This window comes from Dipteris shenzhenensis, chromosome 28 (assembly GCF_047967505.1).
Source record: "Dipteris shenzhenensis isolate YYH24624 ecotype China chromosome 28, Dip_SZ_1.0, whole genome shotgun sequence".
Classification (NCBI taxonomy): Eukaryota; Viridiplantae; Streptophyta; class Polypodiopsida; order Gleicheniales; family Dipteridaceae; genus Dipteris; species Dipteris shenzhenensis.
The window spans coordinates 40,301,138-40,373,226 of NC_141623.1; the positions used below are offsets into that span (position 1 = coordinate 40,301,138).

General features: G+C 42.4%; 2 protein-coding genes across 2 annotated transcripts; one reads left to right on the plus strand and one right to left on the minus strand.

The window, feature by feature from the left end:
* The first annotated feature begins 6,436 nt into the window (after positions 1 to 6,436).
* LOC147883566 (uncharacterized) lies at positions 6,437 to 36,575 on the plus strand. The gene is made up of 8 exons (XM_087399197.1): positions 6,437 to 6,521; positions 6,672 to 7,163; positions 10,238 to 10,371; positions 10,540 to 10,853; positions 11,211 to 11,307; positions 13,569 to 13,887; positions 13,993 to 14,050; positions 35,887 to 36,575. The coding sequence occupies exons 2-8, from the start codon at positions 6,677 to 6,679 to the stop codon at positions 36,185 to 36,187; spliced, it is 1,710 nt and encodes a 569-aa protein (XP_087255323.1). The 5' UTR covers positions 6,437 to 6,521; positions 6,672 to 6,676; the 3' UTR covers positions 36,188 to 36,575.
* Positions 36,576 to 38,883: 2,308 nt separating this feature from the next.
* On the minus strand, positions 38,884 to 40,774 carry LOC147883567 (uncharacterized). Its single transcript, XM_087399516.1, has 3 exons — positions 40,187 to 40,774; positions 39,531 to 39,762; positions 38,884 to 39,311 (listed from the first exon to the last, which is right to left on the minus strand). Exons 1-3 carry the CDS (start codon positions 40,772 to 40,774, stop codon positions 38,884 to 38,886), a joined length of 1,248 nt encoding a protein of 415 aa, XP_087255642.1.
* Between the last annotated feature and the right edge of the window lie 31,315 nt (positions 40,775 to 72,089).

Here is a 72,089-nt window from a genome sequence, read left to right on the forward strand (position 1 = left end):
TAACTCACACATCATCAGTCACACCACACTCCTAGATTCACTCAATCACACCTACTAACTCACACATCATCAGTCACACCTAACTCAGGCACACCTACACACACACACACACACACACACACACACACACACACACACACACACACACACACACACACACACACACACACACACACACACACACACACACACACACATACACACACGTGTTCACACACTCACTCATGATCACACTCACAACCATAGACCTTCTAATCCTTGTTATTGACCCATTGCATCAATTTGTCCCAACATACCCCCCCATAAATTGATGACCTCAACCCTAGCAATAGTCCATGGGAAACCTCATGGCTTGCCCACCTCTAGTGACAACACTCATGATCCCCCTGGCACTCAATCTAGTTGCATCAGCAGTAGACTCATTTGGGCATCCTCACCCCAACATGATCTTACTATGACTTTGGTCTCTTGGTTTACAATTGGGAAAATAAACAATGACTATGCATGGGAAGTTCCCATAGGTCTGACAAGGTAAAACTCACACACAAGACGAATAGTCATTTAAGGGCAACATCCCAAGGCAGAGAACCCTTATTTACCACACAAAAATTCTAATATTTTGGAGATGTGGGAAAGATTTCCCCCCTTGATAGCAATCCTTTTCTAGCATCGTTTCCATGCTATCATTGTGTCTAGTCCACAAATGTAGAATGATATATTCAATAGGGTGCATATTCTTGACCACTATGTTGATGTAGGTGAAAGTGTCCAAGTTGATGTCCAAATGCCAAAGTTTTGGAGAGGCTCATGAATCATATGTGCGTTATCCTTCATCATGGCATTGAAAAGCTTTTCATTGTGCTTTGAGAGAACATTTTGCATTCTTCTAATGTCCATCTTACTTTTGGCTTGAGTGCCCATGAGGATAGATGAGAGGGTCTTACCCTTGATCTGGGCAGTGTCTGATCTCTTACAAGGTTGAGATAAATTTAAAAATGATTCACTCAAATCACAAGTACATGAAGCATAAAATCTCTTAAAGTGATTTCTTCTCCTAGATGCAATAAGAGATTGATGTAAACTTATCACGGGGAACTTATAGAAAGCATCTATGCCAATGGAAGAAACTTCTTCTTACTTTTTTATTGCTTATTATTATTAAGCTATTGTTACAGTATTGTAAATATATTTAGGAGGAGATATTTATGCATAAAATGTGCTTTGATTAAACTAAAGTAGTTGTGGACATTAGATTTTATTTTTTGTATATAATCCCAAATTTTTTTGCACACTTGCTATGAAAAGTTTGGGAATGAGAACATGCCATGAAATTGAGAAGAAAAGATGCATAAAGACAATGAAACATGATAATTAGAGGCCCACAACAAAGGATGAGATACAGTCTTGTAAAAGAAGAGGAAGAAAACCCAATGACATGAAAGTGGATGAGACAAATGCATATCCACCAAGTGATATTTACATTGGATTCAACACATGTGTTCTTGCAAGTACATGCTTTTAGAAAGCAACTATAAGAGAAATCTCCACTAACTTACACTTACAATTGAGTTTCCCATTTACCTCAATTGTTGTACTAAGATTGTTGCACAACCACCTACATTCAAAAATCTAATGCTCACCAACCTAGCAAGTCAATTTGAATACCATGCTTTAGGTGGTTAACATTGCCCATGTCCTTGTTGGCTTTGAGCAACTTAGAAAAGGGGGTGGATGAGCCATCACAAAAAGGAGGACAATGACTAGGTGGGTGTAAATACCATGCTTTAGGTGGTTAACGTTGCCCATGTCCTTGTTGGCTTTGAGCAACTTAGAAAAGGGGGTGGATGAGCCATCACAAAAAGGAGGACAATGACTAGGTGGGTGTAAATATAGTGGTGGACATCTTTGTTTTGAGTGGAGACATTGAATTTGAGACAAGAAGTAACAAATGTTTGAACGGGATAAGGAAAATTAATCCGTATTGTTGCTCATGTGAAAGGAAAGACAGAAAGCATGCTTGTGGTTCAGTCAAAAAGGTGAGAAATTAGCATACCCTTGAAAAGGTGGTGTTGGTTAAGAAGAGTTTTAACATTATTATTAATAGAGGGACTTACTTATTCAAAAGAGAGAGGACATACTTATCAATTTTTATGTAGGTGACGGAATTCGAGAAGGATCTCTAGAGTGGGGAACCCCAATATGACATAAGGACAATAAAAGGGGACTCATCATTAGTATGACATGAGGACAAGACCAGGTGAATCATTACTAATATGACATGAGGACAAGACCAAGGGAATCATCATGAATAAGATGCAAGTTGCTAAAATTAAAAGCAAGAGTAAGGCCTACCACCATCAAATAAAAACCTTTCAGTAGCATCCATAGCTTCCATATTCTTTCTTAATATTCTCAAGGCTATGCTCTATGGATTCTCAACGGAAAACTATATTAATATCATCCCAAACTTTTATATTTGTTCACGTAGCACATTGATTCTTAAGCTAGTTGGTTGATATCAAAACAAGAAGTGCTTTTGTATCTAATTTTTCTTGAAGAACTTTGCATATTTATTTGTATGATGGCCCTAGTATGGAGTAGAAGAGCGAAAGAGCACATATCCAAACTGAGGTGCACATGATAAAACGATTTTGAATTTGAAAGGGACACTGAAGGGTAATTTGAAAATATTTTCACTTGGAAGCAAATAGAAGATATGCATTGGTATAAAAAGCTAGTTGATCATATACAGTCATGTTGATTATTCTGATCATAAATGGTCATTTTCTTACAATGCAAGGATAGTTGCATGCTCCTTGCGACATTACACATAAGGTTGGAGACGATATTTTTTCAATAATCCCAGGCAAGCATTAGGTGTATAATGAGCCAATGTAGGATAGTAATTACTTCATTATTTTCAACATGCTAGGGAAAGCTCTTAAGAATGGGACGCATGCATATTAATCATGTGTTAGATAATTACCAAAGCAAAGTGTTGAAAAACTTATTAGGATTTCATGGGGTGAACATGATAAGATCTCAAAGGAAGAACTTTTTCCTAGCAAGCAATGCTACTAAAAGCAACATTTAAACACTCCTACATATAATTTTCGTTTTCAATCTATGGGGATGTTAGATTCCTTTTTCCTTCTTGTTTTCTTAGCAATATAGGGAAATATATTTTTCAATGGAAAATTTGTTGGGTTGTCAATAGATTGCAATGCATTTGTATTTAAAAGAAGTCTTTTTTTCTTTCAAATGGACTAAAGATGAACAATTGTGTGTTCACAAGAGTTGACACTTTGATTTAGTGTTGTTTTTTTGGGAGGGATTTGGTGCACTTACTTCAAATATATTCGTTAAAAATTTTATATACAAATGTTAATCCAATCCAAGGCACTCAATTTGATACAATTGCACATCTTTTTGCAGTCATAGTAGTTATGGTTGAAACGATTCTATAAACAAATTAAGTAAATCAAGCCTTCTGTATAGGAGGATGCATCTCTCTATGTATCTTTTTCTCCTTGTTGCACTTAAATAAAATTTTGTCCTTTTTCCCCTGAAAAAAAATAATCACTATAGGTACATTTATGCTTCCATATCTAGAGATAAGCCCAACCAAAATGACTTGAAGACCTATACCACAGGAGTTAAGTGAGATGATCCCATTAGTGGCACCTACGAAGCATGCTTATAGTAAACATGGATTCCATTAGTAATATGTAATCATTGAGCTTGTGATACAATATCCCTTTACAATGTACACAAGCAAAAACATGTAGACAGAGAACTACTAGAAGATTACAACCCTACACCAATTGCAAGTACCGAGGAGATGATGATGCCAATGGTGGCATATATGGTGATTACTTAGAGTATACATGTCTCCTTCCCTCCCCCCTTTATCCCGTAGTTTAATCATGGCCTTGCCATCTTTCTTTTCTCCCCTCTTCTTTTCCCCACAACTAATTAATAGGAATTTCCATTTTTCAACATTTTGGTGACATATTGGAGAGGCCTAGGTACTTTACCAACACATGTTCTGTAAAGGCATCCAATTAACTTGAGAGGTGTACATTTGTGCAAATACAGACAACTTAACAAACAAAAAATATAAATTAGAATTAGTATCTAAGCTTTTAATTATTTTCAAATTTGGAATTCATACACAAATATATGTAAACTTAAGGTGGAAAAATCAACTTTTTTATTGCTACATAATAATAAATATGTGAAAGGAGCTACAAGGGAGCTCTTAATACACACATGGTTTCATTAAACAAACAAGTTGTGGTCATTGGCTTTTTCATTTGCCCCTATGTATTATCTCAATTTGTTTAGCATATTTGCCATGCAACATTTTGGAGTGAGAAAAGGAGGCCATAAATTTGAGAAGAAGAGACGTTTTAAAGAAATTTTGGATTCCCCCCTCTTCTTTAAGAGGTTGGTACCTCATCTTTTGTTGTGACCCTCTCATTATTATGTTTTATGAAAGTAAGTATTTCCATCCATGGATATTTATATTAGGTTCAACACGTGTTCTAGCATGTTCGCGCTTCAATGAATGGTGTAAACGTGTTAAGTACAACACCCTTTCAAGTGAAGACCAAGGACCTAGTACATGACTTTACGAAGGACTTAGTAGGTGAGGATTGAGGATCTAACATGGCTATAAGCGATTTGTGCAAATCTTTTTCATGGCAAGGACGTTCCATAAACATGTGTTTGCATAGAACGTGGCCTCTATTCATCTCTTAGGGTTAGTGCACATGCACATAAAAGTGCGGCACTAGTGGCAAGTTTTGACGGATTGCACCAAAAATGAGGCAAAATGAAGCACCACTGGTTGAAGAATTTGCACCTCCATTTTGGAGCGTGCATTTCTGGGCACTAGTGCACTAATTCTATGCTCTCATAGAGGTACAAAGCTTGATGGGTAAACAAATGAAAGGTTGCCAGCTCCCACATGCAGAGCTCTCTGCAAATATTCAGACCTTAATAAATGCAACAAACTATTTGACCTATTAGAGCATGTGGATGAAGTGAACACAAAGCACCAAGTGCGCATTACATGCTCTTGTGCACTGGCTCTTAAGGTGCAAAATGCTCATATGAGTTGTTTGTTATAGAGATAAAAGGAAAAATGCTCATATGAGCTATTTGACTTATAAGAAACATCAATGAATTGTATGTTGCGTTGGTTGGCTCTAGATTCTAGTGGCATAGGAGTCATGTGGGCTAGTCAAACACATGTGACAAACATATCACTCATTTTTGTTACAAGAGGCTAGGGAGAATAGTGTAGATGGTTGGGCAATGCTAGTAAGAAAGAATTGAGGTAAGCTACAGGTTTAGGTTAAGTACTAAGAGTCGAGCCCTCTTGGAGTTGACTTCTGATGCTCCACCAATAGAGCAAGTCAATCTAGGTTTAAGGTGGTTGAGATTACCCTTATCCGTATTGGCTTAAACTAACTTAGTGATGTAAGTGGACACATTGACTTGGGGTAAAGAAATAGTAGATGATTAAATGCAAAAAGGACAGATGGATCATTAGTGAAAGGCAAAAAGTATGCCGTAGGTCGGTGGAAAAGGTAAGATTACCCTTATCCTTGTTGGCTTAGACCAATGTAGCGATTACCCTTATGCTAGTTGGCTTAGACCAACGTAGTGATGTAAGTGGACACATTGAATTGGAATCAATAAATAGTAGATGATCAAATGCAACAAGGACAAGTGGATCATTTCATTGGTAAGTCAAATTAAAAAGGAGAACGTACACCGTGCATCGGTGGAAAAGGTGAGCACTAGACAAGATGTCAGCATTATCATAAAAGAGGGGGAGGTACTTGGCTCACAGAAAAACCGGCAAACACTGTACGACGAAGCTTCAAATAATTTGAGTTTATTGGAGAGGTTATACTTTTTCAATTTCAAAACTCCGTAAAACTTTTCATGTATTAATTGGGTTAAGAGGAGTGAAAAATCCCAAAAGCTTAGAATAAAACGGCAAACTATGTTAATTTCAAAAATCTGTTTTATTAGATATGAATTGTATACACGTGATGGAATTGTGGACCCCACCAAAGACGCAAATCAAAAGCCAGAGAGGGGCCTGCCACCTGGCCGCCAAATCGATCGTACGGGTGCATGAGTGCCTTTTGTTGCGGCGCGATTTCCGATGGAGACAAAAAAATCATTTTTTATATTTATAAACGAACGGTTCAGATGGAGACGATCGGGAGCACGTGCGGAAACTGGCAAATTTGTGTGGTTGACCGGAGGGAAGGGGTCAAAACTAAATCTCCTTGTAGTTAGAAGTGTTAAATTAACTATAATTAAAAGTATTAACGGTGTTGACCGGCTATATCCAGTTTCCGACGTGTTCTGCATGTGTACTGGGGCTGGCGAGAGTCCGCCATAGCCACCCCTCTTCTTCTTCAGCCATTCTCTTCGCAACACGGTCTCCTGGCTTCCTCCCCTCCTGATTTTCTCTCCCCCAATTCCTCTTCTTCCCGGTAAGTCGCCTTTCCTCCGTTCCACAGGCTTTAGTAGCACGCATTTCTTTGATTAATCTCAGCAATGGAACCTCCAATTGCCACCTTGATCGTAACATTGACATCCCTTCCCCTTCGCCCTCTCACTTCGGCTTGTTTTCGTCTCCGCAGCCCGCATGGCACCGCAGCTTCCCAACGCCTTGTCTCCAGCGATTACGACATTTCACAACGCCGGACATGATGCCCAGCCCGCGCTCGAGCACGTGCAGCCCGCGCTGGAAACTCAGCCGTGCCAGGCGGTAGGCTCTCCCCCTGCTAGTCGTCACGGTTCGGTGAACGAATTCGACTTACACAATGAAGGTGATGGGGGCACGGAGCATGCTAGTGGAAACGTGGAGACAAGTAGTTTGGAATGGAAGGGTGAAGCTGATGAGTTCTCTGAGACCGGTAATTCGATTGACGAGGGCACTTCCTCCGGTTTGAGCCGTCGACAAACGTGGCTTCCGTTACGCAATATGCAACCGCCCCCCACGGACGAGGCTGCAAAGCCCAAGGGCGGATTATTTCCAAAAACGGACGACGCTAAGCTCTTGGAAGAGGTGACCGATGATGACATTCAACAATGTAGCAGTGACGATTGCGGACAGCATCTACAAGAGAGAGGTAGCAAATAGAGCCTAGTTTTAGTGTTCCTCAAGATTGTTGTGTCCAGCCAGTAAAGAAGGTTTTTAAAATATGTTGCTTTGTTCGAATTCCAAATTTCAACTTTTCCAATAGAAGACATAAATTACTTCTCAGAAAGGGACAAGTTACCGAATCAGCAAGTTCCAAACTGGTAGGAGAGGATTTCAACCCACACAACTTTTCAATTGCTTTCACAGTTTTGGACTTGCTGTATTATTTACTTTGGCCTGCTTTGCTGGAAAGAGGTGTCTTGCACTTGTGTTCATCACGAGGTCTAGGAGGGAGTTTGTTTCACAAAAGATGAGTGAATGTAGAGACTTGTGCTTCTTTTAACATAAGGGTTTATTTTTAAATGCATAGGTTGCACAGAACCAGTGTGCAAAGGAGTGAGGAGCTTTTCATCTCACCTCTATTGATTGGGTTGATGAGTCTGGACAGCTACAGATAGTCTTGTTTCTTTTGTTTGTTGTGCTCAAAAGTGTCAGTGGTACTGTTTCCGCAAAGTTTACTTGGTGGTATGATTCTCTGGAAACGAAGGGGCAAGCGAAACAAAGAATATCATCCCACAATTCATATTCAGATCATGCAGCTCTGGTGGACTGCAAGAGAACCTGCATACAACCTCGAGAGAAGACCCTCTAACCCATCTTTCTAGCTCTAGAACTTACAGGGCTGCACATAATTTTTGTTGGAATAGATTGGTCATCTCCCCTCCTGTGAACGCTGACTCAAGGGCTGGATACATCCAAGCCATTTGCACATGGAAGGAGCCAATGGTTCAGCATCTCCGAGGCAGATCTACACACAGGTAGAAGAGTCATATTGTGGTGCAAGGAGGGTGAGCAAGAGTACTCATCATCTATAGCTACTGAAGTTCACCAAAAGGCTAATGGCAGAGAGGAAGAGTCACCATCAGTAGGTACAGCATACGGAGCGTGTTTTGGCACCTACAGTATGCCGTTAAGTGTTGGTACATGCATTGGCAGGTTCTGCACTTGGTTCTCTACACAATACATATTCTTTTGGCTGTACGTCTGAGTATTCTCTCTCTGGATCGGACGTGTCCTTTCCTTACATGCATGCTTACGGAGTGAGTTGGTGTTTGATGTGATGTAGTGTGATCTGTCCTAGTTATCTGCTCCGTGGGAGTTGGCTATAGCAAGCAACTCTCTTACCTGACGTGAAATGAGTGCCCCTTTGTCAAGCAAGGATAGCTGTGGTCTCCGAGTCAAGCTCATCAGAACCGGGGAGCTCTACGAATGAGACCTCATATTGAAAGGTTGCCAAGAATGGAGGATTTTCACAACGATGTGTGTTTTGCTTGGCTTGCATTGAGTGTATGCAAGGTTAAGAGACTTGGTCATCTACACCCTGCCATGGCATCCAGCTCACTCATCCACATATTGGTGAGCTTGTGCGGAACCAATGTCCGATCTGGAAAGTAGAGATTCGGAGCCATCTAGTGACCAGGGAAATCTGGGAAGGAACAGAGCTGAAAGCCCTTGACGTGGTGGACGACACAGGGAAGCCCACTGTTCCAGCAAATCCAAAGGTTTGACTTCTCCTGATGTGTGAGTGAGGGCTTCTTTGTGGGTGTGCCTGCCGTATGTGAAGATCGAGTAGGAGGGGGATGCACATGTACCTGGGCCACATCTTCTGCTAGAGTGTCAGGGAGGATCCAGCCAGTTCTAGGGCTGATCCTGGATGCCTATGGGTGTGTCAGGTTACGGCATAGGCTCGGGGTGACTGGTACGGCTGTCTACGGGGCAGGTTGGCTTAGTTCAGGGGAGATCTGGGGGTCCTAGAGACCCGACCTGTTGCTGCATCAGGCTGCCCTGGTGGCACCTAACCCAACCAGCCTGGTCGAGACCCAACCCCATGGGTTGGGCCAGACCAATCTATCAGTTGGACCAGGTTGGTTGCATAAGCAGGCCAATTGTAGAGGTGAGGGGGCTATATATAGGCCTCCCCTCTGCCCTTTTTCATTACTTGTTCTCTGAGGGTTTTTGCCCAGCAGTAGAGGGACTTTTCTCTTATTTCTGTGTTTTGTCTCTTCACCTCCATCACATCTTTTCCTGCATGTGCGTTGCTCTCAGTTTTCTGTTCACAAATTCGCTGCAATTTCACATAGTATCAGAGCAGAGCACTCGTAGAACTTGGAACCAAGAAAGCTACAGAAGCAAGCATTCAGTCTGTGGAAAGTTACTGCTGATTGGAGGTCATTGAGAGACTGGCGAAGGCGAGTTTGGGAGCTGAAGACAAACCTGTGAGAAGGTACCAGAGGAAGCGCTTGGAGTGAGAGAGTTCGAGGCAGTAGCCATGGAGCAGCCCCCTTCTTTCGTCCATTCTCTTCTTCCATGAGATTCCTTCTCTATTCTCTCCCTGTCAATCTGCGTCTCCTTCTTCTTTTCCCTCTCTGTTGACATGTTGACCTTACTCGAGATGGCTGAGAACAAGGTCAAGATCGCTGTCTTATCCACCTTTCGAGTGGACTTGTAGTTGGATGGCAACAACTACGGCATATGGGGAGTTATGATGGAGTCAGTTCTGCAGTCCTACGACGGGGAAGGAGGTTTCGTTTGAAGGCATGGCCATTACTCTCTTATTTCATCTTTCCTCCCAGTATTTTGCTTTTAATTCTTCCCTGATCAAGAGTGGGAGGTTGAACACTCTCACATGGGAAGAACTTGTGCCAATGGTGCTTGATCAAGAGTGCTGTCAGAGTTCTCCACAAGGGGGAGGTGCTAAGAGGCATTGACTGCCCTGCAAAACAAAGGCCCAAACTAAGGGAGTGGAACTCTGTGTTCTATCCAAAGTTTCACAATTTTATGAGGAAAGAAGGAAGCAAGAATGCTTGTACTGCATGCTGTGATGTGAACGTGAAATTTGCGTGTCTATTTCTACAAACATGGAAGCAAAAATACAAGTTTGGTTGTGTACAAGTATGAGAAAGAGTTGAATTTGAGTTATTAATTGAAGTCTGTGTAATCCGTGTAGCAATGATATATTTTCTTTATGCTCATATTTTCATATCATGTCTGTTTTATTGTTAGGGTCAAGGGATTATTTGTCTTTTAAGCCTGCAGTGATGCTGAATGTCCCTCCTGTTGACAAAGAGAGGTCCCGTGCTAAGTATGGCAGAAGTCTAGAGGAGCCCTCTATGCTACACATGTCTCATTCTCTTGAGGTACTGTATGGTATCAGCCAGGTGAACTCAAGTTTCATGTGATCTGGTTTTCTATTGTGCATAAGTTTTAACTGTTGCCATCTGATTTATAACGCATTGAATCTCTGGTATGTATTGAATGTTTCCTCTAAACAGTGTGGTGACATTGCTTTTGCTTTTCTGAAATAGGATGGTTTTCTATCAAGTCATAATTTTCTCGGAGGATACCTTCCATCAAAAGGTTTTGGGTCCTTTGATCGCAATGGGGCTGAAAATATATCTGCCGTGCACTTGCAGGAATTTGGAGTTACTCTAAGACCACACGTTTCTGGAGCGTCAGAGAAGGAAATCACTTCAATGAATCTCATCGATCATGCAGGAGGAATGCCTAGCTCATCCATCTTCCATCCTATGTTCAAAGAGCAACTGTTCTCCAGCCCAGGCTCAAGAGTACCATTAAATTCCAGTTCTGGTGCCACTTTGATAATTCCCGAAACTGGTGGGTAAGTTTCCCTTTCTTGCCACCAAGTGGTTTCGGGTGCATGGGACGCAGTTCAGACAAGGTATATCATGTAAATCCAATCATGAGATTATTAGCATACCTTTCCTTGTTTGTAAATATTAGAATTCATCTTTTATATTGATTTCCTTTGAAATTATTTTATATGAGTAATCTCCCCCCCCTTCTTCCCACCTTTCTGTGTTCGAGGTGCTTTTTTGTTTGATTTAACTGTACACTTGCTCTTAAGTGAAACACATTGTAATTATTGATGTAAAGTCATGTGTGAAGGTATCATATGCTGAGAGTATTTAGCAGCGTGTTATCTATTTGTAACAATAAACTCTTTGTGTGCTCGTAGACCGATGACGTTCAACGATCCACAGAGTACATCTGCGCAGCTTACTTTATTCTATGCAGGCACTGTAAATGTGTATGACAATGTTCCTGCTGATAAGGTAAGCCCTTGTGTGCTTAGAAGTAATGACAAGTAGGTAATCAAGGGTCATAAGTAAATGGAACAGAATGAAAGAATGCATCTCAGTTATTGCATTTCTTGCGATGCAAAATTGGAAGACCCTCAAACACACGCACACAAAGATCACAGTTGCATAAATGTGTTTACGTAACATCATGAGCTGTACGGAACGTTCCGTACGCGCAGCACCTGTGTGACTGCCCTATGTGAGGATCGAGTAGGACTGTACATAAAATGACATGGATGATAGTTGCTTGGATCGTGGTTTTAAAATTTGAATCTATGATTTTCTTCCTCGTTTAAAAACCTTTGTAAAAGAAGGTGAACTTCTATTACGTATGACCAAAAATGTAGAAATAGGATAAAATTCTGTAAAATTACGGGATGCTATCTTGACCACTGCGGGCACGTGAAGGGCCCTGAATCCTGCCCCAAGTGGCCATGATGGTGTGTACAATAACCTGCAGATCAGCGAGAAAAAGAAAGAAAGTCAATTAACATCTTTGAAGGACCAAAGGCTCTATTAGAGTGAAGGAAAACCAAGGGGTGGGGCCACTAAAGTGGGCATCCACACCCAAAGCTTGATGTTTGACACAAGAGTATGAATAGAGTGATATATGTGTTCTCTCTGTGGAAAAGTACACAAATGCCTGTCCATATGAGAACCAAAAACACCCAAAAAGGAAGGTGAGGGAGATTCTGTAAGTGAGGCAGCCGGCCAACTGACCATCTGATTGACTAAACCTATGTTTGCTATCTAAGGGACCAACTCTGTCAATGGGCTGGGATAGAAGAGATGATCTCAGCCGATAGTGGCTCTGGCTCTAGTAAGGGCTGGCGCCATCGAGGGAGGAAATCAATAATGGAGCACTACTGGTGCTCAGCTTGATCAGTCTATCTAGGCCCCCTCTCTCATCTGTGGTGTCCGGGAGGTTATTGAAACGCACAAACACAATGATTCCTCACAACTCACGGGCGATGACACTCGGTTGTTCCTCCCAGCCGACCTCTGTGACAGCAAAACTCGTATGCACATCTCACGTGTTTTTCCACCTGCATGCTGTACACAAAGCCATTAAGGCATAAGGTGCTCACTGAAAGTCATGCCCCACCGTATGCAGGGAATAGGGGTATTGAGGCTACAATCAAAGCAGTAGAGCACTACTTTTATTGGCCTTCTCTACGGAAGGATGTTGTGGCTTATGTAAGGACATGCATCACTTGTCAAAAGGTGAAGTATGACAGGCAGAAACAGCCCGGTTTACTTCAGCCTTTGCCTATACCAGATAGACCATGGCAGAGTATCACCATGGATTTTGTTTTTGGTCTCCACATTCGATTTCTGTTGGCTGCTCCAAGTCTTAGATTCTCATATTGAATCTTGAAGGTGAAATAATGCGAAAGAATCTCATTTTGCCATGTAGGAGTCCTTTGGAAGCACGTATGCTCAAACAAACAAGCTAGATTGTACGAAAGGATCAGCATTAATTATAAATCTGTCAGAAAGGTAATCTGGCAATACGTTGTCATTCTCATGATGGATCATTGCTTTTATCAGTTGAGCATGAGCATTGAGTACCGTATCTCATGGAATCTTTAATCTACTCAGGGGACCATCACATTGGAATTGAACTTGGACAAAGGATAACTGCAATTCCTTATACCAAGGAATCCTTTGTTCAAAGCAATGGTATTTGATCTGAGCAAACTGCATCCGCTTTCTCAAAATATGATGCTTGGCCTCCTATTGGGATAAGTATGTGTCATATGAGTTGGAGTTGCAGGCATTATCTAATGTGCTGACTAATATTTGGGGTACTGAAATCTTGCAGGATGTTTTGTAAATGAGGGCTCTGAGATGTACTCTATTAAGATAGAGTACATCTATCTTAATAATTTATCCAATTGCAGGATGTAATGACATTCCTTAGATCACATACTATGGGCATATGCTGATTGAGAATTTGTGTTAGTGGCACTATGAGGCATTTTTCAGGTAAAATAGATCAAGAAGCTTGTATAAAGAATCCCATAAGGCCACCAATGAACCAACAGAGTTGGAGCATGTATTTTGTCTTGATACTGTTTTTGGCTGTCGTGAACTATCTGGGTAGGCCTGCATTTACATGTATGTCGTTTTTAGATGAAGAGTGTTGATTTATTATTAATCTTATGGTTCGACAGGGAGTACGTCATTTCTTATAAGTGAGTAGTATCTCAAGTCATGATGAATTATTGCAGGCTCAAGCAATCATGCTCTTAGCTGGAAGTAGCAGCTCTTGGTCTGCCAATGTCCTCAACTCTCAACCAATGCATATGTCACATGCATGCAATATGGTACCCTCTTCATTCAACAAGGCAGCTCCACCGCTTCCACGTCCACCTCTAGCTTGTGGCCTAACTACCTTTAAGGCACAACACTTACCACAGAAGATGCAAATGAACATGCAAACTTTATCTTCTGGGGCTGCAGGCCAAGCAATCTCAATACTTGGTGACAGCAGTAAACAGCAAGAATTATCAAGTCTGTTGTCTCCTTGCCAACCTGTGGTACCCAGAGGTGAGGAAATCATAAACCATTGAAGTGGTCTTAAGTTATGGCTATAGCTTTAATATCCCATATCTTTTAGGAAGCAGAATGATCTCTCCTTTTGCCTGATCACAGCATTGCCGCAAGCAAGGAAGGCATCTTTGTCTCGCTTTCTAGAGAAGCGGAAGGAAAGGTATGCATACTCAGATATTTCACATGTGATCCCACTTTTCACTGCTTGAGTGCTTGTTAATTTTAATTGCTGCTGGATTCATTCAACCTGATAGCAATGATTTACCACATTTTGGAGCATATATAAAAAGAAAGATAGCACATATAAAAAGGAAACATTTTGGAGCATATAAAAAAAGGAAAGATAGCATTAACGAGATAATATGCAGTCTTTTCTGGGTCTGTACACAGATAAAAATACAAAGTGGGCATAACTCAGTTAAAAAACACACTTTGAATGGGATCCCAATGAAGACGGAGCATCCCCATGTGTGGGTACCTGTTCTAAAACAAAGAAATAGGGGATAGATACATTTGTTCACATTTGTTCAAGTGAAAGCATTATACTTGAGACAATTCTTAAATTTAGAGGAGGTCGTGTTCAGATGATATATTATGTTGGCCCCATACAAAGGAGATTTGGGAAGCATATGCACAAGTTCCTTTTTTCCAAGCGAGGTCCACACAAAGCCTCACAATAATTCTGGCAGCTCAAAAAGTGCCACGAGACAATGAAGAGTCTGAATCAAATTGAAACAAATTCCAACCAAAACATCCATAAAGAGATGCTTGGAAGGGATTAAGAACATGATTTCCAAATGCGCTATGCAGCCAAACTACCAATAATCGCCCACATATTGTCAAAATATACCCGTCACTCCCTCCCCGTTCCCCGCCCTCTCTCCGTCCCTTAGCCCAAGCCCTTCCCCTCCCTCGTCCTCCTCCCCCGCCCCCTCAGCCTCCCCCCCCTCCCCCGCACTCTCACCCCTCCTCCTCCCCTGCCCCCTCCCCTGCCCCCTCAGCCCTCCCCCTCCCTGCCTCCTCTCCCCGCCCCCTCCCCTCCTCTCCTCCGCTCCCTTCCCTACCCCCTCTTGTGCCCCCTTCTTCCGGCCCTCTCCCTCTCTCTCTCTTAGACCCTCCCCCTCCCTCCCTCTCAGCCCCTCCCCCCACCCCTCTCTCTCTCTCTCCCCCTCTTCCCCCCCTCCTCCTCTCTCTCTCTCTCCCTCAGCCCTCCCCCCTTCTTGCCTCTCCCTTCGCTCTACCTCTCCTCCCTTCTCTTCAAGCTGCCCCTCCCCACCTGGCTTCTTCTCGCGGCACTTTTTGGGTCAGACAGAGCATATTTGTGTTTGAATCGGCCTTCTCACCTTGATTGGCGATGGATTTCCACTCAACAAATCCTACTCTGCTTCCATTGGCTGAAAAAAGAGTTACATTTTCAGAAGACGAGTTGCAGCAGCTCACGAAGGATGTAGAGCCTAGAAGTTCTACCACTTGATCGCATGCATCTATGGGTCTCACCCTTCTAGATCATCGGCCAGAGACTGAATGCTCGCGGTGCTACCCCCAGACCTCACCCCTTGACTCAAAGATGTTCGCTTACTAGGGCGAGGTTTCTTCCAGGTTGTTTTTGATTCACCGAAGGCTGCGAGCGATGTGCTCAAAGCCGGGTTTTTGCACATGGGACATAGAAAGATTTTCTTTCACCCTTTCATGATGGGCTTTGACCGTGTGGAGGAGGTCAAGCAAGGGTATTTCGTTTTTCGTCCGATTTCCCAATCTGCCCTAGGTTTACCATCGCTTACTCTCGGTGATTGGGGAGTACTTTGGTATTGTCACTGAGATCCCCCCTCCTTGGTTTGCCCTTGACAGCTGCTGCAGAGGCGATTAGGTTTGACGGGGTTCCTAGAGTTAGGATCCTTACAATGGACCCTAATTTATCATATAATCATATCATGCTTCAGCGTCTGGATGGTTCTTTCTTTCTATAGAGAGTGGAGATTGCGGGCAAGCAGGACTAGTGCAGGATCTATAGGACGGTTAGACATTTCGCAAGGGAATGCTTTTAAAAGAAGAAGAGGCCCAAAAAGCCTTGGTACAACAGCTCCCCCTAGACCTCGATAGGATGGTGGTATAGTTTCAGCACCTTCTCCTCGACCTCGACAGGGTGTTGGTACAGTTGCAGCACCTCCTCGATCTTGACAGGGTGTTGGTTTAGTTCCAGCACCTCCTCTTCGACCTCGATAGGGTATTGGTACAGCTCCTCCATTTTAGAGCGCTCATCCTCAGTAGAGTGCTCCCTTGGTACCGCCTCCACCCGCTTCTATGGCATCTGTTTCCCCCCGATGGATTCCGGTTCATATGCGGCCTACACTCCCTCTAGACCAGGAGGCTCGTCTAGGACACCATCCTCAAGAGCTTTGGAAATTCTTGTTTTGGTTGCTCCCGCTGATGTTGCACCTCGTGCAGTCTAGGATGCTAGTGCTGCAGTTCCAACCCTGGTTGTAGCTTCTTCCCCTGACTTAGTGGTAGCCCCTCTTCTTCACCAGACACTTGATGATATTTCTCTGGCTACAATCTTCCAGGATCATATCGTTTCAAAGAAGCCCCTTCCTTTAGCTCCCCTCTTGGATAGAGGGAAAGGGCTTGTGTGCACTGCTGATTTGCTTCCCTCTGTAGGGATACTTCACACCCCTATGTTAGGTTTGGTTCATAGGAACTCTTTCACAGCCTTGGTAGATCTCATGGACTTCTCGGAGGACTTTGTGCCTCCTCTTTTTGGTGAGAGAGTGGTTGGGGTTCCTGTTGACAGGGTGTCTTCCTTCTCAGGTGGACGAGTTCTTTCCCCAATGGATTTTCTGCCACTTGGCTCCCTCCCTCGCTTGTGAGTCGTTGAGCAAGAGGTATTTCCCCATTGAGGGTTGTGTCTCCGCCACTAGGTCGGGTAAGATGTTACATGCTACATCCTCCCATTGATGAGGATTGTTAGTTGGAACATATAGGGCCTTGGTGGCGTCCCTCATTGCCGCTACAAACAGTTGATCCAGAATTAGCTTCATCCAGGTGTTAGTGGTGGCTCTATTGATGTCTTATTCATTCAGGAGCACAAACTAGATGCCAAAGATTGCGCAAAGTCAGGTAAATTACCTTCAGGTCACATATTTTGGTCACTTGCTTTGGGCACTAGGGGAGGTACATGCATCTGAGTTTCAGAATCTTTTTTCCCCTTGGTGGTTAGACACGGAGTTATCCTTCCCTCTAGAGCTCAGTGGATTCTTCTTTTGATTGGGGGACATAAGGTTGGATTCCTCAATCTCTACGTCCCCAATAATAGAGGGGATCGTGTCATGTTCTGAAAGGAGTTGCTCTCCTTGGCCCCCATAGGAGATTCTTGGGTCATTGGAGGGGACTTTAACATGTTGGAGTTACCCTCTAATAAAGGAGGCAGAGAGGGCAGCATCCACTCTTTAGAGAGGGCAATTCGGGATGCCTTCCTTTTCAGTTTCAGTGCGCAAAGATGTTTGGTTGGATGATGCCTTTCACACTTAGTCACAGTCACTCTTGTTGTCTTGGTCAAACAAGAGGCCGCAGATGCCTATCCATGCACGGGTTGAATGATTTTATGTTGATGATTGGGCCTTGGATAGAGGAGGATCAGTATGCATTGCCCCTCCTGCGGTCTCCACTTCGGATCACTTTTTGGTGGTGTTGATGCTTTCCGATCCGCACTTGAGGAGACGATCTACTAGTATTAGGATTCCTGATGCCCTTCATGCAGAGGAGAACCTCATAGAGGAAGCTTTGCAGATCTTGGTTTCTCACATGCAGGGTGGAGTGCCCTCCCCTTCACATATGGCAGCAGCCCTCTTCGGTATAGTGAATTTTACCATCTAGTTGCTAGTACCAAGAGACGTGAGGTTCTTCGATGAGAGATTGGTGTTAACCAGCAATTGACAGCTTGTAGAGGGAAGAGCAAAAGAGGCCCTATGACGCTTGGATTCAAGAGAGCCTTGCTTCAGCAAGGGCTCATTAGTAGATATTGTTGGTTCAAAGAGCAGAGTATGCCTTTCATGCATGAGAGTCCTTCTGGATCCAGATGGTAGGTAGAGTCAATAAGCATTTCTTCGCTACTCATGGCCCCAGGCATGGTAGGGAGAGTGTTTCTCAACTTATTGACTCAGATGGAGTTTTGTAGTCAAATCTAGATGCCTTCATGCGCATAGCTACATGTTTCTATGCCTCGTGGTAGCGAGGCCATAGATGATGCTAGACATGTCATAGGGCAGTGTATTCCTATGTTGGTGAAACTAGATACGAGAGTGTCTCTTGATGCACCTTTCACCAACATAGAGTTCGAGTCTACGCTTCTTATCCTCCATAAGGGGAAGTACCTAGGTTCAGACAGGTTCACCCTCTTTTTTCCTGACCTTTTTGGATATGATTGGGGATCACATCACCTCATCCCTGCAGGGTGTTTGGGACTCTAGTGAGATGCCTGACTCACTTACAGAGGGTCTCATACATCTAATCCCGAAAGGAAGGTGCAGAAATCTAGTGTCCCAGTGGAGACCTATAACTTTACTGGGAACTTGCTATAAAATCCTGGTGAAAGCAATCAGCTTGCGTTTGCATTACATACTTCTAGATCTTATCCATGGTATGCAGACATGATTTGTTCATGGTAGAAGAATTTTTTTGATAATATTCTCTTTTTGGAAAGCTTCTGAGTGGGCCATGCAAAAAGGACAAAAACTAGCCATTCTTGTCCTAGACTTTGAAAAAGCCTATAACAGGGTTGATTGGGATTTCTTGGAGGGCACCCTTAATGATTTTGGCTTTTCAGATGCATGGATCAGAGGGGTTTCAGCCTTGTACAGATCAGCCCACAGCCAGGTGCTTATCGGAGGGGTCAAGCGAGATAGATTTCAGATTTTACAGATCAGTCCGTCAGGGATGCCCTCTTGCCCCTTTTCTTTTCCTATTTGTGGCTAAGGCTATGAGCATCTTTCTTATATCTCGAGCTTACATTCTTGGGCTCAGACTACTACCCAGACAGGAGGAGGACCTCGTTGATTGTGAGCTAATAGATGACACTACTATTTTCTTGGAGGCCTCCTCTCAGATTTTCACTTCTTTCAGGACAGCCTTGGACTTGTTTTGTATTGCAGGCAGGTGCTTACATTAATTGGCACAAGTCCAATGTCTTTTGGATTAGTGACGATGACACTCCGGATTGGGGGGCTGATTTGGGCTTCACTTAGACTCAGAGGGGTGTGTCAGTCAAATACCTAGGATGCCAGGTTAGTATGGGTATCTTCTCATCACAACAGTTTGCTCCGGTGTTGAAGAGCATTAGGAAGAAACTCCTTTTCTGGAGTTCAACCAGGTTCGACCTTGCATCTAGGGTGGTGGTGGTTAACCAGGTTTTGCTGGCCACGGCTTCGTATGTTTGCTCTTGTTGGTGCAGCTCCAGGGATTGCATCACTCAGCTCATAAGTACTATAAGGAATTTTTATGGAGTGGGCTAGATTGCACATTAGACACTATTGCCAGGGTGGCATGGGAGACCTTGATCCTTTCCACGCAGAAGGGGGGTCTCAATATGATAGACCTAGATTTGCAGTCTAAGGCCTTGCTTTGTTTGTTTTTTTTCAAAGAAAGGAACCTTCTATCAATGCTTGAACGATTTCATACAAGACAACAGCCTCGAAGGTGCGGAGTATGGAAAAAACCAGAAAAGGCTGAAAGAAAGAAACCGGCCTGTTCCAGAGAAACCCAGCTCACTGCCTAGGGGATCTCTGGAACTAGGGCTAATAGCCAAGTGGGGGGACTATACAGCCAGCAAATCCCTCGCGGAGTGAAGATGTAGAAAACACCTACAAGCCAAGCCTTGCAGAAATGAGCATGCCTCTCGATAGTCGCCCTGGAGCTTGGAGTCCCACGCTCCTAGGTGGACCAAAGAGTGTAAATGATATCTTGCCAGATGGCAACTAGGGTAGCCGAGGGTGGAACCAGGTGCAAGACTGTAGTGAGCCACCCTAATGTTCCAAGCCGTGATGCTGGGCTACCACCTCCCAAACACTGTTCTCCCTAGGAGGAGGAGGAGCTTGGCTGTCAGGAGGGACTGCCTCATGGAGTGCAATCCTCTGGATGCTCTGATCCTGAATCCGGTAGGCTAGGGAGATCTCATCAATCTGAAATGCGTGTCCTCCCTTTGTCAACCAAGCCACCATCCCCCAGGTGTAGTCTCTATGAAGACTCTGCAAACGCGTCGTGATCTTGAGGGCTCTCATCCAGATCCTTACTGCGCTACGGCAGCTCTATAGGCAATGCGGGATAGTCTCCAGGACACCATCGGAGCAACAATGGCATTGCCTCTCCACTCGCATCTGCTCCAACCATGGTCCGATGGGCAAGCCTTCGTGGGCAGCCAGCTAGAAGAAGTATGAGATCTTCCTCGACCGCAAGATGGACCACAATTGCATCTAGAACCTAGAGCGCACATCCCGGGGCACTCTCTGGGTCACCCAATGTCTCTCCCTCGAGGGGGTCCACCTCGACGAGTCCATCTGAAGCCTCCTGTCAATCCGTGTGGTGTAGGAAAAGAAAGGCACCTCATCCAACTGCTCAGCTAGGCCGCCCGTGGATGGCCAGAACCACTCTCCTGGATCCCACTGGACCTCCCTCAGGGGTCTACCCTCCCACAGCCAAAGGCGCCATCTAGAGGCGTCCTGCTCTGAGATATTGGGAGGGTCAATGTGCCACTCCTTCCCTAAACATCCTACCACTCTGATCATTTGCCAGTGTATCCCATTGAGACTCCCATCCATCTCGGGGTCCCTCTCAGTGAGTAGTTGAAGTAGGCCTCCAGGTCCTACACAGAAGAAGCCGGGGTGCGTGTTGCTACGCTGCATTAACATCCTCAAGGGAACACCAGTACAGAAAAATTGCCCCAACCATTTGTTGTCTCTGCAAACGTGAAGTCCTTCCCACCAGGACTCAGGAATGGCTAAGTCAATCTCGCCCATCTGCTGCCCTGCCCCTCACAGATGCGCTAGGGCGTCAAGCCTCGCCTCTGTCTCCATAGGTAGTCTGCTCCAACGGCCAAAGGACCCTGTTGGACCACTGTTCCACTGTGCCCAACCAATGTGAGTCCGCTGTCCGAGCTTACGTCCCTCCTGGTCTCTGATCTTTGGGTGCCACATAAGGGGCTGGCGCTCAAACTCCTCTCTGCATCTGGGCAGAGCACGGATGAGACTCCTTGCCAATCTCTGCCATACTTTGTGAAGACGACTCATCAGGGGGGAGCCCTTCCCTGTAAGGGAGACCTCTGAGAAGATCCATCTATGTGAAGGCAGCCACTGTCCCCCAGTGTGTGGGGTGTTCCTCAGAAGCCCTCGTTGTAAGAGGAGCTTCTAAGGCTATGCACGTGGGGTGAGGCCACGAACCACCAACTTGGCCAGAAGGGCCCTGCTTTGCATCTCCGGATCAATGACACCCAAGCCTCCGAGTGCATGCGGCATGATCAGCGTCTGCCAAGCTACTTGGGCCCTAGTGTTCTTCATGTCGTCTGAACCTGCCCAAAGGAAGATCCGTACCAACCGTCGGAGGTGCCCAATGCATCCTCTGTGAAAGCACTAGCAGGAGGCGATATACCAGGCCATGGCAAGGACCTGGTATGCCACTAAGGCGCGACCTGCTAGGAAGAGTTTGGTAGAGCTCCAATAGAGAAGCTTGCATCGAACACTCTCAAGGACCGGGGCAATTTGCTGCTCTGCTGTAATGTCAATACCCACCTAGCGTCCGACGTATCTCGCTGTCTAGCCCCACGATCTCCATCTGAAGCCAAAGTCACTCCCCCACTCATGGATCTCCTGTGTCTCCTCAAAGCCTGTGAAGAAACCTATAGATTTCGTCCAGTTGATCCGTGCCTCGGAGGCCTCACAGTAAATAGCCAAGGCACCCTTGACTCTCTCTAGACTCGCTGTGGTGCCCTCAACATACAAGGCCGTGTCATCTGCAAACTCCGAGTTAAGTAGCTCCTCCTCTTGTCTGATTGGGAACCTCAACCTTGTGAGACCCACCACTTGTGATCTCAAATAGTAGCCCAAAGCCTCCGCCACAAACAAGAAGAGGAAGGGAGTGAGTGGGCAGCCTTGGCAGACCGAGCGCGAGAGAGGAAAGTGCTTGTGTGTCTCTGACTAGAGCTCCCTGCATATAGTGCTGAAACTCCTCTGACCCATTTGTCTGAGAAACCCAATTGTAAGGCCTTGCTTTGCAAGTTTGTGGTTAGAGGTTTTATGCTTGGGGATGAGCCATGGAAAATTTTTTAAATTCATTGCATCCAAGCTTGTAGCCCCTCCTCATGTGGAGACGGGCAGCACCAGATGGATTTTCACTTCAGCCCGTCTCGAATCTCCTCTCTCCCTGCTTATGGTCGCTATTGTAAAAGCTTGAGTGTGGAATGACATACTTGATGTGCATTGTAGGCAGCTTGGTTTGTCTCATTATATGCAGTGACCAGGTGGGAGAGAGGCCCTGCCGCCTTGGTAGGTTCTTGAAAAGCCTTCAAGAGGCTTCCAGAAGATCGTCAACAACAATTGGTAAGTCGCCTCAGAGGAAGTGCAGGGAGGATACTTCAGATAGATGCAACCTTCAGGGAGGCTGGTCAGGATCTAGCTAGGAGTTTGTGCCAGTAGCTCAGCTCGTGGCTCGGAGGGGACATCTCCTGATTCAAGGGAGGATACTTCAGATAGATACTTCACATAACTAGGTGGCGTCTAGGGGCCTTGGATCTGCTGCTGGTCCTTGGGCTATGCTAAGATGCAGGCGCGTGTCCACGACTCAATCTAGACCTAGCACTAGGGAACTAGACTTGCTCCCATCGGCTCGTTGAAGGCTGAACTTCCGGGCCCCTTTTATAGACTCGGGCCCAATGCGCCAAAAATAGCAGAGACCTCTATCTTGTTCGTACCCTTGCCACTCAACCCGAGAGTCAAGATTGCCTAGCTCTAAGCGACCCCAGGCTACCTGAGCTAGTCTTGTGTACCCATTACATGTCAGATACCAATTCGTGCACATGATAGAGGGCAACAAGGACAGCAAGCTGCCTTGGTTGGGATAAGGGTAAAAAGAAAGTTTAGCCAAGTCATGCCTCTAGCATTGGTTCTAGGCATGTACATGCAAGTGGGAAAGATAAAAAAGATGCCTCAAAGCCTTTCAAGGAAGGCAAGTGCCATTATTGGAAAAAGCTTGGTCATCACATCAGTGAATGTCCCAAGAGGCTTGCAAAAGAGAAGAAGAGGCTCAGCTCATCGTGCAGGTTCTGAGGATAGTTCTTCTAATTTTATTGAGCATGATTGGGCCTTCTTTACTTGCAGCTATAATGTTTCTTGGGAGTCACGTATTTATAGTGTGAATAAGATGGCAAAGACATGGTACTTTGATAGCGGTGTTTCCCGCCATATCACCTCACATAAATCGTTCTTTGATAAGTTATCCAGTGCACCAATTGGCAAGTTAGTTTCTTGTGCCAACGATTCTTCTTATCAAATTAAAGAGATTGGAGCACTTTCACTCACAACTGTGTATGGTTCAAATCTTTGCATCCAGGATGTTTTGTATGTCCCTCGGATTAAGAAGAATTTACTTTTTGTCTCTTCTTTCTCTCGAAGAGGCTCCCAAGTTATCCTTAAGGATGATAGATGTACGGTTTGTGATAGGGAGAGCGATTATGCCTTTGTTTTCACTGGTACATTATGTCACGGGTTATTTCAGCTCGATGCCTATGAGAAAAGGGCATATTCAACTTTTGTGGCTTCTACCTCTGCCATGCAAGATGCAGAGTTATGGCATGCCAGGTTTGGGCATGTAAATGATGGAAGGCTTATGTTATTGCAAAAGCTTAATATGGTTGATGGCTTGTGTCGCTTGCAGACTCCTCCAAACAAAATATGTGAGGGTTGTGTTTTGGGTAAAATGCATTTTTTTCCCTTTCCCAAGGATGGTGCAGTCTGGGTTACACGTAAATTACAGCTCGTCCATACTGATATTTGTGGACCCATGCGCACTCCGTCTCTTAGAGTCTCTTCTTTATTATGTTACATTCCACATATTTTACTTGGGTCTCTTCTCTTAAGTAGAAGTTTGAAGTTTGCAATGTGGTCAAACACTTCGTTGCTTTGGCTGAAGATCAATCTGAATGCCAGTTGCAGATCCTCTGTTCAGATCGAGGGGGGGAATATCTGTCCAAGGCATTGCGATTTTTTTTTGCTAAGAAGGGCATTACACATCAGTTTACGGTGAGGTATACTCCTCAACAGAATGGGAAGGGTGAAAGGAAAAACTGGTCACTTTCAGAAATGGGGAGATGCATGCTAAAAGCAAAAGGTTTGCCACAATGATTTTGAATGAAAGCCATCATGTACTCGAATCATATTCTGAACAGGTCCCACGAAAGCTCTTAAGGTCATGTGGTTTAGTCGTAAGCCCGATGTGGGCTATTTCCGTACATTTGGTTGTGTAGCTTATACACATGTGCCTCAAGGGTTGCGTGGCAAACTTGATGACAAGGTAAAGAAGTGCATCTTTATTGGCTACATGAGTGTAAGCATGGGGTATAGAATTTATAATCCTGTGACCAAGAAGGTTATCACTAGTTGGGATGTTATCTTTGCTGAAAATGCAGATCAGTCCTTTGCTAGTTATGACAGAAATCAGAGTCCTTCTGAACCCTTTGACGGGCTGCTGCCCATTTCCTTTGATGCTGCACCTAATATGCCAGTGGAAAATCAGAATTTGCAGCAAGATACTTCAGTGGGTGATGCCTCAGTTCAGCCTATGGCTGATCCGGTTTCTCAGGAAGAGATTGATGATGCAGTAGCACGTGAAAGTATAACAGTGCAGGAAGCAAGATCAGTACCTCCTTGGCTGCTCCGCACTCTTAAGGACAACAAACATTCAGCACCACTTCCTAGCCGTACACGGAGTAACACTAGAGACACTGATCATGCTTGTTATTGTGAGTCTGCGTGGGTCAGCAACATCCTTCAGGCTGCTGAGTTTTATAGTTTTGATGATGCACGAGATAATGGGCAGTGGATGCGGGCAATGCAAGCAGAGATTGACTCCATTAAGAAAAACCTTGTAGCAAAGGGATATGCACAAAAGAAAGGCATAGATGATGATAAAACCTTTGCTCCTACTCCTCGTGTGACCACCGTTAGGTGTGTGGTTGCATGACCGCATTTCATGGATGGAAGATCCATGAGATGGACATCAAAACTGCATTTTTGAATGGGGACCTTTAGGAGGAGGTCTACGTTTCTCAAACCATTGGATTTGTGGAACCTAGCAAGGAAACCAAAGTATGCAAACTGAGAAAGTCCTTGTATGGTTTGAAGCAAGCTCCTTGAGCTTGGTATGCAAAGATAGATGCCTTTTTGACCAGCCAAGGAATGCACATGAGAGAACCCTTTATGTCAGAAAGGAAGAGGGGATTCGCTCATCATTGTTCTCTATGTCGATGACATGCTGCTCACTGGTACCAATGCTGCACAAATTGCAGATTTTAAGGCTGAATTACAGCAGACATTTGAGAAGTCATATTTACGGTTGCTTCACTACTATTTAGGCATCCAGTTGTAAGATTTGGGGGAGAGAGAGAGCAAGAGAGTGAGCTGAGAGCTGAAAGCTGAAAGCTTAATTGCAATAGAAGAGTGTAAGAGTACAACTGAAAGAGTGAGAGATACCTTAGTAGTCACTAACCATAGCTAGTGGACTAACTGCGGTTAGGGGGAAAAACCTCTTAAAGAGGGAAAAGTGCCCCTAACTAGCTTATTAAATTACATTGGTCATTGCTGAATTATATCTATATCTATAATTCTAACACCCCCCTGCAGTGCCAATGTCATGTACAAGGCTGATTAATCACCAAACGGATATAAGTTCAGGGCACTGTGAAATGCCTCAAACTTTTCACACGGTAGTGCTTTGGTGAAAATATCTGCAACATTGTCATGTGTGGACACAAAGATCATACTGATCTCTCTTGCATGCAACTTCTTTCTGACGTAGTGATAGTGAACCTCAATGTGCTTCGTGCGAGCATGAAACACTGGATTCTTTGCCACTGCAATGGCACTCTGACTATCAGTGAGAATTGGAGAAGGACCCTCCAATGACAGATGAAGATCAGCAAATAGACGTCGCAGCCAGACACATTCAACTGTTGCTGTCAAAGCTGCCCTGTACTCAGCTTCACATGATGAGGTAGCCACTGTAGATTGTTTCTTGCTCAGCCAGGAAATGCAAGATTTACCCAAAAAGAAACAATTGCCACTAGTGGACTGCCTAGTGTCATAATCACCAGCCCAATCTGAATCACTGTAGGCATGCATCTGCAAGTCACCCCCCCTGGGAAATAACAAGCCAAAAGACTTCGTGCCCTGCAAATAACGGAAGATGCGCTTAACTGCCTGCCAATGCATAGTTTTTGGGCTGTGCATATACCTGCTCACCTGAGATACTGCAAATTGAATATCAGGTCTAGTGTTGCAGAGATATATGAGGCATCCAACAGCCTGACTGTAAAGTGTGGCATCAACTAATTCTCCTGCATCATGCATTGTGAGTTTCAGCCCCGGCTCCATGGGAGTGGCTATGGGCTTACAATCATGCATGTTAAATCTGTCCAAGAGTTTCTGCACATACTTGGACTGAGACATAACAGTGCCACGTCTCTCTTAAGAGAACTGGATCCCCAAATAAAAGTGAAGCAGTCCCAAATCTGACATGTCAAAGTTGGTCTGCAAATCAGCTTTGAAATCTGCAATATTATCTTCATTGGACCCTGTGAGCAGTAAGTTATCGACATAAAGAAGGATGACTAAAATTTCCCCCCCATCCATCTTGATGTAGAGGGTGCTCTCAGTAGGACTATTGTGCAGCCCCTTGCTGGTCAAAAAGGCATGAATCTTGGCATACCATGCACGAGGGGCTTGCTTCAGCCCATACAAAGCTTTGTTTAGCTTGCATACCTGAAGTGCATTTGCTGTAATTTCAAAGCTTGGAGGTTGTTTGACATAAACCTCTTCCAACAAGTCTCCATTTAAGAAGGCTGTTTTTATGTCCAACTGATGAACATTCCACTCAAAATGTGCAGCCATTGCAATAACAGATCAGATGGTGGTCATCCGGGATGTAGGAGCAAAAGTCTCCTCATAATCTATGCCCTTTTTCTGAGCATAGCCTTTAGCAACCAGCCTTGCCTTGTATCTGTCAATGGAGCCATCTGGCTTCTGTTTCACCTTGAAAACCCATCGTGCGCCAATGGCATGTTTACTTGGTGGCAAGTCTACAACATCCCAAGTCTGATTTTTCTTAATGGACTGCAACTCATCGTGCATGGCATTCATCCAATGCACATTGTTCTTTGCTTCTTCGAATGTTGCAGGCTCCTCCTTATCGAGAAGAGTACTTGCATATGTTCATTCCATTGAATTAGCACCTTCCATGTGCCTTGCTGCACTGCGAGTCCTGCCAGGTAATGGAGCATCAATCTTACTCTCCTTGAGAGTCTGTAACAGCCAGTTTGGGACTGTTTTTGCTGCATGTATGTCTGCAATTTCTTGCTCAACTACCTGTTCCACTGCCTGTGGAGGTGGCAAGACACCCTGTGGCTGAACTGGAGCATCGGGAGGTGGCTGTAAATTCTGATTTGCATCAGAAATATCCGCAGGGGAACCCAAGGCAATGGGTAGCATCCCTTCAAAAACATCCTCTGAAGAAGAAGGCATATGAAATTCAGCCTGAGTGTGAGCTGAATTTTCTGCAAATATCACATATCTACTGACAATGATCTTGCGTGTAGCAAGATTGTAGAGACGGTACCCCTTGCTTTCTGCACTGTACCCAACAAATATGCACTTAATTGCCTTATCTGACAACTTATGCCGAAATTCAACTGGCACATGAGCATATGCAAGGCATCCAAAGACTCGGAAATGATCCACTGAAGGCTTTCTCCCATTCCAGACCTCATAGGGAGTTTTTGTTTTCAAAGCCTTAGTGGGAGCCTGATTTAAGATGTAGTTGGCACACATCAGACCTTCAAGCCAGAATTTGTGAGGCATGTGTTTGCTTTTCAGCATACATCTGTCCATCTCCATAGGAGTTCTATTTTTCGTCTCAGCTTTGCCATTTTACTGAGGGGTCAGCCTCACTGTGAGCTGATGCACAATACCCTTGCCTTTCAGAAAAAGCATCAAAATCTGCAGACAAGTATTCCCCACCTCTATCTGTGCGCAATGTCTGTATCTTGAGTCCAGTTTGATTTTCAACCATGGTTGAAAAGTGTGTAAACACCATGAACACTTCCGATTTGCGCTTCAGTCCAAAGACCCAAGTGAAATTGGAGTAATCATCAATAAAAGTAACAAAGTAGAGATGACCACCCAATGATGGAGTCCTCATGGGACCACAGACATCACTGTGTATAAGCTGTAATTTTCGGACAGCTTTAAGAGTGGACACTGAAAGGAGATTCTTGGTGATACTAGGCACATACAAGACATCTGAAAGTCTGAAAACTGAGCCATCAATGGCAGTAAGCTCAACTTCTCCTGTACCACGTACTGAATATGACGAGTTGTTGGCACAAGTGACTTTCTTACCAACGGGAGGTGGATGCAAGGAAGTAAAGAGACACTTTCTAGAAGTGATATGCTTGGATGCACCGCTGTCAAAATACTAAGTATTCAGTGTTTCATTGACACTGAAAGCTGATGCATCCGTGGAAGGATCATAACTGCAAGTCAAAAAGGCATATGTATCATCATTACAAGTGGCTGTACTATCCCGAGCATCTGGAATAGCCAGCCTAGAATGTGAAATGCAAGATAAAAAGGCATAATCGTGTCCAACAAAGTTGGCTGCAGCATCCCCACTGTCAGATGCACGAGGAGCTGAATCTGAAACAGCCATACCGGAGCTGTTTTTCTTCTCTTTTGCAAGCCTTTTCTTGGATTCTGCAATGTGATGAGCTGGCTTTTTGCAGTAATGACAAAAACCCTTCTTCTTGGGCTTACTTGCATCATTTTTAGCCTTTTGTGAAGGCTGTCCTGACCCACTGGAAGGCTGATTTACTGATGTCTTTGCCTGTCCCTTTGTTTTTGACTTGAACTTTGAGAGCATAGCTTATTCACCTGCACGTGAAGCCAAGTTTTTCTTGGAACTTTGAGAGCATAGCTTGTTCACCTGCACGTGAAGCCAAGTTTTTCCTGGTCTGCTCTTTCTGAAGCAGAAGCCCTATCAACTCATGAAAAGTGAGAGGATTTGCACCCCCCCTCAATGATAAGTTCAGGGAGTTATGAAATCTGAGATAAGACTCAGGAAGAGAATTCAGAGTGGTGGTAATCATCTCTGAATCAGGAATAATCTCATCAATGTTCAATAATTGCTCTCTGAGATCCTGTAGCTTTGTGAGGTGGATTGACATGGAGTCACCCTCTTCCATATGTGTATTACTTAACTCTCTTTTCAAGAAAGATACCCTTGCATCATTCTGGGCTGCACACATGCTTTCTAAGATATCCCACTCTGCCTTCGAGGTCTTACATAACCGGATATGCGGAATGATAAATCTTTTCACTGAAAGAGAGATGCATGACAAAGCTAAGGCATCCCGTGAATCCCATCTCTTCTGCTTTGGAGTAGTGGCTATAGCTGCACCAACAACTTGTTCTGCAGCTGCACCTTGTGCATGACCTCTTCCACCTCCTTGCTGGGGAGGGGTATTAGGTGCCATACCTGCTGGTCGGATCTCACCCCCATTTACATAATCCCATAAATTGTGAGAAATCAGAATATTGTGTACCATAAAACTCCAGAGGGAGTAGTTGGTACCGTCCAACTTGTCTTCCTGTGAAAGACCACCGAACTGGAAATCATTCTGATTTTGCTGGGCCATATCTCAGAAAGAGATTTTAGCAGATACAAGACTGAATTCCCTTACTAGGAATGAAATGCACAACTCCCAAAAAACACAGCCAAGCACTGGCTGTAAATGCAACTCAGATTTCTGCCCTTGCACTGATAGAAATCTGTCCAAGCATCAAAAACTCTCTAGAATTTGCCAAAAGTGCTGCAAAACACTTCAAGAAAGGCAGTATGAATTGAAATCTCCAAAAATTGCTCTCCCAACACAAAAGCCCCAAAATAGGCCCAAAATTGCAACCAGAAAGGGGCAAATTGATCAAGAGCCCCAAATGTTGCAAGAATTGCGCTCTGTCTACAAAAGCCCCAAATTTCACTGCGAAATTGCAGTGTAATCACAAAATCCCCAAATTTTTGCAAGAAAGTGTATTGCAAAACTGAAAGCCCCAAATTTTGAGCTTGAAATTGCAACCAGAAAGGGGCAAAAGCACAGAAAGCCCCAAATTTTGCAATTTCAACAGAAAGCCCCAAAGTTTTGGGCTAAACCTCTCAATCTGCCTGCAATGTTTGCTTCACAAGCAACAATGAACCCGAAGATACCCAAATGACTGCAAAAGACTGCAAATGTTTGTACAAATACCACCAGATCTGCTGGTACGGTGAGTACGGATGAGCAGATTCAGGATGTACGGAGAAGTACAGATGTACGGTGCAGTTACGTATGATGAGCTGTACTGAAGCAGGACCGTATGGCAGGTATGCGCAAGTACAGCAGGTACGACGACTAATCGTACGGTCGCAGGTACGGAAGGGGAATAGTACAATCATAGGTACGGACGTCGAGTTTGCAGGTATGTTGGTACGAGCGTCAGTGCAAGTATGTTGGTACGGGCGTTAGCGCAGGTAAGGCTGGTATGGCGCTGTTGCAGGTATAGTACGGGTACTACAGTACGGATAGCGAAGTTGTACGACGAACGTACGGAGTGATCAGGAAAGAAGCGCAGGTACGGACGACGAACACTAGATTCGAGCAGGTACGGCAAGACTGTACGAAAGGTACGGAAGCAGCAGGTACGTACGGTATGGTAGGTACAAGCAGGTACAGACGTAGCACTTATGGCAGATGCGAGTAGGTACGGTAGGTACTGACGACAAGACTGCAGCTGACGAAGGTATGAGTAGCAAAGAGAGCTCACGGGGATATTAACATGTCTATTGGTGAGAAATCGTAGGAGGAGCTCCGTCTGCTATTGCCCCCCGCCATCGTCCGTCGCCATCAGCCACCCCTGGTAGCGCCCTGCCCCTTGGCCGCGACCTGCTCCCTTGGCAGCGCCTTGCTGCCTAGGCCGCGCAGGCTTCCCTTGGCAATGCCCCCTGCTCAGGTCGCCCCCCCCTTGCCCGCTCGTGTTGCGCCTCCTCTCAGCTTGTTTGGCTGCTGCAGGTGTTCTAGGCAGATCCATTGAAGAAATAACAAAAACAAATAGCTTATACAAAACGCATGATTTTGCATCCTATGATCTTGGCCTCTTTTGTGATTGGTCATATCAAAGTATGCCATCCTATATGTGTTCTAGTATTGCGAGGGAAAGGTTGGATAGGCCAACTAAATGAGCCTCCATACTTGACCCATATAACCACAGGAGACACACAATTAGGAAGCAATATATCTAATAGTTGCCAACAAAATCTAAGTGACAACTAAAACTTGGTCAACTAGAAAATTTGTCTTACTCCAATAAAGAAGTGTCCTATGGATGCTATTCCAATCATGAGTAAACTGTTGGATTAAGGAAATACAATCCCAACCTAGCATCCCAAATAGCAAACATTTTGATAATGAGGAATCCATAAAAATCTTGTGGTAGGTTCGTAATTAGTGAGATCTATAGTGCTCACCCAAAAGAAAGTTTACACCAATTGATTTGTAGCTTAAGATCATTCCTTGTAGCCACTCTATTTTCCCAATTCTTGGGCATCGTCAACATTAGGAAAAAAGGGAGCTCATTTTGGGGTTCTGAGAGAAATTCACGATTTCTTGATTTTTCCTTCCTCTAAAACAATAAAATATGACATAACCCCACTGACATATGGTGCAGAATTTGGTATTTTTGACATCAACAGCGCGTCTAGAGTGGGCCAAAACCCCCGGAAAGGCTTTTGAAACATCGAAAACGGGCCCCTGGAGGCCTAAAAAAGGCCAAAAAGGCCCGAAAAGCAACTTGCACAAATGAAAGCAATTTGACAGGTTGGACCGGTTAGATATAATAAAGTAGCTCAAGTATCCTCATTGAATGCAAACTCGACGGCATTTCTTTTGTTTTCCTTTTTCTAAAATTTTCAACGTTACGTTGGCCCTCCTCTGATTGGTAGAGGGCTATTTTCTTTCTTGGCTAAAAGGCCCCAAAATGAGCTCCCTTTTTTCCTAATGATCCAGTGCATAAAAAGTAGGCTATACATAGGTTGCCTGTAGGAGGTGGAAGAGGACCTAGTGGTGAGGATGGAGACACATTTGGTGGAGTAAATGAAGCATAAGTGGTTTGAGAAGATGGGAGAGATGGAGAGGAGGGAGTAGGTGTGTCTCGAGAAACATGGGGATAGATGGGTGAGACTGGCGAGGAGCTTCCCACCACTAGGATTGACGGGATTTCCACGGGGTAAGAGGGTTCTATGGCAGGGCCCAAAAGGGGGGGGGGGGGGGTGATGGTGAGGGTAAGGAAACGCTGCAAACAAGAGGTACGGGGGGAGGGGGGTGTGGGGCTGTGGAGAGGATTGCGAGGAAGACAGGGTTCTATGGCAGAGCCCAAGAGGGAGGTCTTGGAGAGGGGGGGGGGACGTATTCAGAGGGGAAAGGGAGACTGTATGGGTAGAGCAAGGGAGGGGTAGAGAGTTCCCCGTCCCTTGCTCTGTATAGTCCCCCTTCCACCTCCAAATACTCCCCTTCGCAGGTTTGGAGAGTGTTTAGAGAGGGAAGGGTGATTAAACAAGTAGAGCAAGACAGGGCTGGGATATGGGAGAATAACCTTCGGGGGGGACAGAGGGAAGGGGAAGGGAGGGGGGGGATCTGAAAGGGGTTCAAAGCTAGAATGGGACAACTCCATCTTAACAGATTCTTTTATGAAGTCTTGCAATGTGGCTTGTTTGGGGAACTTGTTTATCAGCCTCACACAATAGAGTAAGACAGAACTCTCTAGTGCCACCCTTCATGACCATGTCATTGGGCAAGACAGACATTTTCGTGTCTAGAACCTCACAACTAAGAGATACTCTCCCACGGCGTCGTAACGATATTAGACAACTCTTGGGCAATTATGTGTTCAAACTTTTTCAATTTGAAAGTCTACAAAAATGTGTCCTGCAGTACAGACCACGTCTGGAATTTCTCATGTAGTGGAAATTTTGAATTTCTACTAGAAGTCGTCATGTAATGTGTTTCCATTATCTTGCCAATTAAAACATAGAGGCTGACATACCTGGTGCACATGCGTGCTAACCACCTTAAAGATGTGACCCTGGATGGCGCATGTGTTTCTTCTTGAGAGGCAGTCATGGTTTCCGTCATCACTTATGGCTGCAATGGGGAGTTTATTTTTATTGAGACATGACCCATGTCTTACATTTTTCAAGTGTTTGATAGATACTCATGTGAAGCCAAGATTGGAATACTCCCACTGCCCAGGTTCAAGAAAATAATCTCCTGTGATTTTGCCATTGTGAACACGTTGATGGCACATTGGTGACCATCGCACTCAAGGAGTACCAAGAAATGTAGACTTTAATGCGAGGAAAATGTGAGTGAAGATGGCACTCAGATTAATTGACAACTGATGCTAAAATAGTGCTTCTCATTCAAGAAATGTTCGCATAAGGATACACTTCTTCTCTTTCACCTCATAACCAATTACCAGTTGCTGGACTCAAAACTGTTCATTGCTGAAGGTCTCTTGGTGTACATGTCCATGATGTGTTTGAACTTGATCATGCTTCTTCCTATTGGATTTCTTCTCGTATGGCCTGGTATACCACACTAATGGTATTTATGTGCTAGATCCTTCAGCATTATCATCTCCACATTCACCTATACAGATAATGTCATACAATTATGGTCTGCAAAGGCTTGGACACTACATTACCATCATCCATGTTCTGCATCATTTGCTTGATGTCATAGAGCATCCCAAGCAATGCCTGCATAGTGGTCGGGCCCTTTAACTTAGAAGGAACTTGAACAGCTGTTAAGGTCAGGGTAAGACTCTTGGCAAAGATGGCCTGGCTTGTAAAGTCTATAAAGAATTCCAGGACAAAGTGGACCCTACTAAGAGGGTCCTAGTTAAGTGTCTCTTCCAGGTCATGTAAATGTTGGATTTTAAACTCATTCCCGAAGGACCTAAGGATAAGTTAAGAAATCGATGGCCCCCCTCACAATGTTGAACTGTATTGCATGAATTAGAGAGGCAATGGCGCCTCTCCATAGAACAAAGTTATGATGCATGGTGTCATCATGAGAGCGATGCCATACATTGAGATCTCAATGTTGTGGATGTCGTATTGATGGCTCACATGCATTGTGGCAGCAGGATCATCCCCAACCGCCTAGCCACTCATTCACACCCTGCCACATTTCTGGCAGCTAGTGCCTGCACACATTTCTCAAACCAGCGATTAAAAAGGAACATGTGTGCATCCATGCATTGGGTAATTGTAATCCTTCAGTGGTGGCACATTGCCAAAAAAAGGGGGCAGCCCTAAATGTTCTCATGTTTCGATTATAGATGGGCATCGAGGTAAAAGGGGCCATGTGTGGGCATGATGAATCTCAACAGCCATCAACCTGCTGTCATGATCTATGATGTGTGCAAAAATCTCTGCATGGTTACAGTCTTCAATAGGGACCTTGTGTGGGAATAGAAAGGCAACCTTTGGAAGATAACGATCGCTTCTTGCTAGAGTCAACACCCATGCGTGCTTGCTCCTGGGCTATTATTGAGTATTTGGATAGGTGAGGCGATGTCCAAATGTCTGTGCCTACAGTACTGTCCCTGTTTAGCTGCAGTCAAGATCTTGGAGCTATAGAAGACATGAGACCACAGAAATTCTAAGAATGCTACTTGATGTGTAGACAAAGACCTTCAGCAGATAGATGCTAATTGGAAGAGCTTGAGCATGCATATGCATGCTCGTTTGCATAAATGTGTGTGTGTGTGTGTGTCTGAGAGAATCCATGGTGACGGCTGGAGGATATGGCATATGGCAAAATCACTTGCTTGGTGGCAAAAGAATCTCCACAATTTATGGAGGAGCAAATTGCCTCTCAAGCAAAAGCTTTTCCTATGGCGTTGTCTTATAGGAACCTCCATGGGGGGGTCACTCTGGCTCAACGAAGGATTGCATCTGCTTCTTGTCTTCGATGCATGGCCCCTTCTGAAACGGTGCCTCATTTGTTTTGGATGTGCTCCAGCACTAAGACCTTCATATGCAAAATTTTCATGTTTCTTCGCCTTCGTTTCCCTAACTCTCCTTTTGGGAAACATTTTTGGCTTTTTGGCAGACTTCCTACAACCTTGGTCCATTACTCTTTATTTTTGTACTGGGTCAGATATTGGGCTTTTTGGACCATATGGCAGGATCACAACATGAGATATTTTGGGAATCCGTTCTTGCAATCTTATGAATATTTCAGACTCTCCTTACGGCAATCTATCTATGATGCTTGCCATCAAGGAGATCTTCCTCAGTCATGCCTGGAAATAGTTTCTCTTTGCTTTTGATTTCCTGTTGAGGCTCTCTGTTTTTTGAGACCCTCATGTAAATCTTGCTGACAATATACCTCTCATGGGTTTACCCAAAAAAAAAAAAAAAAAGTGTGTCTGAGAGAGAGAGAGAGAGAGAGAGAGAGAGAGAGACTTGCTGTCCCTTCTTTTGGGACTGTTTCTTAAGCTTACATGGATTCACTAAAAAAGTGTGTGTGTGTGTGTGTGTGTGTGTGCACTGTTGCCACAGAGAGAGAGAGAGAGAGATAGTAGTAGTAGTAGTAGTACTAGTACTAGTAGCAGTAGTATGAAATGCTGATTTGTTTGTGTTATAAAGCAGGACGCGGTCAATGGCTCCATATGCACTTAAGGATTCTTGTCAAGATCTCGTGCTTCGTAAAGGAAAGGCTAGGCTCGACATAAACCCTGTTGTTGCATCTAATAATAAACCCGTGGATATTGGTGGCGAGGATAAGGTTGGAAACAAGCATAAATTGTTAGATCATGGGCTCAGGACACTTCAGAATGCTCTAATCTATGAAATGGATGTTGAAGACCAGAATTGGCAGAATACTCCCGAGATTTCAAAGCAGCTTTTGGAGGTGGAAATTGCCACTGAGTTCAGTTCTTCCTGTGCATAACATGTGCTAGTCTGATTGTGTCCCCTTCATGTTTTCCCAACTACTGAAAAGGGTGGAAGTGGTGTTCCCTATGTTTATATGTTCAATGTTGTTTTCCTGAGGTATACATCATGATAGAGACAGCGTTTTGTATTCCTTATTGCAATATCATACACATTTACAAGAAGCAGGCTAATCAGGCTGGTGGACTTCTTATTTTGGTCCATGGAAGTATTGTAAATGGTAAGATGACGGGCTCAAAAGTCAGTTTATTTATTTACCTGTGGAAATATTGTAGTGGTAGAAGTGGTGGACTCCTTTATTCGGTCTATAGAAGTATTGTAGTGGTAAAATGATGGACTCAAAAGTGAGTTTTAAATACTCAAGACAAATGCAACTTTGTGTGGTATGATATTCTTTGTTGAAGTTCTGGAAACTAGGAGAACATGCACATTGTACTCAACAAATATTGTTAAGTGCCTTTACTTGTTAATTGCTATGGACTTCCTGCATGAGTTGTTTCCTTTGGATTCTCTCTCGTGTGTTTGTGTGTGTGTGTGTGTGTGTTTTGCACATGCATATGCGAGATAGAGAAAAAGAAAGAAAAGTGTATGAAAGTCCTTCAAAGAATGAAGGGTCTATGAGACTTAAAAAACCAGATACAATGAGCTGAATGGGTGGAGCCACTAAGCGGACATCTGCACCCAAGACAAATACAAATACGAACACAAACACGAATACTTAATATCTTAACCCAAGGGAGGAGGAAATCTGTAATGTGGTATCCATTGTGGCGCTCCTCTATATGCTGTCTGAGGAACCAAGTCCAATCGGTGACTAAGATGGATAAGCTCTCGACAGAGAGGGTCCGATGGTGATCTGTGTTATGGTGGCATGAAACCCCTATAGAGTGTTGATGACGGTCAAACTGCATGATTTTCTGCGGTGTCATAGCATTGGCTCTCTATCGGAAAAGTGCTACTATCACCCGCTAATAATAAAGAAAGAAGGGAATGACTGGAATGCCCTCAAGCAATCATAGCATGGATCTAGTCTGACTAAACGTCTTCACTCAAATGGTCTGCACTCATTTAATTATTACGCAAACAAGCCTACAGACAAGCAAGGCAACCTTATCCTACTTTCCAACTTTCACAATTCTCACAATTTCCAACTGTAACTTCAAATTGAAAATGAAAAAGGACACCAATGGGATCAGTAACACAACGTGGCGCTCATGTAGATAGGGCATATGCACCAGTATCCAGAGCGGGTATTCAGAGCACGTGGACATCAAGGCAATCTCTCACAAATTGATTGAAAAGCAATCACACATGGTCACACAATCACTTTGCTATTCTCACAAAAACCCATGAAACTAGCCTCTTCAAACTAATAGCGCATCCACACGCCTTCTCACCGGTCCTATAATCCTCTGGAAATCAGTCTGAATCCCATTATCTCAATTGGCCCATAATTTCGTTGATGGCGTATTTTTGAAAATCGAGCATGGCCACCTCTTGGCGGATGGCAAAAAACCACGACTGCTCTCCAATTCCCTCTCTTGGAAATAGCCAAAGCTCCCTTATCTTGCGAAATCAAATTCGCATCCTCCTCTAGAGCACTCGCGACGTGCCCCCTCCAACAACAAAAGATTTCGGTAACTCTCCAGTCCAATTGATTGCTCTCTTGCGTTTCCTTGGAACTCTCGAGCAATTGCAATCTCCACGTGCCATCGTCAACTTGAGTCATGTAGCCACCACGCATGCAACATGCACGCCATGCTTCAGTTTTCATGATGCACGCCATGCTTCAGTTTTCATGCTTTCAGCCACCTAATCAAGATCAATTTTACCACTCTTTGATTCCCTTCTCAAAATCTTAGGCCAAGACAATTAAGCCTCACTTTTTAGACATTGGGCACCACTCACAACAAGATGGAACCCACACATGACAACATAATCACATAACAGATAACAATGATAGACGTGCCATCCCAAAACCAACACCATGTCACATTGGATACCATGATGCTCTAGAGTGCCTGGTGCACCCCCACATTGCAACTCATCATCTCCCATAGAATTCCTTGCAAAACATATTTTCATAACTTGGAATATTTACATCAGCCCAGAATTACTTGCAAAAGAGCACCCACTAAATCCAAAAGCCCCCAGCTATACTAGCTGTGTACATCTAGGTGTTTGCCCCCTATATACGTGTAGCGCCACAAAAACCTTCTACATTTTTTAGTCTATCATATTTTGCCCATCCATAGGCTGCAAACATTCATGTCTTGTAGCTCATTCATGAACACGTGCTTCAGCTCAATGAATTGTCTTCCTCCATGAGATTCTCTTGCTTGCCTTCCATCATCAACTCACTTGCATTGTTCTAACAATGTACTTCTTCAGCCTCAAACCATTCTTGTGCATTTTGTCATCGAAGTCCTATAACTTATAAGAACCATTTGAAAATGTCTTTAGAACATGGTAAGGACCTTCCCATCTTGTTACAAACTTGGTCTTAAGGGTATTATCTAGCTTTCTATCATAGCGAAGAACCAAGTCACCTTCCTTAAGTTCCTTATCCTTATATTTTAGATTTGCTCTCTATTTCTCTCTTGTGTCATTGTAGAATGTTCCATTGCCTTCATTCTATCCCATTGACGCTCTTGCAAATCCAATAGCCTATTCTCATGGATTGAACTAGGCTCTTCATCCATCTTTATCAACATTTGAAGTGCTACAATTTTCACCTCCAACAGCAATAAAGCTTCTTTTCCATACACCAGATGGAAAAGGGAAAACTGAGTAGTGAGTTCCTTCCTTCACTGCAATACGGTAAGCCCACAAAGCTCCATGTAGTGCCAGATCCCAACCCTTTTCAAGTGTCCTCATCATCTTACTCATGATGTTTGTAAACTCTCCATTAAAGTTCTTATTCATGCCATTACAGTGAGGATAGTGAGGGGTGGCATACATGTGTTTGATCTTCAACTTGTCACATCGTAGAAACATCAACTCACTTCTAAAACTCGGTCCTCTATCAGAAACTAACTCCAAAGGCACACTAAAGCGGTAACAAATATCTTCATAAACAAACTTACAAACTTGCTTAGCATTGACAGCCCATAGCGCTCTTGCTGCAGTCCATCGAGATAAATAATCCACAGCAGTAAGTAGACAACAATTACCTCTAGTAGTCATAGGCAAAGGACCAATGGCATCAATCCCATCTTCTACTGGCATTGCAAACAAGACCTACACCAATGCCGATGTCTCATTGCAAAGAAGGACACACACATCCTTTAGCCATAATTTCCTGAGCATAGTCTTGAAAGCAAATTGACCACCACAAATACCTTCATAATTGGCCTCCAATATGTGCAAAATTTCCTCATGCCAGGGTACTCTCCTGAGAATCAAATCAGCACCCTTCATATACAATACATCATCAATCATGCAATATGGTTGACATGCCTTCACAAAACGGTATCTTCTCTGCTTAGGAACATCTGCAGGAACTTTTCCAGTCAGCAAAGATCTTTCTTCTTTAGCCAAAAACTCCCTACCTTCATAGAGTAGCCCTTGAACCTTCAATGCACTCACATGAGCATCAATCAATCCTTGGGCAGCAGCGTTTGCATTTTGGCCTCTTTCCACATGTTGCAAGGTCCATGCTTCAAATTGTCTCAACAACTTTTTTATGCCATTCACCCAGCTCTTTAAATTGTCTCAACAACTTTTTTATGCCATTCACCCAGCTCTTTAAATGTGCATGTTTTGTCTTCTAGACACCCAACACCTACTTAACAACCAACAATGCATCACATTTATTGCAATCCTTCTAATAGGTCCATATTAATGCATATATTTAGCCTTTCGTACAATGCAGAATACTCAACTTCATTGTTGCTTCCTACCTTGAGCTGAAAACCCATCCTTTGGACTTCTTTACCTCTTGGATCATGTACTACAATACCACGTGTAGCTTGATTCAAGATCTTCTTGAAAGAACCATCAAAGTGCAATACAATCCATCATCTAACACTTGCTCCTCCACTTTATCGGTGTGCTCTTCAACCTCCTTGACAAGAATAGGACCCAATGATGCTCTGGTAGAGTTCTCAACTAGAAAAGTAAATGAGTACTCTTGTAATTCAATTACCCACATAATCATGCACCGAGAAAGATTAGAGCTACTCAGCAATTGAGGAAGCAAGGTACAACTGGTAAGCACCACAAAAGACTGAGATATCAAGTAAGACCGGGATCTTCTACAAGCATACATCAAACTTGCCAGTGTCAATTCAACAGCTGTGTATTTCCTTTCAGCTTCATTCTTCACATGACTGGCATAGTAGACCGGCCTCATATATCTCGAACTCTCATCCTGCTGCTGCTGCTGCAAGAGGATGGCTCCAATAGCATCAGGACCCACTGAAGTACTAACATAAAAAGTCTTGGTAAAATCAAGAGCCTTCACACTTCTGATATTTCCAATCGACTCCTTCACAGCCTCAAATACCTCCTTACACTTACTGGTCCACTTCAAAGGATCACACTTTGCAACTTGTTGAAGAGGAAACAACACTTGAGACAGCATGTGAATAAATTGAGACAAATACTTCACCTTCTGCAAAAAGGTATGCAATTGCTTGGTATTTGATGGAGAAGATAACACAACCAATGCTTTGACTTTGGTTCAATACCATTTTCAGATACTATATGACCCAATACTTTGATACTAGTCCTTGCCAAAGTGACACTCCACTCTCATCTAACTTCTGAAAAACTTGATCTAGCTTCTCTATGTGCTCCTTACGACCACTATAAACACAGATGTCATCAATAAACATCTTGCAGAATTTATTAAGGAATGATGCCAATTACTCATCAGAGTTTTCCTGATAATGAGATGGAGCATTCGTGAGACCAAAGAACATCTGCCTATAGCTAAAACAACCCCATGGAGTAATGAAGGTGTTTTTCACTTGGTCTTTTGGAGCAATGGCAATCTGAATATAGCCAGAGTAACCATCACACAAGCTACACATCTCATGGCCAGCTATCCTATCCAAGATATCTTAGATGATGATTCCTTTTGGTAACAGCATTCAAGGGCTTGTAATCCACACCCCACCTCCATCTTCCATCCTTCTTTGGCACAATTACCACTGGGTTGGCCCAATCTAAATGAACCACTGGATAAATGATATTATCCTTGAGTAGTTTGATAATCTCCTCTCTCAACATCTGTGTCTTCTCAAAGCTCAACCTCCTCATCTTCTGAAATATTGGTTTAGCATTCTCCTTCAATTTAGTCCTCAATGGACTCCCCTTGAATCCTCTTATCTCCTTATATGCTGTGATAAACAAATTAGGATACTTCCGGAGCATCTTACGATATTTCTTCCTTCTCCTTTGTAGAGAGATCAGGACTCAATGTCTGCTCAACCAATTCCTGGGTGGACTCCTAAGGGTTCTTGGGCTGTATAAACCTCTCCATCACCTCATACTGGTCTCTTCTACCTTATTTACAAAAGTTGCCTCTTGATCCAATTCCAAATCTTACACACCACCAGTGAATGGCACATCAGCCTCATCACTCTCTAAAGTTATACTGCTCTCCTCTTCACTAGATCTTTCACTTTCCTCTTCCCCCTTTTTGGCATTTGAAATTTCTACATGACGAATCATATCAAAGCTCATCTTTTTAGCAGAAGAAGCATGCCCAGTTCTAAATTTCTCCCACTTTCTGCAGCCATAGTCTCTCCAAGATCAAAGAATAGGCTCCCAAACCAGCAGGCATAACATGACAATCAACCTTACAATGCACATTAAATACTTCAACATCTAGCCCAATCACTATTCCCAAGCTCTTTACCTTCGCATGGTTGGCCATTCGAATGCCGAAACTTGAAGGAGAAGATATCTTTAAGCCGAACTTCTCAACATAAGAGTGAGTGGTGACACAAATCTGAGCACCACCATCAATGCATGCCTCTCCAAGACCAAAACCTTTGTGCCAGGCCTCCAAATGTTAGGAGGTCTAAAAATATACATTACCTTTCCAGCTTCCTTCTGAGGAGTCTTTTTGCCAGGATTCACTGCACGCCGCCACTCCTTCAACTTGGGACATAGACCAATCATCTGTTCAAAAGTGATATCTGGCTTCCTTCTAGAAATATCCTCCACCAAGTCATACTCTATTTACTCCCTATCAATAGGACAATCAGATTCTAGAGTTTTCTGGCTTCCTTCTAGAAAGATCCTCCACCAAGTCATACTCTCCTTGCTCCCTATCAATAGGATAATCTAGAGTCTTATAACTCCTCCTTGGCTTCTTGGTCTTCTTCCTCTAACAGGTAATGACATCCTCAGCATGCTTACCCTTCTTTGTACTTGACCTCACTTCTTCATCATGGTCTCTCTTTCATAAAGGCATGATTGTCACATCATCCTCTTCTAGCCTAAGTAAATTCACAATCTTTCCTTTGCCGTTCTCCTCTACAGTAGCCTTGACAATTCCACTCGTGCTTGGTTGTACTCCATCTTTCACTTCCACACTATGGTTATTAGCACGATTATTTAATCCAGATGGCAATGGGCACACATCCTACCCATACGAGGAGGCTTATCACAATGAGTGCTATAGTGACTCCACACACCCCAATTAAAACACTGCACATTAAGAGCAAACATACCTCGGCCATGGCCTGCCTGCCATGGAGATGGGACACTACAAGAAGCTATACATCTTGATCCTCGACCACTTGGAGCTCGTCCTCGCTCTCTACCATGCATCAAGTTGAGGCTAATATTCTCCATGAGCTCATCTCGTGGATCTCCTCTTTAATAGACTCCTCCTTCTTGGGCTCTATGGTTGACTAAGAAATTTTGTTTTGTGAACTGGTCAACAAGTATACTACTTACACTCCCTAAGTTGTACACATGTGTTGAAATTTTAGTATCTTCGTATTGTACGATTAAATTTTTAGTGTACAATTAAATTTTTAGTATAACATTTTTTGAATGATTGGTCACGGAAGTCATATTCCTTTGCTGTGGGCTGGTTGCTCGGACAAATAGCTACCTTCATCATAGATTGTGCAAATGCATTGTAAGACAACTTATATATAAGAGGAATTATCATCAAGTTCCTGATGGATTGCCACAGCAGTCTATGCAACAAAGATCATGACAAAAAAGCTACAATGGAAGACATCATAACAAGATTGCATATGCATCATGTTGACGAAAACATTGCAATGCGACCTATGGAAGAGATGAAACCATGCTTGTAAAATTTTTTATTTTAGCATCATGTCTATACAATTTCAACAAACTATTTCACAAGTAAACTACTTAAATTGTCTTAGTTGTATACATGTGTATCTTTATATTGTACAAATGTTTGAATTTTGAGTACAACGTAATTTTACTTTTTTGAAATTCTAAAAAATTACTTTTATATATAGGTATTACATCTCAAAATTCAAAAGTACAATGTCATACGTAAAAGATTTAAAGCTTAGCATATTTGTGATTAATTCTTTGATGTATTACTCCTTGTAAAAGTAGATGACATGATCCTTTTATTATTAATTTTATAAAATAATGTGATTTAAAAGTTAAAAAAGGTAACATCATTATTGAATAGTTGAAAGAAAGAGTACAAGACAACAACTTCTTATTTGATACGACAAACTTTGTTGGAAGAAACGAATTCTTAAAATAAGAAAACACATGTGGCCTTGCTCTTTCTTATCTATATATACGTTGTAACCCTCTAAGAGCATGGATGTTTTTATCGAAGCTATGATTATATACTAATATAAAATCTTGGTAAAAGTTTATCGAGCCAATTTTTTTAGCTTCATAATATTGATAGGGTGGAATACTCTTTTACATATTTTCTTTTGAATTTTGAAGGAAAAATTGTAAATCTTGGCGAAACTTTAAATATTTTTGCATAAAATTTTCAAATCCTAGTGAATCTTTCAAATGTTTATTTCTATTAGGGTATATAAACTTTGACACTAATATAAAAGTTTAGCTTCTTAATGAAACTAAGTTGAAAAAATCCATGTCTACGAGTTTTTTTTGCATGAGGAGTCTTTTTACATAGTAAGCAAATGTTTATGTAATAACATATACATGTATTAATAACATGATGGTTTATCTTTACAAATTTACCAAATGATAGTTAAATACTACTTTCTTTTATATTTTTTCTTTATAGGATTATAGTCAAGTACTACTTTCTGATTGTTGATTTTTTCCTTGCTTCATAAATAATTATGTAGGATGGCAGTTGTGTAGCTATACAATGATACACTCAAAGTGATCAAAGTTACAGATCTCATTGAACGAATGCACGGAGTTGCTTTCAAAGGATTGATAACTAACCATTATGAAAAATCTGACTTCAACAAAAACAGTTCATACTTGAATATTCGTGCCGATTTAGTACATGACAAGGGACTTGCAACGATTACTTTATAACTTGATAAAGAGTTAATAGAAACATATGAACAATACATATAAAAGAAGCATTACATAAGAATTAAAAATCTCATTGTTTCAGGAAAAAAACAACAGATGACAAAGGAGAAGCTAACGTGACCATACAAATTACATATTATACAAAGATATTCAGAATACTAAAAAAAAAGTGGAGCTTAAATTCTATCTCAATACAACTATAAAATCATTATAATGCAAAAATTCAATAAGGAAACAGAAGGCACTCTTGCTGTCGTTATCTTGCACAATATGGCAAAATCCTTTGAGTGTAGCTCATTGAGCATCCAATTTTTTTCAGCCTCTATCTCAAGAAAAAGGTAATCTAACTTTTGAAAAAAGAAAAAAAATATCATAATTTTAGCATAACCTTGGTGTTAGATACAACGCTAATCTACGAGTTTTTTAAAGAAATAGAGCTAGTTACCAATTCATTGTCTATTCTATCCATGCCATCGCCAACTTACACATAGAACATTGTAGTTTTTTCAGTGTCATTCCTATGACTATCTCCTAAGATAACGATAACAAGAGTGCCTTCTTTTTCCTTCCAGAATGTTCTTGTTAATGATTTATAGTTGTATTGAGGTAGCATTTAAGTTCAACTTTTTTTATTTGCATTCTCAATATCTTTGTGCAATACGTAATTCATATGGTTACGTTAGAATCTCCTTTGTCATGTGTTGTTTTTTTTCCTGAAACAATAAAATTTTCAATTCTTATGTGTTCATATTTTTCTGTTAACTCTTTATCAAGTTGTAAAGTAACCATTGCGAGTCCCTCGTCATCTACTAAATCGGAACGAATATTCAAGTATGAACTATTTTTGTTTAAGTTAAATATTCCGTAGCGAGTAAGTATCAATCCTTTGAATGCAACTCCTTGCATTCATTCGACGAGATCCACAACTTTGATCACTTTGAGTATATTGTTGTATTGCAGCATAGTTGCCATCCTACACAATTATTTAGTTATGTAGAGTTAAATGAAGGAAGGATAAAATCAACAATTAGGATGTAGTACTTGACTATAATTGAGCGAACAAAAAATACAAGAGAAAGTAGTATCTGACTATAATTTGATAAAGTAAAAATATAAAAATAAACCATCATGTTATTGATGCATGTATATCTTATCACGTAAATATTTTCTTATTGTGTACAAAGGGTACTGAATAATATAATATGTTCTCTAAATAATAGATGTTGTATATGTTTAATTATGCATGAACGATTGTTTAGAATTACAAAGTATCATGCTTTATAACAATTTGTTTCCAATGGTACATATATCATTATATTGTACAATCCATTCTTATACAACATATCTTTGTTGTTGCTCATGAAGATTGGTAGTAGATGCAATAGAAAGTGTGTGATTGCTTCCTATTATTTAGTTTATATCTTGAACACTAATGCCGATGAACGTATCATTAGGAACAAAGACTCATGATACAAGAATGACTTGTAGAGAGTTGCAATGTATATATAAATGAGAACAGGTTGAAGTAGAATGAAGTTAGTTGAAAACTTGTACGTAATAAGATGCAGATGAGTAAGAGCAAGGCTACATATGTTTTCAAAATTTAAGAGCTTTGTTTCTTACAACAAAGTTTGTGGTATCAAATAAGAACCTATTGTCTTGTATTCTTTCTTTCATCTATTTAATAATGATGTTTCTTTTTTCAACTCTTAAATCATATTATTTATAAAATCAATAAAAAGAATATGTAAACTACTTTTATAAGAAGTAATACATCAAAGAATTAATCACAACTTTAAATCTTTTATGAATATACTTTTGAATTTTAAGTTATAATATGTTTATATTTTAAAAATTTCAAAAGTAAAATTATACTATATTGAAAATTCAAACTTAACACCTATTTCATTAATTTTGGACTTTTTTTGTTGTTTTTGGACGAAGCCCAAAAATCCTTCCCAAATGAAAAGTTTACTTTGTGAAAATATCCTTCCCAAATCAAAATTTTACTTTCTGAAAATATTCTTCCCAAATCAAAAGATCACTTTGTGGCACTATCATATTCACATAAAAATCTTGTTTTTTAAATCTATACTTTTGCAGCAACATGCAAGAATTTGAAATAATCCTATTTTAGAAATTCTAGCTATACCTAATTTATTTGTTAATTTAATTATTTTTAATATTTTTTCTTGACGTGATAAATTTATAAATCCATGAAAGGAGACTTAAATATTTCATGTAAATAACATTGTCACTCGCAATATGCACAAAATTTTTAAAACTTTTAATAAATAGAAAAAAGACATGATGCCATAAGACCCAAGATTTGTATTGAACCGAAGTCTAGATTCCGAGGGACCTTGGGTCCTAAGGCCATAAGCGATGGGAGGAACATTAAGGACATTTAGGTGACCATATACCTTGCTTATGTTAAAAATAAATAAAAGCTATTCGTCTAATTTGTCCAGGTCTTTTAAGGGGACCTTAGGACCTATTATTTATACCTTGGGACTGGGATACCTTTTAATAGGACCATGGGACCTTTGGACAGTTGTCCATGGTGGCCCTTTTGGAACCCATTATGATGGGGTTTTTGGCCTGCCATAGGTAGGTCTAAGTGAAGGCGATTCATGAAGAAGCGAAAATGGACATTTTTTTATTATAATAGCAATTATAGCTATCATTATATGTTTACATTGAGAGACGTTGCTCTCAGCTGGATTCTTTGTATCCAAAATGATATAGATTGAACATATGTTTACAATTTAAATTGTTGCTCTTAAAGAGCCTCAATTCATGCCATCTACATAATTTGACTCCCCATTGTCTTATTGCTCAATGTCATGATAGTCCCTTGCCAGGTGCCATCTGCATTAACTCCCACTTGTCTTGCCAAGCCTTGCCCCTTGGGTGCATTGACTACCCATTGTCTTATTGCTCAATGTGACAGTCCCTTGCCAGGTGCCATCTGCATTAACTCCCTATTGTCTTGCCAAGCCTTGACCCTTGGGTGACATCTAGTGCATATTTTGACTCTCATTTGACATAGGAGGTGATGACTCTGATTATAATTGTCTTGAATTGGCTTCTTGCCTAGTTCCCAAATAAAATCCTTCAATGGACTTCAATACAAAGCTTTAATCATGGGCATTCTTCATTTGCACTGTCTCCTTCTACTTCCTCCATGGCGAGCATCCTTAAAAATTCGTGTATATGCAAAATACTTTGCTGTGGTATTTTTATTTTTCCTTCTACCTCATATCCCATGCACTTCTTTGATTTCTTTGCCCTTGAATGCCAAGACACTATGATTGTCTCCGTCAAAACTTAAGAGACCGCTTCATCATTTGGGACCCACTCCTTCATTATATAATTAGTATATAATGTGTTGTTATCCATGTTCTCCTTCCTGCCCTTTGGCTCATACCATACTACTGTAAATGTTGTAGCTCTCCCTTGGTCATCTCTTTGCACATCAACTACTTTTGCAACCCAAAACTTCACATTCTCATATTCATCATCCGATGGCTGAACCACAACAAAACAATCGACCTCTATATCTACTTGTGGCATAAACTCTCTCTTTTTCGGTCCACAATATGGACGTGGGAGTATTGATACAAATTCATTTTCAAAGACTAGAGCTAGGCGCAAATCGTTATGAACATTTGGCCAAAACATATTGCATTCTTCCTTGACATCCTTTGAGCCTCGCATTCTCTCAAGGTCCTTTATTAAATTTTGTGTCTTGTTAATTATAGTGGTAGTGTGTTCTCTCCAAGTAGGCTTCGAATCAGGATATCTCCGGAGCATTTCCTCTTTGTATGTAATAAATGCTTTTAATCCTTCTATTTCATAGTTAGACCTCTCATTGAATTCTTGTATGGGAGCCCATGTTGGATACCTTTCCTTGCTGGGAATTGAAGTTAAGAGACTGTAAGGTTCTTCAAGTTCCCATTTTGTATCATGAGAATACTGTTGCCATTGCATTACAGATTTTTCATCTTTTAAAAAAAAAACGAAAGTAGTGTGGATTGGTATGACCTGTCAATGCATCACCACCCATTTGTATGAAAGGTAGAATGAAGCTCTTCCAATCATACATTCTTTCGAGCCTCTCACATACTGTACTTTCCTTACGACCACCAACTTGCTTGCCACATCTTCTTACCAAGTCATCTATTGTCTCCACATCCTTGCATTTAAGCTCTCTTGAGATTGTGCTTAAAACCTGATCGATATCCTCATGTGTATGCCCAACATACAAAAATCCACATTCGACCTCATTGAAGATTCGATGAGCAACTAGCATGGAGTAGAATGCAAACATGAGTACATTCTTATTTTCTCGCTAGCAATTATCAGCTTGTATTCTCAAAGTCGATGGTAGGTGACCTTTTTCTGCATGTACATTGTGAATCGCCTTCATAATAGATGTTATAACTTGATTGCTATCATGTAGATGCAAGGAATCAATCCATATATTTGCAAAGAACTTAATTCCATGCACTAACACTCCACATAGATGTGTCTTTAGAAAGTGCTTTCCTTGTAATTTAGGTGGAGTGGCAATAAAATGAGGCAATGTTGTTGTATTCTGATCCATGCCATCTACAATAAGGCACATGTAGTCATCGGGATGCGAAATAGCTTGCTCCTTACAAAATGCATATTTTTGTTTGGAATGTCGAATAAGGTCATGATGAGATTTTTGGTTTTTTTGGTATAATTCCCTTTGATTTGGGCATGTTGCACTCTCAATCGCTCGCTTTAAATCATCACAGACATTGCACTTTAACATTTTTTGCCTCCTTGGGATTTTAACATATCCAAAGTTCTTCTTCCAAAGAGTATACAAAGTATGAGAAGAAGCTATGGCATCCCCTCTTTGCCTTTGCTTTTCTGCAATAGAGTCAAATACTTCGAGCTTTGTCAAGCCCATTGGAAGGTGCATTTTAGTGATCGCGTCACCGTTAGGGAGTTTGGTAGATATATGGGGTTGAGGTAAAGCATTTTCATGTATGAAGTCTTGCAAAATTGCTGCTGCCCTGACAGTTGAGGTTCTTGATTTGGACCTTCCTCTATTACCGTGAATGCTAAATTTGTCACTGCCCTTTGCCTTGGTGACTTAATCCCAATATGTACCATGGGATAATCCAGTAATATTACGATATGCCTTATTGCAAATCTTTTTTCCATTTACGAGAGGTTTTACCTTTTGTCTTGAACTTAGCCTTTTATTGCCATTTTGAAGAAAGCAAAAGAGACTTGTGAGAAGTTATTCATTTCTTTCGCTTCCTCTTCTTTGCCACACGTGTCCTCTACATTCCCTGATGTTTGCAAGATCAATGAAGCACATACATCTTCGCTTGCAACATAGATATCCCAATGCATTTAACATGTTCTACTCCTTCATTACTCTCTTCCTCTTTGGTTGCATTTGTGGATCTGCCTGGATTCGCTTTCTCTTCATGCATATGTATGACCGTTTTTGTTCCTCGTGCACGTTGTTATCTGTATTTATGCACTTCTTCTCCTCACATTTGTTTGTAACCAAGCATCCATGATTGGTCGTTGCATCCTTGGCCATATCACAATCAAAGTTAAATATTGAATAATCCTCTGTTGATCTCATCCTCGTTTTTAACATACTCTTAGGACCATTCAATGAATTCAATATTCTATGAGAGTATTGAGAACCTTGAAACTCTTCCACTCCTAAGAGAACATCGCTCATTGGGACATCTTGCATGGCTTTCACAAATACATAAGCTTGATTGACACTAGGTTTGTTAATATGCATGAACTCATCCACACTTGACAAGACATCACTATTGAAACCTTTGCCCTTCTCACTGTGCAAGAATTCATCCACCCTAGATAAGGCTTCGCTTCTAAAATCATTTTGTTTCTCGGAACCAATGAACTCATCCACACCAGATAAGATGTCACTTCTATAATTGAGTACATTGAAATCATCCACATTTGAAGTGATAGAGCCTGGCACATGGGCATGCTTTTTAGGTCCTTTGATATTGTAGTATACCTTGTGTTTATCATTGAAAACCACGTGCCTCTTTCTCATGTTTAAAAATTGCATGCTCCATCTCATATTCTTGCCTACCTCATAGTAGGGATCACATAAGGATGTTATGTTATAAACCATACCATCATCAATGACTTTTAGAATCCTCATCTGTGCAAATTACCATTGCTCCACTTGTTCAAATCCCAATACTTCACCTTTTGCTACAGTCTTATTTGCAAATGATCTCATTTGTAAAACGTCCCCTATAGTAAAATCCAAGGTGGTGCACTTTGTATTCTTAATAATGTCTATTGCATAAGTCTCATCTTTGTCCCATGCTATAAATGATTTGTTGGATGTATTATAGGGCATTACATCTCCAAGTGTTTCCATATCTCCACATTTATACTTTAGCTCAACATGTGCACTAAGAATCTTTGATACAGTAACTACCACCTTATCTTCGCCAAGTCTTCGAAAGTGGCAAACTGTATTGGGATCACTATCATGGATTGTAGCAAATGCAACTAATTCTCTTTTCCTACATAAAATCACATCCATCCCTGGAACAAAATCTATAGCCATCTCCTTTGTGAGAGTCCTTTGCAAGCAAGCTACAGTAGCAACAATTACATAAATATTAGTCTCTTTTTAATAATCTACTCATTTATTATAATTTTTAATTAGTACTTAATTTATTGGTGACAGAAGTTATCTGATCAAGTACTCATCAGATGGACATGCCAAGTTATCATTTGCATGGTCAATTGAGCATTAAATACTATTTTTGCTCTAGTCTCATGCACATCCGTAAAAAAATACAATGCTAGGTGTGTTATCTGATCAAGTACTTATGGGATGAGCGCGCCACTTTGCATGTAAGTCAATTTCACCTAGTTGAAGGTGTGTGCAAAGTATTGTGCCCGTCAGATATGCTTTACATTGTGGATCAAGCATAAAAGTCCGTTTTTGCTTTAGTGTCATCCACAACCATAAAAAAACACGTCCTAGGTGTGTTATTCAAACAAGTACTTCTCAGATGGGGGCTCCACTTTGCACGCCAGTCGGTTTCAACTAGGTTGAGGTTCGTTCAAAGTATTGTGACCATCGGATATGCTTTGCATGGCCGATCATGCATTATTTACCGTTTTTTCCTAGTGATATGCACATCCGTAAAAAAACACGCCCTTAGGTGTGTTATCTGACCAAGTACTTATCGGATGGGTGTGCCTATTTGAAAACATGTCAATGCCACCTAGGTTGAGGTGTAGGAAAAGTATTATGCCCATCGGATATGCTTTGCATGGTTGATCGAGCATTAAATACCATGTTTGCCTTGGTGTCATGCACATCCGTAAAAAAACACGCTGCTAGGTATGTTCTCCGATCAAGAACTTATGGGATGGGCATGCCACTTTGCATACAAGTCAATTCCACCTATTTTAAGTTGTGTGCAAAGATTATGCCCATCGGATATGCTTTGCATTGTCGATGAAGCATAAAACACCATTTTTGCTCTAGTGTAATGCACAACCATAAAAAAAACACGATCCTAGGTGTGTTATTCAAACAAGTACTTATTGGATGGCAGCTCCACTTTGCACACAAGTATCTTTCAACTAGGTTGAGGTGTGTGCAAAGTATTGTAACCATTGGATATGCTTTACATGGTTGATCACGCATTGTACACTGTTTTTCCTGTAGTGATATGCACATCCATAAAAAAACACGCCCTTAGGTATGTTATCTGACCAACTACTTATCGGATGGGTGTGCCCCTTTGAGAACATTTCAATACCACCTAGGCTAAGGCATAGGAAAATTATTGTGCCCATCAGATATCCTTTGCATGGTTAATCGAGCATTAAATACCATTTTTGCCTTAGTGTCATGCACATCCGTAAAAAAACACACTGTTAGGTGTGTTATTTGATCAAGTACTTATGCGATGGGAATGCCACTTTGCATGTAAGTCAATTCCACCTAGTTGAATGTGTGTGCAAAGTATTGTGCCCATCGGATATGCTTTGCATTGTCGATCAAGCATAAAACACCGTTTTTCCCTTAGTGTCATGCACAACCATAAAAAAACACGGTCCTAGGTGTGTTAATCCAACAAGTACTTATCGGATGGGGGCTTCACTTTGCACGCAAGTCCGTTTCAACTAGGTTGAGATGCATGCAAAGCATTGTCACCATCAGATATGCTCTACATGGTCGATTATGCATGATACAATTGTAATACCACCTAGGTTAAGGTGTAGGAAAAGTATTATGCCCATCAGATATGCTTTGCATGGTCGATCGAGCATTAAATACCATTTTTGCCTTAGTGTCATGCACATCCGTAAAAAAACACGCTGCTAGGTGTGTTATCTGATCAAGTACTTATGCAATGGAAATGCCAATTTGCATGTGTAAGTCAATTCCACCTAGTTGAAGGTGTGTGCAAAGTATTGTGCCCATCGGATATGCTTTGCATTGTCGATCAAGCATAAAACACCGTTTTTGCCTTACTGTAATGCACAACCATAAAAAAACACGGTCCTAGGTGTGTTATTTAAACAAGTACTTATCGGATGGGGGTTCCACTTTGCACAGAAGTCCTTTTCAACTAGGTTGAGGTGGGTGCAAAGTATTTTCACCATCGGATATGTTTTGTATGGTTGATCAGGCATTATACAATGTTTTTCCGGTAGTGATATGCACATCCGCAAAAAAACATGCCCTTAGGTATGTTATCTGACCAAGTACTTATTAGATGGGTGTGCCTCTTTGAGAACATTTCAATACCACCTAGGTTAAGACATAGGAAAAGTATTGTGCCCATCGGATATGCTTTGCATGGTCGATCGAGCATTAATACCATTTTTGCCTTAGTGTCATGTACATCAATAAAAAAAGACGCTGCTAGGTGTGTTATCCAATCAAGTACTTATGCAATGGGAATGCCACTTTGCATGTAAGTCAATTCCACCTAGTTGAAGGTGTGTGCAAAGTATTGTGCCCATCGGATATGCTTTGCATTGTCGATTAAGCATAAAACGCCGTTTTCGCCTTAGTGTAATGCACAACCATAAAAAAACACGGTCCTAGGTGTGTTATTTAAACAAGTACTTATCGGATGGGGGTTCCACTTTGCACACAAGTCATTTTCAACTAGGTTGAGGTGTGTGCAAAGTATTGTTACCATCGAATATGTTTTGCATGGTCGATCATGCATTATAGTACGTTTTTCCTGTAGTGATATGCACATCCGCAAAAAAACATGCCCTTAGGTAAGTTATCTGACCAAGTACTTATCGGATGGGTGTGCCTCTTTGAGAACATTTCAATACCACCTATATTAAGGCATAGGAAAATTATTGTGCCCATCAGATATGCTTTGCATGGTCGATCGAGCATTAAATACCAATTTTGCCTTAGTGTCATGCACATCCGTAAAAAAACACGCTGCTAGGTGTGTTTTCCGATCAAGTACTTATGCAATGGGAATTCCACTTTGCATGTAAGTCATTTCCACCTAGTTGAAGGTGTGTGCAAAGTATTATGCCCATCGGATATGCTTTGCATTGTCGATCAAGCATAAAACACCGTTTTTGCCTTAGTGTAATGCACAACCATAAAAAAACACGGTCCTAGTTGTGTTATTGAAACAAGTACTTATCGGATGGGGGTTCCACTTTGCACTCAAGTCCTTTTCAAATATTTTGAGATGCGTGCAAAGTATTGTCACCATCGGATATGTTTTGCATGGTCGATCACGCATTATACAATGTTTTTCCGGTAGTGATATGCACATCCGCAAAAAAACACGCCCTTAGGTGTGCCTCTTTGAGAACATTTCAATACCACCTAGTTTAAGGCATAAAAAAAGTATTGTGCTCATCGGATATGCTTTGCATGGTCGATCGAGCATTAAATACCAATTTTTCCTTAGTGTCATGCACATCCGTAAAAAAACACGCTACAAGGTGTGTTATCTGATCAAGTACTTATGCAATGGGAATGCCACTTTTCATGCAAGTCAATTTCACCTAGTTGAAGGTGTGTGCATATTATTATGCCCATCGGATATGATTTGCAGTGTCGATCAAGCATAAAACATCGTTTTTGCCTTAGTGTCATGCACAACCATAAAAAAAACACGGTCCTAGGTGTGTTAATCAAACAAGTACTTATTGGATGGGGGCTCCACTTTGTGCACAAGTCCATTTCAACTAGATTGAGGTGTGTGCAAAGTATTATCACCATCGGATATGCTTTGCATGGTCGAACACGCTTTATACAACATTTTTCCCATAGTGATATGCACATCTGCAAAAAAACACACCCTTAGGTATGTTATTTGACCAAGTACTTATCGGATGGGTGTGCCTCTTTGAGAACATTTCAATACCATCTAGGTTAAGGTGTAGGAAAATTATTGTGCCCACCGGATATGCTTTGCATGGTCGATCAAGCATTAAATACCATTTTTGCCTTAGTGTCATGCACATCCGTAAAAAAACACACTGCTAGGTGTGTTATCCGATCAAGTACTTATGCGATGGGAATGCCACTTTGCATGTAAGTGAATTCCTCCTAGTTTAAGGTGTGTGCAAATTATTGTGTCCATCGAATGTGCTTTGCATTGTGGATCAAGCATAAAACACCTTTTTTGCCTTAGTGTAATGCACAACCATAAAAAAACAGGGTCCTAGGTGTGTTATTCAAAAAAGTACTTATCAAATGGGGGCTCCAATTTTCACGCAAGTATATTTCAACTAGTTTGAGGTGTGTACAAAGTCGTTTGACCATCGGATATGCTTTGCATGGCCGATCATGCATTATACACCGTTTTTCCCCTAGTGATATGCACATCCGCAAAAAAACACGCCCTTGGGTGTGTTATTTGACCAAGTACTTATCGGATGGGTGTGCCTCTTTGAGAACGTTTCAATATCACCTAGGTTCAGGCATAGGAAAAGTGTTGTGCCCATCGGATATGCTTTGCATGGTCGATCGAGCATTAAATACCATTTTTGCCTTAGTGTCATGCACATCGGTAAAAAAACACACTGCTAGGTATGTTATCTGATCAAGTACTTATGGGATGGGCTTGCCACTTTACATGTAAGTCAAGTCCACCTAGTTGAAGGTGTGTGCAAAGTATTGTGCCCATCGGATATGCTTTGCATTGTCGATCAAGCATAAAACACCGTTTTTGCCTTAGTGTCATGCACAACCATAAAAAAACATGGTCCTAGGTGTGTTATTCAAACAAGCACTTATCGGACGGGGGCTCCACTTTGCATGCAAGTCCACTTCAACTTTGTCGAGGTGCGTGTAAAGTATTGTCACCATTAGATATGCTTTGCATGGTTGATCACGCATTATACAATGTTTTTTCGGTAGTGATATGCACATCCGAAAAAGAGCACGCCCTTAGGTATATTATTTGACCAAGTACTTATCGGATGGGTGTGCCTCTTTGAGAAAATTTCAACACCACCTAAATTAAGGTGTAGGAAAAGTATTGTGTCCATCGGATATGCTTTGCATGGTCGATCGAGCATTAAATATCATTTTTGCCTTAGTATCATGCACATCCGTAAAAAAACACGCTGCTAGGTGTGTTATCCGATCAAGTACTTATGCGATGGGAATGCCACTTTGCATGTAAGTCAATTCCACCTAGTTGAGGGTGTATGAAAAGTATTGTGCCCATCGGATATGCTTGCATTGTCGATCAAGCATAAAACAACGTTTTTGCCTTAGTGTCATGCACAACCATAAAAAAACACAGTCCTAGGCGTGTTATTCAAACAAGTACTTATCAGATGGGGGCTCCACTTTGTATACAAGTCCTTTTCAACTAGATTGAGGTGCGTGCAAAGTATTGTCACCATCGGATATGCTTTGCATGGTCGATCATGCATTATACAATGTTTTTCCTGTAGTGATATGCACATCCGTAAAAAAACACGCCCTTAGTTATGTTATCTAACCAAGTACTTATCGGATGGGTGTGCCCCTTTGAGAACATTTCAATACCACCTAGGTTAAGGCATAGGAAAAGTATTGTGCCCATCGGATATCCTTTGCATGGTTGATCGAGCATTAAATACCATTTTTGCCTTAGTGTCATGCACATACGTTAAAAAACTCGCTGCTAGGTGTGTTATCTGATCAAGTACTTATGCGATGGGAATGCCACTTTGCATGTGAGTCAATTCCACCTAGTTGAAGGTGTGTGCAAATTATTGTGCCCATCAGATATGCTTTGCATTGCCGATCAAGCATAAAACACTGTTTTTGCCTTAGTGTCAAGCACATTTGTAAAAAAACACGGTCCTGGGTGTGTTATCGGATCACGTACTTATCTAACCAACATGCCACTTTTCATGCAACTCAATAACACCTAGGTTGAGGTGGGTGCAAAGTATTGTGTCCATCGGATGTACTTTGCATGGTATATCACGTATTAAACTCTGTTTGTGCCTCAATGTCTTGCACAACCATAAAAAAACACGCTTTTAGGTGTGTTATCCAACCAACTGCTTATCAGATGGGTGTACCACTTTGCATGCAATGCAATACAACAATTTTTGAGACTCATGAAAAGCATAGTGCCTGTCAGATATGCTTTGCATTGTCGAACAAGCATTAAACACTGTTTTGGCCTTAGTGTCATGCACAACTATGAAAAAACGCAGTCCTAGATGTGTTATTCGACTAAGTACTTATGGTATGGGCACGCCACTTTGCATGTAAGTCAATAATACCTAGGTTGAGATGTGTGCAAAGTATTGTGACAATCGGATATGCGTTGCATTGTCGATTAAGCATAAAACATCGTTTTTGCCTTAGTATCATGGACAACAACCAATAAAAAACATGGTCCTAGGTGTGATATTCTAAAAAATACTTGTCAGATGGGGGAGCCACTTTGCAAGAAAGTCAATTTCAACTAGATTGATGTGCGTGCACAGTATTGTGTCTATCGGTTATGCTTTGCATAGGGGATCACACATTATATACCATTTTCCCCCTAGTGTTATGCACATCCATCAAAGAACATGCTCTTAGGTGTATTATCATGCCAAGTACTTATTGAATGGGCATTCCACTTTGCATGGAACACCATACCATTGCTTTTGAGGCACGTGCAAAGTATTGTGCCCATCGGATATGCTTTACATGGTAGATTGAGTATTCAAAACGGTTTTTGCATGGTGTCATGTAGAACCATCAAAAAACACGATCCTAGGTGTATTTTTCAAACAAGTACTTATCGGATGGGGATGCCACTTTACACACAACTCAATATTGCCTAGGTTGAGGAACATGCAAAGTCTTGTGTCCATTGGATATGCTTTGCATAGTCGATCGCACATTATACACCATTTTGTTCCTAGTGTTATGCACAATCGTCATAAAATACATTTGCAGGTGTGTTATCTGAACAAGTACTTATGGGATGGGTCCACCACTTTGCATGCAAGTCAATACGACCTAGGTTGAGGTGTGTACAAAGTTTTGTGCCCATCGGAGAAATGTATATGCGATAATATTAGAAAATTCTCAGTATGTATATGTGTGTGTGTGGGGCAAACAATTTTGATACAACAAAGTAAACACCTAGTGCACAAATTATGCACTTCATACCTTGAGTATTGTGTCAAAATAAAATTTGAAATAAGCTTGTTGATGAGGATAAATACGCCCTTGAATAAAAGCACAGTTGTTGTATGACCACAATAGGATCGCTTGACACCTGTGATTTTGCCCACATGTAAGTTTGCAAATAGTATAAAAAATCATAGAATAATATATTAATAGTTTGCAAATGTGTATAGCAAGTAAGTAATGGGAACTGGAAGTGGGAGTGAGGAGAGAGGAGTGGAATGGGAGAGGGGAAGTAATAGGGGTGTATGATAATAAGTATAAAAAATAGTATAATAATATATTAATAGCTTTCAAATGGCAAGTGAGTAATGGGGAGTGGAAGTGAGAGTGGGGAGGGAAGAATGGAATGGGAGAGGGGGAGGTAATAGGGGAGTAGGATAATAAGGGAGTGAAATGAGTGAGGGGAGTTAATAGGGGATGAAAAAGAGGAGGGTGAGATGGGGAAATATGGGATTTTTGGAAATGGAGTATGGGACATGGTGGAAATGTGGGATGGGAGTGTGGCGATGGGGGAGGAAGAAGAAATGGATGGGGGGAGGGCCAATGAAAGATTGGGATGAGGGATGGGGGTCCAATGGGAGAGGGGGAGTAATGGGAGCCAATGGGAGAGGGGAGGAATGAAAAGCCAATAGGAGAGAGGGGAGGAATGGAAAGCCAATAGGAGAGGAGGAGGAAAACCTAATTTTTCTTATATATAGTCTTCCTTCTTCATTCATTCTCCCCTCATTTCATTCATTGAAGCAAGAAAGCAAGAAAGCAAGGACGAGCAAGAAAGCAAGGAAGGAAGAGCAAGAAAGCAAGAAAGAGCAAACTTACAAACTTTTTCCAGGTACTTGTAAAATTTTTTGATTAATTCTTTATCTAGATTTTTTTTTTAAATTTGAAGAGAGAGAGAAAGAAAGAGAGAGAGGAACGAGAGAGAGAGAGAGAGAAAGTTTAGAGAGAAGGACAGAAGCCTTGGAGGCCGCGGCCTCTAGGAGGAAGAGGGAAGTGGAGGGGATGAGAGGGAGGAAAGGAGGGAGGGAGGAGCCAAGGAGGGAGGGAGGAGCGACGGAAGAGGGGAGGGAGGAAGGGAGAGAGGGAGGGAGGGAGAAAGAGGGAGGGAGGCGTGGAGGTAGGGAGGGGGGGAGGCGAGGTAGGGGGCAGCAAGCGGGAGTAGGGGAAGGCTAGAGGGAGCGGGGGTAGGGAGGGGACGGAGGCCGGGTAGGGGGCGGCGAGCGGGGGAGGCTGGAGGCAAGAGCGAGGTAGGGGGGAGAGGGAGGACCAGGGGTAGGGAGGGGGGGGAGGCGAGGTAGGGGGCAGCGTAGGGAGCGGGGGTAGAGGGAGGCGGGGTAGGGAGTGGGGGTAGGGGGAGGTAGGAGGGGGGAGCGAGGGCGTAGGGGGAGGTGAGAGGCAGGAGGGGGGAGTGAGGGCGTAGGGGGAGACGAGAGGCCACCAGGGGGAGGTGAGAGGGAGGGGAGGGAGGGGAGGGAGAGAGAGAGGAGGGAGGGGAGGGAGTGGGGGGCAGTGGGGTAGGGGGAGCGGGGGCGACGGGATAGGGGGAGGCGAGAGGTGGGAGGGGGGGAGGTGAGAGGCGGGAGGGGGGACCCTGGCGACCGCGACCGCCAGGGGGAGGTGAGCGGGAGGGGGGGAGGCGAGAGGTGGGAGGGGGGGAGGAGAGAGGCAGGAGGGGGGGATCCTAGCGGCCACGGCTGCCAGGGGGAGGCGAGAGGGAGGGGAGGGGGGATAGGGGGTACTGGCGGCCACGGCCGCCAGGAGAGAGGGATCCTGGCGACTGCGACTGCCAGGGGGAGGGGAGGCAGGGGAGAGAGAGGAGGGAGGGGAGGGAGAGGGGGTAGGGGGTGGAGGGGTAGGGGGGAGCGAGGGCGGAAGGGTAGGGGGAGGTAAGAGGTGGGAGGGGGGGAGATACGAGAGGCGAGAGGGGGTCTTGGCAGCCGCGGTCGCCAGAGGGAGGCAAGAGACAGGAGGGGGGGTGGGTAGGGGGTGGTAGGAGATGAGAGGGGGTGTGCGACAGGGGTAGGGGGAGCGGGGAGGGAGGGGCGGCAGGAGGGTGAGGGGAAGCAAGAGGGACAAGAGGGTGGGGCGAGGGGTAGGGGGTCCTAGTGGCCGTAGCCACTAGGGGGAGGCGAGAGGGAGGGTAGGGAGGGGAGGGAGTGAGAGAGAGGAGGGAGGCAGGGTGGGTAGGGGGCGGCGGGGTAGGGGGAGCGAGAGGGCAACGGGAGGGTGAGGGGGCAGCAGGAGGGTGAGAGAGGGGGTTGTGGCAGCCGCGGCCCCCAGGGAGGGGGGGGAGAGAGAGAGAGAGAGAGAGAGAGAGAGAGAGAGAGAGAGAGGTCCTAGCAACCATGGCCACCAGGGTGAGAGAGAGAGAGGAGGGAGGGGAGGGAAGGAGAGAGAGAGAGAGGGGGGGTCCTGCGGCTGCGGCCGCCAGGGTGAGAGAGAGAGAGAGAGAGAGAGAGAGAGAGAGAGAGAGAGGGGGGGGGGGGGGTCCTCGCAGCTACGGCCACCAAGGTGAGGGAGGGGAGAGGAGGGAGGGGAGGGGGGGAGAGAGAGAGAGAGAGAGAGAGAGAGAGAGAGAGAGAGAGAGAGAGAGAGAGAGAGAGAGAGGGGGGGGGGGGGTCCTGGTGACCACGGCCACCGAGTGAGAGGGAGGAGAGGGAGAGAGAGAGAGGGGGGGTCGTGGCCCCTGGATGAGAGGGAGGGGAGGTGAGAGAGAGAGAGAGAGAGAGAGAGAGAGAGAGAGGGGGGGGGTTTCTGGCAGCCATGGCCGCTAGGGTGAGAGGGACGGGAGGGAGAGAGAGAGGGGAAGTGTGTGCATGTGTGTGCACGCACATGCATATGCATATCAACCTCCCTTTCTTAGTGCTCTCATATCTTCTCTAATGTTGATGCTATGAGCATGACGTCTCTATCAAGAGGAGAGTCCCAGTACAAATGAGTAGGATGTCGACAAAAATGAATGAGAAGCTGAACAATTGAGTAGGATATTGACAAAAATTAATGAGAAGCTACTACACATAGCCCAAAAGTAGATTAGCCCTTTGGAAAAACTCAAGTGCCCATTTATAGGCTAAGGATGGCCTCAAACAGAGAGGGAGGGCAAGGAGAGAGAGAGAGAGAGAGGGGGGTCCTGGCGGCCACGGCCCCAGGGTGAGAGAAGTGAGGAAAAGGGAGGGGAGAGAGAGAGAGGAGTGAGGGGAGGGAGGGGAGGGAGGGAGAGAGAGAGAGAGAGAGAGAGAGAGAGAGAGAGAGGGGGGGGGGGGAGGGGAGGAGAGAGAGAGAAGGAAGAGAGAGAGAGAGGACTCCTAGGGGCCGCAGCCCCCAGGGATGAGAGGAGAGATAGAGGAGTAAGGGAGGGAGAGGAGAGGGAGGGAGAGGGGTGAGAAGAGGTGATGAGAGGGAAACACTAGTAGAGAGATAAGAGAGATGAGAAGACTTTAGGGAGAGGGAAAGGTAAGCAACTAGAGAAAGAGGAGAGATGAGAAGACTTGAGGGAGAGAGGAAGGTACGCGACTAGAGGAAGGTTGGGAAGGTATGCGATTAGAGAGAGAGAGATATGCAACTAGAGAGGGAGCTCCATTAGAGAGAGAGAGAGCCCACTATATAGAGAAGAGGAGAGGAGTAGAGGGAGAGAGGTTGAATTCTTACAACTAAGAGTAGAACTATCACCAGCAAGAGCGACAAATAAGATTTGACTTACGAGAAGAATGAAGAGGGACTTACGAGAAGAAAGTATCAAGAAGAATGTTGAACACAAATTTGAATTCAAAAGGAACGTACGAGAAGAAAGTATCAAGAAGAATGTTGAACACAAATTTGAATTCAAATTTATCTAGAGGAATGAATTCAAATTTCCCCCTCTTTTTTAAAAATTCAAATTTATGCGTGAGTGGGAGGAGTGGGCTAGTTTTTCTTATATATACTCTTCTTTCCATTCATTCATTCTCATTCTCTCCTCATTTCATTGAAGCAACCAAGAGCGGAAGAGAAAGGATAAGCAGAGCCTTACTTTTTTCACTTTTTCCAGGTACTTTTCTTTACTTGCAATTCTAAAATTCGTCTTGTAATTATTTTTCAATTAGTTTCTTGTTAAAGTTTTTGAGTTCTATTTTAGTTAATTTCTTATGGAAATTTGTGTTCTAAATTTGAAAAGAGAGATAGAGAGAAAGAGAGAGCTAGAGAGAGAGAGGAGAGAGAGAGAGTGTGTGAGAGAGAAAGCAGGAGATTAAGAGAGAAAAGAAAGGAGGGAGAGAAAGTAGGAGAGAGAGAGAGAGAGAGAGAGAGAGAGAGAGAGAGAGAGAGAGAGAAAGAGAGAAAGAGAGAGAGAGATTAAGAGAGAGAAGAGGAGCAGAGGGAGAGAGAGAGAGAATAAAAACTCTTAGCAACCGTGGCAACTAGAGGAGGGGGTTTTTTTAGTAGGCATTACAATTCTTTTTAAATTAGTTTCTTATTTGAGTTTTTGAGTTCTATTTTAATTAGTTTCTTATTTAAATTTGAGTTTGTAAATTTGAGAAATGAGAGAGAATAGGGAGGGAGAGAAAGAGAGAGGAGAGAGGGCAAGAGAGAAATGAAGAGAGAGAAGAGGGGCTCTTGGCGGCCATGGCCACCAAAGGGAGAGAGAGAATCAGAAATGAGAGAGAGAATGAGAAATGAGAGGAGTAGGGAGGGAGAGAGAGAGAGAGGAGAGAGGGAGAGAGAGAGAGAGAGATTCAGAGAGAGAAAAGGGGCTCCTTAAATGAGAGAGAAGAGTAGGGAGGGAAAGAAAGAGAGAGAGGAGAGAGGGAGAGAGAGATTAAGAGAGAGAAGAGGGTCTCCTAGTGGCCGTGGCTGCTAGAAGGAGGGAGAGAGTAGGGAGAGAGAGGGAGAGAGAGAGAAAGAGAGAGGGAGAGAGAGGGAGAGAGAGAGAAGTTTAAGAGAATGAAATGTGGCAGAGAGGAGAGAGGGAAAGAGAGAAATTAAGAGAGAGAAGAGGGGCTCTTCGCGGCCGTGGCCGCCAAAGGGAGAGAGAGAATGAGAAATGAGAGAGAAGAGTAGGGAGGGAGAGAAAGAGAGAGAGGGAGAGAGACAAGAGATTCAGAGAGAGAAGAGGGGATCCTTAAATGAGAGAGAAGAGTAGGGAGGGAAAGAAAGAGCGGAGAGAGGGAGAGAGAGGTTAAGAGAGAGAAGAGAGTCTCCTGGTGGCCATGGCTGCTAGAGGGAGGGAGAAAGTAGGGAGGGAGAGGGAGAGAGAAAGAGAGAAGAGAGGAGGGAGACTTAGGGAGAGAGAAAGAGAGAGAGGGAGAGAGAGGGAGAGAGAGAGAAAGAGAGAGAGGGAGAGAGAGGGAATGAAACTTCTGGTAGCCATGGCCGCCGAAGGGAGGGAGAGAGTAGGGGGGGAGAGAGAGAGAGAGAGAGAGAGAGAGAGAGAGAGAGAGAAGAGAGGAGGGAGACTTAGGGAGAGAGAGAGGGAGAGAGAGATAAAGAGAGAGAGGGAGAGAGAATGAAACTTCTAGCAGCCATGGCCACCAAGAGAGGGACGTAGAGAGAGAGAGAGAGAGAGAAAATGAGACTTCTCACGGCCGTGGCCGCCAAGGGATGGAGGGAGGGAGGGAGGGAGGGAGAGAGAGAGAATGAGAATGAGAGAGAAGAGGGGAGGGAGAGAAAGAGAGATTAAGATTGAGAAGAGGGACAGAGGACAGAGGGAAAGGGAGAGAGGGAGGGAGGGGGGAGGAAGGCTAAGAGAGATTAAGAGAGAGAATTTAGAGAGAGAGAGACATAGAGAGGGAAAGAATGACAAATCCTAGCGGCCAAGAGGATAGAGGTAGGGAGGTAGAGAGGCTAAGAGAGAGAGAGAGAGAGAGAGAGAGAGAGGGAGAGAGAGAGAAGAGGAGAGAGAGAGAGAGAGAATAATAAATCTCTAGAGAGAGGAGAGAGGTGGAGAGAGAGAGAGAGAAATAATTACAAATCCTAGGGAGAGAGAGAGAATGATAAATCCTAGCGGCCATGGGAGGGAGAGAAAGAGAGACTTGAGATAAACTAAGAGAGAGAATGAGTGGGATGAGGACAGAGAGGGAAACACATAAGAGTTGTCAGAGAGAGAGAGAGAGATTAAGAGAGAGAATGAGGTGTCTTGACTATGGCTACAAAGAGAATTAGGAGTCGAGAGAGAGAGAGAGAGAGAGAGAGAGAGAGAAAGTTCAGAGGAAAGAGAGAGTTTTATATATTTACATGTTTTATATTATACTTTTAAAAAAGTGAATTTATGGTTTGTTTTGAAGGTGAGATAATATTTTTATATATATTCATCTTTTAAATTGAAAAACATGTTAACTTTTCTTTAGATAATTGTTCTTCATTTCTCTCACATGCAGGATTAGCCTCTACATCAAAACCCCTTTTTTTGCATATTTAAGCCTCTTAAACCCCAAGCACATTAAAATGAACACAGAAAAAGAAATTATTTACTACTTTTCTTTGCTTCGATGATTGGTTTAGCATAGTTTAGCATAGATTAGATTGCCTTAGAGGAGAGACAATTCTCCAAGTTGCCAATCGAAGCCATGCTCAAATTTTTCTAACTAGTTCCTTATCGTTGTTAGTCCCTTCGCTCACATGCGGTTTAACACTCATAACATGCTATTAAATAAGACCTTTTAACATTTACCAAGAAGTTTATCAATGGGCAGATTGCATGAGCAGATAGCAGATATCAGTGGATAGATTACATATATCAGTGGACAGATTACATGTCATGGGGCATATTGGAGCTTGATGATTATTGGTTATTTTTATTGCATTTGTATAAATATTTAAGCTCATTTATTGTCTTAAAAAACCTTGTAAAGCCTTCTAGGCTATTTTTTACATTTATTGCCATATGAAGTGCCTTGTAATAAACCCGACCATTCACTTTTTAACGAGTATTAGTGGGCTGCATAAGTGGATATTAGTGGAACAGTTTTTAGTGGGTAGATTGCATTAGTTGGGTATCAGTGCACAGATATCAATGGATGGATAGATTACATGTCATCACGAAGATTGAAGCTTTATCACTAGAGGGAAAATCAATGGATGGACATATTACATGTCTTCACGAAGGTTGAAGCTTTATCACTAGAGGACATTTTATTTCATTGTAAAGCTTTATTGGCTAATTTTTTTACATTTGTACAAATATTTAAGCCTTGTAAAGCCTTCTAGGCTATTTCCCACATTTATTGCTATAAAATACTTTGTAAAGCCTCTCCGCTATTGGTCACATTTATTGCCATATGAAGCCTTGTAAAGCCTTTTGGGCTATTTCCCACATTCATTGTATCAAGCCTTGTATATTATACTTTACTTGTATGTATCTAAATTCTTCATTATCTTTTCTTGTAGGATTATGGAGCAATCAACTAATGTGGGGGCTATCCTAAATGACTCTAAGATTAGAGCATGGGTCTCTGATGTCACTTTGAATTTGAAAGGAAAGGAATATAGCCCCAATGGCTTTGGTAGGTGGAATCGATATCACATGGGCAGAAGAGCTTGGTTTCTTCATAAAACAGAAAAGAGACTCTTTCTACTTATGTCAAAAAGGGAGTTCAATGATGTTGAAGATCCATGGGATGCTACTTTTTTCAAAAAAGATATGACTTCAAGCCTTGTAGTAGGCATAATGATAGAACCAAAAGAGACTTTTATGGATATTTTCACAAAGAGTTCAGATCCTGAAGTTGGCGGTCTTCATTTTGTTGTGCCAAGGAGAGATTCAAAGACCTTTGTGATGCCTCCTCCTCAACCATCAAAGTTTCCAGAGCTGCAAAGTGCATTGGAGGCTCTTGCATATACTTGGGAGCAATTTCCTAGTGTGGTGGCAAAAAGGATGCATGCAAAGATAATGTTTGAGTACTTTCAGGGTGCATAATATGCTCCTCATATTCAAGGATCTTCACATGAAGGAGATCAAGCTCAGACTTCGATGTAGGGGCAAGAAGAGCATGCACACTGTCACAAATATGTAGAACATGAGCGCAAACTTTTAGAGCAAGAAATGGTGGATGTCACTAAGGATGATGAAACACAAGCCTTGAGTGCACGAGAATTAAAAAAAATTGAAGAAGATCAAGGTCGATCTACTGCAGTTATGCTAGAAGCTCTTACTAGCAAACCACGATGTGAAATGCAAAAGGCTAGTATTACAAGATCCACAGTTCCAAGCAGTAAAAAAAGGCATCGTCCCATTGTAGAGAAAGATCATGTGGATGAAAAACGATTAAAAGAAGAGAAAGATGAAGAAGACTCAGAACCCGAGGCTGAAGATGATTAGGATGAACTCACATCAATCAAAAATCTTAATTTGCATCTTAATGAAGCAGTAACAGATAATGATGTGGGATATATCTGGGGTCAAAGGATGTGGTTTGTGAATGCCAAAGATGTGGAAGCTGCAGCTATCTTTACTAATAGCCAAAGCCTTGATATATCCTATGCACTGTAAATATACGAGGCTTTGAGAGATGGAAAGAAACCTGTGGCAAGCAATGTGGTCCTGTGCCCAATAATGTTTTGTCTAATCAAAAATAGCTTTCTGGATCAAATAACATTTACAGGGCCTACACATTTCGAGGAAACCTTCAGTCGATTCTTTAAAGACACTCTTAAAAATATTCCACATGAACAAGGCGAAGAGGCACAAGGTGAGAATATGCTAAAGGAAGCAAAGAAGGAATTCCTCCTTCATTGTAGATTCCAGCCCATTGATGGTCAACATTGGGCTTATGCTTGTAATCAAATCGCAAAAGAAGCAAAGGAGGTCAAAAGACTCACTTTAGAACAATTTGCAAAGATAAATTCATTCCATTATTATCTTGCAACAATCTTTATATTCAAGCACGAGATCAAGTATTTGATTGAGTCCGAAAGACTTAATCGTTATGTCCATGGAAAGCGTAAGATATCCTCAACATCAGAGGTCTTATAGAAGGCAAGGGTTATATGGACAACATTTGGTTCTCCAAATCCTGATTTGAAGCGGAAGGTCACAAAAGAATACGCCGACACACTCACAAAATTCTATACTTCTTTGAGTGCAGTTGTGCCTAGGGGAACTCAAGAGCGAGAAGAAAATATGACAAGCCTCAAGGTGGTGAGAGACAGATATGCCGACTACACTTCTATCATATTTCATCCTATTGAAGTGTTCAATGAGATGCTTGAAACGTGCATTGCTTGTGAGTGTGGACAGTTGACCTATGAAGCTTCTTTGTTTATCTCCGGAAAGTCAAAGGTAATGGATAAGAAAGAGTTGACGGCAAGGATGTGGAGGCCTATAAAGTACTTACCTAACAAGTATGCATCCATGGCAACACAAAAACTTTTAAAGAAAGAATGGTTTTTTGGAAAGAAAGACAAAGATCACTGCATGGAAGAATGCATCAATGTACAGGTGAGGCATGATGCAATGCATAGTGCCATTAAGTATTTGCTGTCAGAGAAACAAATTCCACTTAGTCATTGTAACATTGACTATAATGTGATCAAGCATATAGCTTCTTTGTCAACACCCAAGGTAAAGCTATGGGCAAACAGGTGGATTAAAAAGGATGAAGATGGGTCAGAAATAGTAACCTCTTACATGAGAAAAGAAATCCCACAACAGGTGGTTGCATATGTGGAAAGATTAATCAGCAAGATAAGGATGATGACAGATATGGACCAAAGCTTTCAATTCAATGTAGAGGTTACGGCAGAGTCTGGAAAGCTTGTGAACTTCAGGGGAGTTTCAGAAGATGACTTCATCAAGAATGAGTAAGCATGGGACAAGCCACAACTATTCTTCATCAATGAAGTTTCTAGCGATGATATCCATAACTTCATTGATAGAATAGTATATACCACCATTAGCAAAGTGGCAATTTGTGACATTGTCATTTTTGTTGATAAAAAAGACAAAGAAGCCATGTAAGTTACTCTAGAGCGAGCATATTCATCAGATTTGAAGATCTATAGTGGTGTTTATGCAGCAAAGAGAGGCAAGAGAGAATGTGGCATAGTGATTCAATCTCTTGAATCATTCTTCTTGTGTATGCGGAGTCCCAACCCTGATCACTCCTTACAAAAGAACATAAGAGGGAATTCAAATAATTTGAGATTAATGCTAGAAGAGCAAAATATTCCCAGGTCCATACATTATCAAAAAAACAACTATGGAAGTCCTACAAAAAGTGGGAGTCTCTTGCTTACCATGATGGAGAATTTGCTACCAGCAGGTTGGGAGATCACCTTGTGCAGGATGGGATATGTAAGAAAATAGTACGCAGCGGAAGATAACAACAAAACGCAAGTACACGATGGAAAGCTGGAGAGAATACAAAAATTCTGATATACCAAACTGCTGATACAACTGATGGTTGGCTGTCAAACCGTGCGCTCTACAGACAGAGCTTCGATGGTGATCTAGACAGATGCTGGACGGAGGACTATGAGCGTGAAGAACTGGTGATCTGATGATAGGGGGTAGCCACTTATATAGTGTAAGTGGTTGACGGTCGGCCCTGTAATAGGCAGTCGGCCTAATAGACAGTCGGCCTGGAAGACCACCGACCCTTCAGAAAACATGCCGTCGGGCAGATGAAGGATCGCGCATAGGTCATACCGTCGGGCCTGGGGCTACCGGCAGCCCCCGGACCCTGCCGCTGGGGGCTTTGCCCCCAGACCCCCACCGGGGGCCTGCGCCCCCCGGACCCCCTGCTATCGGGGGGGCTATCGCCCCCCCGAACCCCCCCTTTGTGTAGACGGGTATCTACTCTTGGCTCCTAAGCCGTCTCATAACCATCTGGTCTACTCTAAGACCCCTTCCAGTGTCTAAACTGGGGATCCCTCCCAATATCTGATACCCATCATGGCTTCTCCTCATATGGGGGCCTTACAACATTGGGTACACAGAATATTGGTGGGTTACATGAGAGGTGGACATTTGAGCTAACTCTAACAGGATATTTATTTGAGGATCTCCTCAGAAAAGGCAACTCCACAAATATTATTGAAAACAAGCATTTCATGGCTTATTTTCAGCTTCAAGTAGATCTAACCATAGGCTATGAAAAAGAGGTAGACCACAAGGAGACTAATGACATGGATGATGACCTTGAAGATCATAATGTCCTAGTTGATGATGATGAAAAGATGGACTTACATGACCTGTTCAGAGAGAGGTTGGTGGATGAAGAGAAAGATGATGATGCCTTCTTTGATAATTATGGCTCACAGGGTTATGTAAAAAAGGCCACTACGATAATACTTAGCGGTATGAACTCTCTATTTCTCAACTAAATACAATTTTTAAAATAAGATTTAAATTTAAAGATAATGAATCTAATCTCTCATATTTGTTTATAGGCAATAGAGGGAGAAGAAATGGATGAAGTCAATATGGAGGCACTCCCTTCTACTTCAACAATGCAACCACCTCTAAATTTGATTGAAGAATCCCATGAGCACAAGAGCTTTAAAGACACCATGGAAAAGCAGAATGACTACAAACATAGAATGCAAGCTATGACAGAGACCCATTCTGCAAATTTAGCTGCATTGGATAAAATGGAAAGCTCATTTAAAGTTAGGATCGTTTTGAAATGAGAACCTCAGTATTTGAGCTTTGGTAGAGAGGAGGTTTCAATCCTCTCCAATCCTTTAAAAGAGGTTAATGACAATGTTATCCTAGCCATTCTCAGGTAACGTTTGTTTATTTGTTGCTACTTCAATGAGCTAACATTTGTTTATTTGTTTACAGTGTAGTTATATCATCTCAGTTTCCTAGTGCAGAATGCAAATCATTTCTATGAGCTAACGTTTGTTTATTTCTTGGTGCAGTGTAGTTATTTCTCAGCTTCCTAGTGCAGTGCAAAATCATGTCTACATGCTCGATGCGCTCCTTTCTTCTATTCTTAGCTCTTCTTAAAAGACTATAGAAGATGTTTGTATCTAGTTAAGCTCTTTGAATTTAGATGGGGTACGAGTCATCTTTATGCCTTATCATGAGGAGTAAGTATAAACTCCAACCTTATTTTTACTATTTCTTTGGCAAGTTTGTATAAAACAATAATCATTTTTATTCTGGTCGTGTAGCTCACATTGGAGTCTGATCACTTGGGACCTTGAAGTCAACCATTTGTGGTTTGTGAATTCAATGGAAGGCTATCATGCCAACTCCCCAAGGTCATTATTCTCTTAATATTTTTGTTACTTTCTTATTTTGTATCTTACGATCAGGACATATTAATATATTTAATATGTCATGATGGACAGTGCTGCATATCGGCTAGTATCTGCTGTCAGAACAACCACGGAGCAACAAGACCAAGTAGAATTCAAATGATGTCTACCAGTGGAGCAAAAAGATGGGCAGAGCTGTGGGTGGAGAGTTGCCTACAACTGCATGTTGTTTCTTAGAGAGATTTTCGATTTGGAATTACCAGTCAAAATGGAATCATATACAGAAGCCGATCTACTAGTGTTTCACGATGAGAGTATTTAGCATCTAATTGCTACCATTGGGAAACAACCTGAAAATATGACTACATTGTAGCATGTATAAAACCTTATCTTTATACTTGTATGCTTGTTCAAGCCTTTAATTGGGATGTGTAAATCTCATGAATTTTTTATATTTTCCTCCAAGAGGAGAAGAGACTGAGTCTAATGAAAGCATGCTATCTTTATACTTCTATGATTATTTAAACCTTTATTTTTATTTGGGATGTGTAAATCTCATAACTTTTTAAAATTTTCCTCCAAGAGGAGGAGAGAATCACTCTAATGAAAGCATGTATGAAACCTTACTTTTTAAATTTTTGCTCCAAGAGGAGGAGAGACTCACTCTAATGAAAGCATGTATGAAACCTTATCTGTATACTTCTATGTTGTCTAATGAAAAAACCATTATTAATGTTGGGGAACAACCTAAAAATATGATTACATTGCAGCATGTATGAAATCTTATCTTTATATTTCCATGCTTGTTTGAGCCTTTATTTGGGATGTGTGCATCTCATAACTTTTTTATATTTTTATAGCAGAAGGAGGATGTAGAAGACGTAGCAAGTGAAGAAGAGTGCGATGTAGACTACTCTCTCAATAAGATGAGTCATGAAAATATGACTCTATTGCAGTAGATTGGAAGTTCATTCACCGCTATGTTATTAATTCGACAACAACCTCATTGTTTTGAATTTGGTAAAGAAGAGATTTTAATCCTTTTGAATCCTAAGAAAGAGGTTAATGTCAAAGTCATTACAACCATCCTCAGGTTTGATGCAGCCTTTTCCTTGGCTTTATACTTTGCTTATTTTGATTAAACCCAAGAAGCTAATACTTTTTTTTAAATATAGTAATGTTATAGTAAATTTTCCTCAAAATATACAAAGAATTTCATATATGCTCGATCCTCTTATTTTAGAAGTGCTTAGCAACAAAGAAGAAACCATAGAGGATTTTGCAAGTGGTTAAAGCACGTTTCTATGAATGAGGCACGAGTTATCTTTACAGCATATTATGAGAAGTAAGCATCAAACCCTACTTGTTTTTTCTATTGCATTGCTAGAATTGTCTCAAACACAGTAATTATTCTTTATTGATAATGCAGCTCATATTGGAGTTTGGTGGTCGTGGACATCTTTGCTAAGAAGTGCTTCTTTGCCAACTCAATGACATCCGTCCATGGCACTGTGTTAGAGTAAGTATAGACTACACT

Excerpts from the sequence above, each read along its gene's own strand:
- LOC147883566 (XM_087399197.1), top strand. The coding sequence starts at position 6,677 with ATGGCACCGCAGCTTCCCAACGCCTTGTCTCCAGCGATTACGACATTT. Across the intron at positions 10,854-11,210 it reads ATAATTCCCGAAACTGGTGG|ACCGATGACGTTCAACGATC; the intron begins GTAAGTTTCCCT and ends GTGTGCTCGTAG. Across the intron at positions 11,308-13,568 it reads ACAATGTTCCTGCTGATAAG|GCTCAAGCAATCATGCTCTT; the intron begins GTAAGCCCTTGT and ends GAATTATTGCAG.
- LOC147883567 (XM_087399516.1), bottom strand. The coding sequence starts at position 40,774 with ATGCTGTCTCAAGTGTTGTTTCCTCTTCAACAAGTTGCAAAGTGTGAT. Across the intron at positions 39,763-40,186 it reads GATTGTATTGCACTTTGATG|GTTCAAGGGCTACTCTATGA; the intron begins GTTCTTTCAAGA and ends AGTGCATTGAAG. Across the intron at positions 39,312-39,530 it reads ATTGGAGGCCAATTATGAAG|CAAGAGCGCTATGGGCTGTC; the intron begins GTATTTGTGGTG and ends GATGGACTGCAG.